We start from the raw sequence: 60948 nt of genomic DNA on the forward strand, positions 1-60948 counted from the left end.
AATAGATAGATAGAAAGATTGGAAAAGGGACTTATCTTCTTGTAAAGGTCATTTTTTTTCAGAATCGTTACCATAGGTTCAGCAAGTAATTGACCCTGGTGATGCCAAGCAACAAGTTTCATGCTTAAGTGGCGAACCACATATTTCCAGTCACTTGTGATATACGAGACTGATGCTCCAATGAACGCGTGGAGGTTTCCCTTCACCGTCCAAACATCTTGGATGAGACAGAATTTACTGTTGAAGCTCTGAGACAATCAAAAAAGGAAGAACATGTTTTATAAATTTCGAAAGCCGCTGATAACAAAGATTAATATGGTGCAAAACTTACTTTGAGTTCCTGCTCAATAAACAAACCACGAAGCAAGAGGTAAAGGCGTTTCGCCTCATCAGCAGACCATTTTCGTCCAAATACACGGGCATCCGGCCTCAACCAGTACATTATCGCCTTGAGGATAGGGTCATCGATTCGAATGAAAGGAATTGCATGTGTGACTTGCCACACTGAAAGACATTGATTCAATGTCTTGTTTGAAAAGACTGGAGGCGAGTTGACAAAAGCTGAAAGGGAACCTTGATGATTTTCTTTGAGACTTTGAGCTTGTACATCGTCTTTGGTAGGTGGAAGCTTTGCACCAGCCTGGATAGCCTGGCGCCGACGAGGGCAGCCGGCACCAGACTTTCCGGCTGCACGATTACCGTCCCTGTGCGTCTTGAGATTCGACCAAGAAGATAAGCTAATTCGGACCACCTTGTTACACCAAAGGCAAGGGTAAGAAAGGCCAGGTTGGTCAAGTGGCTACAGGAATAGTTTACATGTTAGCTGAATGTTCGAACGGAAGAAGGAAATCATGGTACGTACATCTTTTTCCCCATGAAATGGCTTTCCAAAGAACGAGTATGGACTGTCGAATTGTTCATTTGGCTGATTCCTTTTGCGTTTCGTAAGACGCGCGTTCTCGTCATCTGAATCCTGGGCCAAATTGACTTCAGGAGGACCCGAGGCCGAGTTTATCTATGGTTTTTGATACACAACTATCAGTGTCAGGTAATGAATGTGTGATGAGATTGAGAGGAAGTTAAATTACTCACCGCAGTTGATGTGGAAGTGGAAGAAAACAAGTTGATTACAGTTGCTTCCTCGGAATCGACATCATTACCGGACACCGAGTCAGAACATCCGTGGTTGACCTACAGTAGTATTTTGGAATAGGGTTGGGAAAAGTAGGCAATAAACAATGGAGTTTATCAATAAAAGCGAGACATTAAAAAGTTGGAAAAGATCTGATTGAGAACATCGACGACTTACAGAAGATGATGGACGTGCAACAGTTCTGGAACGTCCACGTGCTGGTCCGCGAGGAGCTTGAGGTTGGTCGCCTGGTAATGAGGCCGACCTCTCTCGACGTCAATGGACATGGGCGTCTTGTACATCTCTGACTGAGAATAGGTCGCCCATTCCACGTCGAGAATCTGATGATGGGGTTATCATGCCAGAGGGTCTTCGGGCAGGGGTAACTATGCGAGAAGAACGACGGATGGGTACATTTGAAACGTTATCGGTCTCGTAGCCGGAAGAAACAAAGGAGTCGATCGTTGGCTGTTTGTTCAACATGACAGAAGTGATTTTAAGTAAAAACTTGAGCGGATTTGTATGAAGTGGTAGCTAATGAGTGGAAAGATTGAAAGATAGGTCAGAACTATACAATGAAGGATAGGTGTGTTGATTGGAAGGTGAAAGGATGAACTCCTTTTATACTCAAAAGGAGGGACATTTGTAAAACACGACTTACCAATGTCTTGAGTCTGATGAGATCGGTCTCCATTTGTCCACATTTGACGGAATAGATTGTGAGGTTGGGAAAGGTCGTGGAGTGGGTATTTGAACTGTCGACTCTGGGCTAACCCAAAGGGGTGAGTTATTATCGAACGAAACTGAATAGTCGATGGATTCGACTGGGTGACCCGGTTAGGAGGTGACAGGGTGGTGGCTTGGTAGTGCTGGAGGTAGGTGTAACACTCGTTGTCCGAAACGTCTGCGTAGCTCTACAAGAGCACAATGGTTTGACGAGATGGAAGCGGATAGCTCAGCGCCTCCAAATATGGGGTCAAAATGTGAGCGATAAGCGTAGTGCCCGGGGTTTGTGGCCCCGGGGCTGCTATGCGACAGCGCCGAGCGCTGCGCAGACCCGCGCTGCGCGCTCCTGCTTACGCTGCGAGCCAGGCTTGCTCTCAACCACACTCAAAGTTTACAAGAAAGAGGAGTTTTTCAATCAATGTTTTGATGACCTTCCTGGGGGTTAGTCTCTATCTAAAAAAACCCGCATATGTAGAATGATTCACAGAATAATTCATTTCTTGGCTCCAGGGGATTTTTGTAAGCAAGATAATGCAGTGTGTTAGTTTGAAAAATGCTCCAGCCAAAGGTCCACAGGCTCACACGCCAAATTTCGTGGATAAGCCATAAGTCCCTCTCTCGACTACTTGTTTGCCCGAGAGGGACTTAGTTAGGTTAGGGCAACACAGACCTTTGTCATGGTTGTTGCTGCTTTGGTTTCCTCAATTCCACACCTTGAGCATGACCATTCAACAAGCCTTATTACATTGCCTCTATTCCCAATGCTGCAAGATGTTCCAACACACCCTATTACATAGATTCTATCTGATTGTTTGTGAAAAATTTCTGATTTAGTCATGGTGTTCTCTTCCTATAGTGAACAATGCTTTGGCATTGCTCACTTGCTTTGAATCAAGGAAAATCATGAGACAACTCACAATGATTAAATCATTGAGTTCTTCAAAAACTGGGCAAGCTTTCTTCTCTTGTCGTTGCAAGTCGATTGAATGATCAAAGTTGATTGCTCATCTCATTGTACACTTCAGCTTCAAATCTGGGACTTCTCTTTCCACTCAGATGGAGTTTGACTGACAATGATTCAACTCACATTGTGCATTGTTCAGTAGCTTCACATGCATCAATCACCTTTCAATATTCCCTCAGAATGATGAAGCAAATAAATTTGTTTCACCTTGCGTGTAGAGATTGAATGGACATATCTTAGACCAAGATGTTTGTAGATATTAGAATGTTAGGATTGTTCACAAGCAAAGAGCTGATAATTTTGATCAAATGACTTGAATGGATTTCTCAAGAGGTAAATAGTTGAGAAGATGGTTGCCATACAACATGAGGATCTTTATGAAAACAAGCCATATATAAATAATGCTTGAGCTAGAAGCGAGAGAGGTGAATCAAGTTGGATCATGAATGTGATTGTTGATATTGATTGTTTCAATAAACTCCACAAGAGATGAATAAAAAAAATCGTCTAGTTTTCAAAAAACATGGTTTGTTCCGGATTGGCGACTAGGTCTTTCCGAAGACTGATAACCCAAGCTTTGTTCAAGTTAATTGTCAGGTGAGTCTAAAGCTTGCGTTGAATGGTGCTGAGCGAGTAGCGACTGTAGGTGTTCATTGGAGCAAACCAAAGCGGTGACGAAATTCCCTGTGGACTGATTTTGAATGGTTCAGGATACATTTGCGGTGCCGTGATGCGGGTGCAGTCAAAAAAAATAAAAAAACTGGCCCAAGGTGTCAACCTTTCTAGCAAAGGTACAGCTATTTCTTTATCTGTTGGACATCGAGAAAAAAATAAAGAAGTTTTTACCAGATCAAACCTTGAAATTTGAGTAAATGCCCTCAGAAATGAGTTTCAGACACCCACTACAAACCCATACCCTTCCCTCACTCGAATTTGGACTTGATCGTACTTGATATCAGTCTTTCAAAGATCAATTATCACACCACCCCAGCTGCACCAGTCACTCAAGAATGTCTTCTCAAGTTACAATCACTGCACGAGCTCACAATCAACCTGCAACATCTCTCACTCCTCGTCAGTGCAGCACATCTCCACACCCTCACAATGGTGGTTTATTCCCCATCTTCACCAACACATCGCCAACCACATTCACAATGCATGCTTATAAGAAGAATCTCTCGACTTCAGCACAAGATAGATCTGGTGACTCAACTGGTTACTCACACTTTAAACTCAATGATGTCAAAGTTGAATTTGAGCTCAAGAATGTTGAAATCAGCAAGCTGAAGGTTGCAATTGGTGTCTATGCGGAGAAGAAGTATCTGAGCTGCCAAGCTCTTTTTGAAGAGGCTGAAAGAGAGGGGAAGATGAATTATAATGGTTACATTCTTGGTATGGTTGGTAGTGCCAAGAAGCGTCAAAGGTCGGACCAGCGAGTATTACTCTGCCAACTCGAGGCCAAGCCACAAAACTCACTGAATTTGGGAGCCAAGGATACTGTTGGACTCCTGACATTAATGGCAATCCAGATATGCCATTGGAAATTCAATATTTGAATTTCTTGTTTTAGTTGGTTTCTACAACATAACTAAATCTTGTCTTGAAGTGTAGTTTTTGATAAATATCCGGTTCGAGATTTGAAGCTTCTTGGCACTAGCAACCATAGTTGTGAATTTGGGAAGACTCGCCCTAAGAGTATCATTGATGTTGAAACTTACAAGGAGTTCAAACGAGTAATGGCTAGGAATGATGGGAAGGAGATAGGGCTGTGGGCAAAGATTCAAGATCCAAAAGCATCCAAGAAAAATAAACAACAGATGAATGTGAGTTTACATATGGTCTCTAAGCTGTATGTACATGTAATTAGGTTTCTGAGTACTGGTTACATATTACAAGTGTCAGCTCTCGAGCTCTTAAGCGTAAGAACCAGAAGAGCTACAAGACATGTAAATAATATTTCCTTTTATCACAGAATATATCTTAAAACAAAATACAACTTACAGACCTAGTTTCAAAGGTCGCACTAGCTTTTAGATAACAAATATAAGCTAGTTAGAATAAATCATATAACTTAAAAGAAAAACAAATATACAATTGAAAGTTGTAAGACATTCTATTTTACATCTTAATGACTTTAGTATTGAAAGTCTCAATGTCTCAATAATGAAAGAACAATTAATATACCAAGAGAACCTTTTACTACCTGTGAGAACAGAATATAACACCGCTAGTATCTTGAGAAGAACACTAGGTCGGAGATACTACGTTCTAAAGCAACCAATCCCATGACCAAGGAAATCATTAGTAAGATAATGAATGAAGAGGGACAAAACAATCTACCTAACCAAGAAATAACTCACAGACTAAAACAGTCACCAATAGATTACGTAAAAGAAAGCGTAAGAAGTAGTTAACGGATCATGAGAAGTAAAATGATCCAAGTGCTAACTTTCTTACGTAAAAATCCTATTTGACTAGTCAAGGTAAGACTAGGCGTGAGAAGTACACCGGCAGACATTATTGACCCGTTCGGAGCATGAAGAGCCAAAGCTAAAGAAAGATCGTAGTAAGATAACTACAGGTAGGACAGCTAGATCTGAAGGTATAAATACGATGCTAACAAACAGAAGAAAGAAGGACGGCACCTGATTTTACACACCCAAATTTCTACTTAGATCCATTATCTAAAATAGAAAACCTAGAACTCTTTTCTTCGATTGCTAGCTATTAAGAAATTCTCAAAGAATAATCATATTAGTTCCCTTTTGAAAACTTAGTCATTTAAAATCAGCGTCAAAACCTTCTTCTCTTTGAAACTCCCCGTTGTTATACTTCATTCGTCGAAAGATCCTATCTGCTAAACTACTTGCCGGTTAGTCAGTCTTTCTTCTCATCTTCTGGTCAAGGACCCAGGTTCTACAACAGTAACTGTTGGTAGAATCCCTGCAGATTTATCTCAGGCTACTCTTGACTTACGAGTTTTAGAGAATAAACTACGGCCTAGGCTTGACCAGCTATCGCCCGTAACCCTACAGTGGGCCAGTAGTTTTGAAGTCTTGTTCAAGAAATATAAGATCCTCCTCGAGGCGAAACTGATAACGTATCTTCCTTATCTATTTTCTGGTATCAAGTACTACGAACATTCCCCGTAACCAGCGGAATACTAGTCAGGACCTTAGTACTAGTTGTTGACTAGACCAACTGTATGTCATAAGTTGTAGCCACCCTGACAACAAGTTAGTCTTTGGGAACATACATATGTACTCAGGGCTGACACTCTGTATAAACCTTGTGGGGCTATAAGTTCTACAACATTAAGTAACCTTTTGCCTTTTTCCAAACTGGTCATATTCTTGTCATAGATGAATGTGCCATTCAGGAGAGGTGTCTGTACAGCAAAAGTGTATGGGCTGTAATAGACTGGCATACAAAAATAATTTCCTGGAGCCAACACCAAAACTGGTCCGCTATGCTATGGATTTTGACCCATCTCAATATTGGAGCAGAGTCACTGCTATAAGCCCAAAGCTATAAGATCACTTTTTTTTGTGTCTCATGGGGTTGCAGAGCGATAAAATCACTTCAAAAACACTAAATGGTAGTGCTGTATTCCATCCTCTATATAGTGCGCTATATCACTATATAGCAGGGGAACAGGCAAGACCAAAGGTGAATCTGAATGCTGATTTTTTACCAAACATAAGAAACCATAAAAAAAGTAAACTGAATTAACAAAAGAAACCTTATGTACTTGCCATAATTTTCTAAGAGTAAACAGTCAAGATCAACAATACAAAATGCATTAGTAACCTTTACGAAACGAGAAAAAAAATCTTCAACCAGAGAAGCACGGTAAAGAGCCAAAATAATGATAATGGGCAATCAAAGCAGATCACAGTTAAAAAAAGTGATCAAAGCAGATTGTGGTATGATTGTTAGTGTGAAAGGCTCATGAATTTCAAGTGGATACCGCAAATGCCCAAACCCAATGTTCTCACTCAATACTCAACATTTTCAGCATTTGAGAGAAAATTGAAGCCTTATATCTATGCAGGTACTGTGTTTCTCAAGAATCAACATGAAGTTGTTCATGGAGCTCCCAGGTGTTGTTTTTGAATAGAAATTTGAATTCAATAATACAAAGAACAAAGAGAAAAAAAGGTGTGATCAGATCCTTTAGAAAAGGATGGAAATCAAACAGGTTGAGCATCCTGAAGAGGGTCTTGGGAGCTTGAAATGTTGAGTTTTGAATGAGAACATTCAATTTAAGGTTTGGGCTGAAATTTGTAAGCCCTTGACACTAAAAACCATATATAACACATTCTGAGACCAAACTGAATATGGCTGAGAATGCAAATTAGTCTGATAATGGATGGCAGCTGGACTTTGGAGAGTTGAAGAAGTGAGAGTAGTTGGAACAGGTACAGCAAAAACCAATTCCATTTCAGGTGATGCAAGTTTTATCATAAATCAAACTGAATGATTGTAATCATCAAATTCAGCATCTCTCCAGCTTTCAGAAGTAGGGTTTGCAAACAAGAAAGTCCAGTCCCTAGATGTACAATATTATTCAATGCACAATCAGTTTAGGGAATATAATCAGAGCTCAAATTCAATTCCAGAAGGTAATGAACTTATTTTTCAAAGATATATTGATCATCTAAAAAAAATGATTGAAAGGATCACAGCTTTCTCTGTGATATATACTGTTCCAAATGCAAATTGCAGCCTTGATCTTGCATGCTTCTTTAATACTTCTTCATAAGTATACCACCCAACTGTTACATGGTTCTTTTCTCATTAGCACGCCCCCACTTATATACTGGTTTTGGATAAAGCACTGACTCTGTATGGACAAAGCTTGCGCGCCTTCTGCATGGTTCATTTGGTTTTTCTTTCCAAAAAGTCTGGTTGGTACTTTTGTAACTCAGTCGATCTACTTTTGCTTTTGACTGGACTGATTTCCACCAATCACTTTGCAACACATGTGCTGAAATGTTGTTCAGCATTGCTCTCTTTATTTTCTGGTTCACTCCCAAAAATTGTTGAATTGCTCTCTCACTTCCAAAAGCACTATCATCTCTTCATTATGTCACCATCTTTATTTCCTCAGCTGTATCCCTCCATTGGTCCAGCTCACTCATCATGTAGGTGTCATTCAACTTTTGAAAAGTGGTCCATGTCATTTTGTTTTCAACACAATGTACATTGAAGTGTGGCCTGATGGTTTTGAATTGGTGTTGAACTGGTCCAAGAGTCAGGACAAATTCTGTGGTGGAGCCTGCACATTGAGTGTCACTGAATGTGCGGGCGGGCCCGCCTATGCCCTAGTAGAATATGAATTCAGGGATACTTGGAAAGTCATTTTTTGGAAGGTGTGGTGGCCCACAGCTGTCTGCTTTGCACTCATTGATGTGGGTTAACCCTTGGGGAATCTTTCTTTTTGCTACAATTTGGGAATGGGTTCTGGACATTCAATGGAAATGTGCCAGCACCCTTAACATCCCAAGACAATTCATCTTTGGTGCACCTGAGTGGCAAAAAAGTATGAAAAAAATTGTATCATTCTGAGGTTGGCCAAGAACTCAAAAGTGAAAGCAACACAGGTGCTTTGAACCCAATTTATAAGCAGAAGTTGAACACATGATCGCCACCACTGTCTTTAACATTGTTCCATCAGCACTTTTCTGGCCACTGAAAGATTTCTTATTCATTGGATTTGTCAGGCAGAAAAAGAGCCATGGCTGGGCTGTATTGGTGGTACGTGAATGTTGAAATTCACCTACATTCTGTTTACATCCATTGTATGCATGGACCACAAGACCAGGTCTTTGATCATTTTTTCAGTTGTAGCAATGGTAAAATGACATCATCCTGTTGACCATTCAAAATTACCATTCATCTTCTCATGACCAATTTCATCTAGAATTCCAATTCATCAAATTTGTCATCAAGCTCAGCAAGTTCTGGTTATTTTGGATGCCCTCCCTTCCCACCCATGGATATTTTGTGGTAACACTCCTTTGTATGTGTCTTTTATATTTATCAAGAGTTATATATATATACTTTAAAGTATTGCCATTGAGGTGTATATTAAAAAAACAATATAAAAAACTCCTTATAAGATTTATTTCATGTCATGGTTGTGTTAGTAAGGTCAATGTTTTGATCTATGTCAAATGTATGTTGCTAACAGGGTCCTATAATTGTTACTTTTTATTCAATGTTTCACATTTTTTACATTGTTTTTGTACACATTATGTACTGCTAGCCAGCCTGTCACAGCCATAGTGGGTGCTCTTGTGTCAGTTTCATGTCTTCCATAAGTACCTGACAATATAAACCTATCAAAGTCCCCCCTGCCCAAGCAGTCAAGGGAGGGACTTGCGGCTAAAGTCCTACTTTTCAACTCAAAACAGCTGGATTTTTGGGCTGTTTTCCTTGATCATCCATTATGAGAGTCACAGACATCATAAAATAACGCGGGCAGCTCAAGAGGTCTTCTCTTCAGACTTCTACATTAGCTTGTGCATTTTCCAACACATATTTCACTCATCAAACTCACTCAGAAGAGCTGTAAAAACTTGTAGCTGCAACGGATAATTCAATACAGGACCCCCTGAGGTGTGCTTAAAACCCCAGAAACACAGTGTCCAAGAATTTAAATAGCAGTGAATCTACCTGCAGTGACAATCTGGAACTAGAAGGAGGAGGCACACAAGATGCTAAGGAAGCTATGTGTGGCCGGATCAGTGATTTCATGAGGTCTGTGATTCTCATAATGAGCAAAAACACAAAAATGGCCAAAATTTCTGCTGTGGTGAGTTGAAGAGTCTACTCGGGCGGGGGGGACTTTGATCAGTTTGTTGACGATATTTCCAGCCTTTCTGATAACGACTGTGCATACAAAGTCATTGAATGAAACAGCATTGAAATGAAAATCATAAAATTTGGAAAGCCAAATCAATTCATCTTTCTTGACCAAACGTCGGTCAAATTCTGACAAACGCGTCATATACCAACTTATCATTCTTCAAAAAAACACTCACAAATGTTTATCTTTTATCTTCACCGTCATCCTTGATCAAAACAAATTCATCTTTAGTGCACATATCTTTTATTCTATTTTGTTAAGTAGAGTTGAATCTACAAGAAAATTCATCTAAAACACATCACATATTTTCTTTTAAGTACAAGTCAAGATTCAAGAATCATTTTTTGTATGTTTTTGTATTCATTATTTTAGAAAAGAAGTCAAGGATTTTTTAAAGAAAAGAAACTATTTTTTTGAGGGATGATTGAAGGAATTTCTTCCATTGGGATCTCGCGTCTTTAAAGATTTGATTTATGAACCCCCCCAAAAAAACCAACGTCAATTGAATATGTTGCATGTTCTGATATATTTTTGTTTGAAGAGATGAAGCGAGAAAAAGAAAGATTTACCTTTCATGTGGAACTGTAGTAATGATAACAAAACGAACACCCACTGACGATAAAAAAAGAACAAAGAAGTCAATTGGATTGATCTAATATATCAGATTTGAGATAAAATAATGCTCACTCAATCTCGCCTGTATACCAATTGGTGGTCTTTCAGGTGAATTGAAATAAGAGATCAAATCGGGTAATGAACCAGATGTTAAACCTTCAATCCTTAAACAGCCAATGGGACCATGAAAAACATGGAAGGCAGCTATTTTAAAACATCAACCGACCCACCCCCAAATAAAATTGAGAAGTCAATATCCGTTTGAACCTCTTTGTATTCTAATGAAGTTGTTTGAGAAACCAAAGATTATTAACCTGATGGAGGAAGAACTGATTGATCTGAAAGCTTCCTAGAGCTTTTAAAATCATCCATTCCAGGCTTGTTATGAGCTGGTAAAATGACAACTGCCATCGAAGAATAAAGGGATGGCGTTGGTAAAGTCTCTTTGATCTCTAAGCATTCCAAAGAAAATTAAATCAGCACAAAAAGAATGGAGAGCTGTTTATTGGATTGGATTTTTGATTTTGTTTCCTACCCATAGAAAAGAAACTTTTTTCCTTCGACATGGAAGCCTTTCTCCTTGACTTCCTACATCCACATTGTCGGTCAGAGCAAACTTGCCATAATCAAGGCAAATGGATCGAGAAGGCTTGAGTTTCAATGCCAAAAGAAATTATTCAAAGAATGGAACTCACTTAAGACGACGCGTTGGATGGCGTCGATGAGATCGGCATTAATGGGCCCGGTTGTCACACTTTGATTATACCCAGATACTCGAAGGTTTTGAGGGACTAGTTGGGGAATTACCCCTCTCGATGGATCGTGATTGAAAGGTAAAACATCTTCAGTAGTTTCTTTTTGAGAAGCATTCAAAGAAGTAGATGCAGAAGCTTCAGGAAAATGTAGATCGGTCAATATCATTTGACTTCGTTCATCATCCGTATGAATGTGTGCGGTAGATCCTTGTAACCAGTCGTAAGAGATATAATCAAATCCATCATAATCTTGATGATTATTTGGCATCAATTCTGGGGTTTGTTTAATCTTGGCCAGCTCTATATCTTGCAATGGGATTGCGTCAATTTCAGTTGGATTCATAGCCGGATTTGAAATCGCATTTGGATCTGAAATTATATGGGAAACTTTGGCTGGACCGAAAATTTGATGTGGTCTGAAATTTTGATAATGGTGTTTCAAATGATTCCTCAATTCTTTGATTTCGTCTTCATCGAGCCTTTCATTTGACGTATTGAAAGTTAATTCTCTTGCCAAAACAATCGGATGAACTGATTGTCCTTTATATTTCACATTGACCACTTTTGTCAAATGTATGATTGAACGAATTAGTTCTTTAGGAATCAATTTGATTTATCAAGGAATTAGACTGTTTATTTACCTTTTCTGACATCATCCGAATTGTAATAAACTGGTAAGTTCGGATGTGGATAAACTCTCTTCTCTTCAGGAATCGTCTTGTGAGCTTGATAGCCTGCGAAATAAAGATTCCAGATCATACGGAATGAGTCAAATCAATTCATACGAGCTTGAATGCGATAGTCTTTTGTGATATTGAGGATAATGTTGAATAGACCAGCGGATAAGATAGACTTACAGGGTCCTGGATCATCACTGAGTTTAAAACTATTCATTGTCGTACCCGTTTCATCTGAGTTTGTCTTGTTCATTGTTACATAAAAGAACACCCCGTGAAAGAACATTAGCTATTTCGATCGGTTTAGTAAGATGTTTCAATGAAATCACGACAAACAATTTAAAAGAGTTCGAATATTTGAGGGCCGTTGCCCTGAGAGCATCCCACCAATTGGAGGTAGTCTATTCATTGAAAAATTGGGAGCTATATTGAGATCTATCATTTGGAATTCCAAAAAGTTTATCAATAGTTTCTATACAATCACATAATTTTTAGAGAGTGAATGAAGTGTTTGAAAATATGACTTACTAGCGCAGTGAGCCCTCTTGTCTTGCGTATTCATTCTGATATTTAAACTCATTCTTTCGAAGGATTCGAACAACTTAAGTATCGGTAAGAGTTGATGATATGTTCGTAAAGAAAAGGTTATCAAACTTTAAGAACGACACAAGAAAGATTTAAGCACAATACAAGAACGAGTTGAGAAAGGGTTGAGAAAGGGTTGAGAAAGGGTTAAAAACGAGTTCAGAAGGAGTCCAAGGTCAGGAAGCAATCAAGAACAAGGTAAAATTGAGTTAAAAACGAGGTGAGAAACCAATCATAAAAGATAATCTCAAAGAAGAAACGAGCTTGATCGTTCTTTCACGTCAAGTAAAAGGAAGAATCAATCAATAGAAACGAAATAGAAAGCGATGAGGATAAAATTTATAATGAATATTCTGATCACTAATCACTAAAGATGATATTTGAAGGACGAGGATCTCGTAATTCTGGAGAGGACGGTGGACCTTTTATAGTGAAGAAGTGACGTCAATTTGTACTCGTTTTTTGACTTAATTTAGATAGGGGGAGAAAAGATACCAAGCTTGGTGGTATAGAGTACAGAATCTGATGTCTCAACGTCATTCGTAGTGTTCGTGACTAGTCCATCATTTAAGGAAGTATCCTTATTTTTTAAGGTTGATTACATTTTTGAGTATCAGATTCCTTAAAATCTTCATCTTGATCGCCTTCTTTAGGTTAGGGTCACAAGACTTGGAATTGAATTGATCAAAGTAACATCTATTAGTTCTGAGATAACCTGCTGAGTGTTAAAAAGGGGAATCATTTACCATCTTCACTTAGTTTCCTTAATTCTAAAGCCACCCTCACCTTTCCACAGACATCCCACCGTGTACCTTCCTGACAAGTTTGTCTGACCTTGCCTTTCAGCCTAGGTTCTTGAATGTTGGTCATTTGAATAGATTATTGATCGGAAAAGATAAAATAAGCGTTATTAGTTTGTATTCTTTTTGACATCTTGAATGAACCTCCGAAACGTACCTTTGCTGTCTTTATTTCCTTTGACTGACTGTGTATCGATATCCTGGACGTGAACCAAGTGATATTACGTGCAAAATGTCATACGTAAGTGATCCGAGTCAACTTGAGAGTGAATAAATACTGAAGATCATCTACCATCTTCTATGATTGCATCATTTCTTCACGTGCCTCCACCATGGCCTCCACTTGCACTTGCCTCCATTTTACTCCACCTCTCTCTGTCTTCACCTCGTCAAATTGCCGTTTCAACCTCAAAACTTTGATTTTCAGAAATAGCATTCTCCAACTCTTGATGCTTTTGACTCGTCGTACGTGGTTTTTCTTAGAACTCGGGGCTTTAGTCTTATTTTGTAAAGTTGTTTGTTTAAACGCTGGGGTCCTTAATTTCTTTTGAATTCTTATGCAGTTCTTCAATCCATGTTATTTTTGATATTGCCATTGTTTTTTGGTCATCTCTGATGTTCTGGAAGGACTGGACCTCGTTGGGTTTCAATCCATGAAACGTGATGTATGTGTACGTTACCCTTCCATATGATGTGTAAAGTATAAGATAAGTCTTTTACTTTTCTTGTTTCACGACGAGAGGGTCTGAGAATGATTGGCCGATGGAAGTGTCATCACTCTCTACTAAGTCCATAATGGTATGTGATGGGAGAGCGATAGAGGAAGGCAAAGATTTTCTAGGGGTTTGAATATTCTTTGTGATGTACACGATGACTTAAGACTCGAATGGACGATTTGTTGATACAGACTAAGCATCACAGCGAAAAGATGGACAAGTTTTGTCATTGGAAAATCGGCTTAGCGGTCCATGAGATGTATGATGTCAAAGGGAATTAGGCTGATTTCATTGTACGTAGTCAGTACAACTACAACAAACGAGCTTTACATTTTGAGTATATCTCTTACACATTGACAGATCATTTACATATCTTTATCGTTTTTTAACTGATTAAGAAGGTCCCTGTTTGGTACCAGTCAATGCGAACTTGTTCATCATGGCTGATGTTTTTGCGAACCTTCAAAGCTATATTTCATCACTGAAGATCGTTTTGTACGAACTCGGAAAATCTGAGATCTTGCTTGCATGGATAATGGTCGATATGAGAAAAACTCGTCTCTTCCCTCTTGTATGTCTCTTTGAAGGAGAGACTTGCAACATGCCTGCTTGGGCGCTTAAAACCCAAAGGCCTTCGCATGAAATGCTGAGGACACCAGACGCGATTGTTTATGCTTTTATTTCGAGTGCTGAAGAGATCAGACGCGTGATTGTTTATATCAGATCTACCCTTTCCTCTAGCTACAAGTTTATGAATTCATCCAGTCACTTCCTACGCATTGATGATTTCTATATTAACAATTCACACACGCTGATTTATGGAATTGTTTATATGTTCAAAACATTCGACTTAGCTAGGATTGCGATTTACGCATGCGAGGAGCTTGCTTTCCTGAAAAGACGAGATAAAGGCAATGGACTTCGCGTATGCGTTCAGATGAACTTTTGGGAACGATGCAATCCGATCTATCATTTTCTCTATCTTTTCTCTTCTCAAGATTTGAAGATTGTATACGGTGACCATTGATTCAAATCAGATTACAAAAACAAGTGTAAAACACTGCCTCTTAAATTTTCACACCATCTGATTCTTACTACAGAAAGGTTGGGTCAATTTGATCCCCTCAAATCCGAAGAATTGAGTGGCAAAAATATACTCAGTTCTTCTCGGCTGCAAGTCCCTCTGCTCACTTGATAAATAGCAAACCTACCGGGCTTTTCGGTCAAGTAAGTGCATCTCGTTTACGAGTCCACTCGTGCATTTTCTAGATAAAACTCATTTTTATATAAACAATTCCCACAGTTCACCTTATAAGAATTTGTTGTATCTTCAAATCGTCCGAATTAGCTAGGATTGTGATTTGAGCGCAAAAGAGCCATTCTGAACAGATGAGATTACAAATGAACTCCATCTAGTTATACGTGTTTGCATGGGCTTTTCAGATTGATACAACACGAGCTATCCTTTTCTTTTAATGGCCTGTTTGGATCAGATCATGAGAACAAGTGTAAAGCACTTTGCCTCTGAAATAAGCATATCATTTGTCTCTATCTATAGAATGCTAGGTCTCTTGGTCAGTTTGAACCCTCCAAAACCAACCGATTGAGAGACAAAGCTATACCCAGGTTTTGATTTCAGGTCTTTCGCATTTGGTAGATAGAAAACCACCGTACTTTTGGCCATGTAGGTGCTGCACCTCTTTTCAGTGGGACATTCACTCCTTCAGAGGTTTGGCGTGGGCTCAAGATCGGGCGTGGTCTATGTGATAAAATAATCGGCTGCACGCTACACCAGTGCCATGGAGGACAAATGGCCCCGAAGTATGTCTCAATATTTATTGGATGGCCCCTGAAGCCAAATCTGTGGTAAGCTCATGGACACGACTTGCTAGCAGGCTTACGGATTACCCTTTGAAGACGAAGATAGAACTTGTTGAACATACGTCGCTTGAAGCTTATGAGAGAATGGTAGTCTATGATTGGCTCTAGTCAAGCTTTACTCGACATCGAAGCGTGCATTTAAGTGCAGCATCCCCACATCAATAACGTGATGGTGTTGAGCCCTTTCCAGGGTGGTTGAATGTATCATTTTCCCCTGATGATGGCACAAGCAAGCATAAAACACGGCTTGGCCTGTTTGATTAAGTGATACGTGCGTTCCCTACTGACTGAAGCAATATACAATCTTTGATTCCTGCGGAATGGGAAGAAGATAGGAGTGAATCAAGAATTTGATATGAGTCAAGGTGAATGGCGAGGAGCTCAGCGGTAACAGTTTTTTGATATTTAAGCAAGTGGTTGTGGTACAGAAAGCAGGAGTACGTAACACAGCCTGATACACGTGTGTTCACAGAGTGTCAACAAAGCCCTCCTGAAGCCACAGAGCTCTAATTTGTCAATGCGATGGTTCATCCCTATAACGATTCCCATTTCAATCGACTTGACGTCACTCGGATTTTACACAATCAAATCAATCGATCGACTCTATTCATCATGACTGAAGCGTTTGCTACTATATGAGGGAATGCCCGATGTTACCTCGAAGCCAATTTCTTCTGTCACTCTCAACGATGGGATGCTAGAGGATGCTAGCCAGATGCCCGATATCTGGTGAGGATCGACCAATCTTTCCTCAATCCGTTTCTGAGGGAAGCAGTATCATGACTCAATCGGGTTCTGACTTCCTACTCTCGTTTCTAATTTCATCCTAGGTCGTGTTGCGATCGTGACTGGTAAGTGTGCTCAACGGATTCTGTGATGAGTTTGTAGAGTCATCTAATCTCTTGGCCGTCTTTCACCTGCGATGCATTTCCAGCTCCTAGTCGAAACCCCGACTTACTGCAACTTAAACCCAGTATGACTTCTCGTACCGGTTCACGTACCAAGACAGCGATTGTAAAGATCAAGAAGGCGATCCCTGAAGCGAACGTGAAATTTCTTTACTCTGATCTTACTATCTTGTCTTCGACAAAGATTGTACATATATTGGTCAGTCAGTAGGGAACGCACGTATCACTTAATCAAACAGCCCAAGCCGTGTTTTATGCTTGCTTGTGCCATCATCAGGGGAAAATGATACATTCAATGTTGCTTTGACGACGCTTTTTCCGATATCAAAATACGCTTCGCAACTCGACAATATGCATGTTCGAATTGCGAAACTTTCCAGTTTGGCTCATAAACAACCCGGCACCCCATCATCCACCTCCTTGGAGGGCTTGTACAAAAACTGGGGCATCAACGGGGCACGTTACAAGCGGAACAGATTGACCGTGAGTTCAGCTGTGGACAATTTCTATCAAAGTCGATCTATGAGTATCCCTGATCAGTGCTTATCTCATGATGCGTATCTGAAGTATACATTTGACGAACGAACTCCAGAAGAGACTCCAATACACAAAGTAATGTTGATTTATTTGGAATCAGAGAACTCGGATAAGGTTTGATAGTCAAATTGAGAAGAATACAAGGGCATTCGAAGTAATCAATCAAGAGGACATAGTGCCAGCTGGTGTCATATTTAACAGAAGTCAACATGATACCTGATGATCAAAGGATGGTAAGCATATCAAATTCCAGATTTAAATCACTTGACTTTCAATTCCATGCGATCTTATTCATACTCATGACTAATTCAAACTGATTGGTTTCAATTTTCTTCTGCTTCTAATTCCTCAGTTCTTTCCAGATGAAGTGCCTTCAAAAACTTATATAAGTATCGCGGACTTGGAGGTCGCGCAAAGCGGCCAGCCAGGGGCTCACTTCTGCGTTCTGATATTCGACTGTTATCACAGTCTTGAATCAAAGACTATCAAAAAGCCACTGACAAAAAAGAACAGTCAGAATGCTTTGTAGGATGTTCATCATTGACACGAACGCTTAACTCAAACTTAACTCCTTCTGATCTATTACTTCATGACTAAGACTCTATCCCCATATCTGTATGGGAGTATCATGTTGACATGAACACATAATGAGATTCATAAAAGTCTTAAACAGTTGTTGACAAATTGCAATTGTGTAAGTCAAAATCACACTAATCGTCGGGTCTACCTACCCAAATCAAGTGGGACTCGGTCTCAAAAACTACAAAACACTGTGTGTGTAAATAAAATAGCTTGATGTGCTTGCACCATCAAGGCATCCTCAGACATACATGGTATATAGAAATAAGACAATGATTTGGGTTCAAAGGAGAACTTCAATCTCCATTTTCTTCACATACACCATGGGGTAATCAGGACCATAACAATCTGAATAGAACAGAAAATGTGAAAAATAATTTGCTTTGGTGTTTATAGGATACTCGCAAGCAATCTCTTTGAGAGAACATGGGGGAAAAGGCCACTGAAGATATCCCCGCCAAAGGGAATCTGGCATCAGACCAAATTTCACCAGCAGGTTGCAAGCCCTTGGCAGACTCTTGGATACACATGTGGTTGGTCTTGTGTGAAGCTAGGGTTCTTTTGGCCATTCTCTTCTTGCCTAATCACTGGTTTGTGTCTTTCAAGACCAACCAACTAATCACAAAACTGACTGCTTTCTGGCTGACAGCTCAGCTTTGTCCAGATTATTGACAGTTCTGTTCAGCAGAACATGGCCAAAAGCAAAAATTTTGGCTGGTGTTCAACCAGACCAACATTCCATCCAATTTCAATATGTTTGCTTGAAGAACACCCAAAATAATTCAATGAATTGTAATGTATTGGTATTGTATTGCCAACCCAAAACCAAAAGCTGGATTTCCTTGTATTGGTTCAGCCAACCCAATATGGGGACATTTTTTCATGTTGGCTATTGGCAACACAAGTGATTGTGATCCCACCCATATTGTTTGGTCTTCTGGGTTCTGCTAATTATGCTCTGCTTTACCATTTCACATTGGCTTTCATTGCATGAAAAATGCAATATAAGCCTCCATATTATATTGAGAATTGGTTTAGACTGGTGCCCCAATGCAACATGAAAGAGGTCAGACATTCCACATTGTATTGGATTGCTCCAGGCATTGTATTGTTCAAGTGCTGGAGGAGAACCAATCAGATTTGAGTCCATTCCAAACATAGCCTTGTGAAAATTTCTAAGAGAAGCTGAAACCAGTCATAATTCCATCAATTACAGAAATCCAAGCTGAAGAAGTTTTTCAAAGGCAAAAACTGGAATGTCAGTTGCTTGGGAAAAAAGTCAGGCCACTTCTCTATGATAGAAAAAGAATCAACTAAATGTAAATACCAACTCAAGTAGGGATCTGTTTTTCTCCTCAAACAAGTTTGCATCCTTTTTTAAGTTTTCTACATTCTTCAATTTTCTGCAAACCACTTAAGAGTCAGATTGAACCCATATGACAAATAAAACTTTCCTTGGAAAACAGTGTATAGAAATTAAACAGAAGAAAAAACCAGACAAAGGTGTATCAATTTACAAGCATCATTGTATTTGTAATAGTCAAGGTTCTGGCTAAAACAAAATTGCACCACATCCCATTATTGAATGGATGAGTGTTATGAGTCTTTGCAGCAGAACCTTGGCATTGAAGATTTGATCTCTATCAATAAGGAGCATGGGATTGGTGATGACCACTTATAAATCAATAAAAGTCATGCCACACAAAGTGTTTTGCATGTATTTAGTCATAATAATTGAAAGACTACCATGATTCCAATGGGAAAAGGAAACTTTTTCTTGGTTGGAACCTTCCCATTAAGAGAAGCATCAAAATCCACCACACAAAACAAATCTGTCTTTTAGCTCAGCATATAGGAAAAATCTGGATAACAATTTAAGGAAACCTAGATGAATTTCCAGAAAAATATCAAAGCAATCATACCATTCCTGAGTGTTTTGAAAATTTGAGAAGAAAAGGACCCATGTGATAGAAGGACTGCCACCCAGAGAGAAGGACCCATGCCTTTCTTAAAACCAAATATTCTCCCTTCAATTTTCATCAATCTGCATAATTCCCTTGTTATAATTTGTTTGAAAAATGGTCAGGAAAGTCAGATGGCTTGACACCATCATTAAATTCAATAAAAGGGTTTTATAAAGCAGAAGCATATCCTTTTGTAGATGTTGAGAAGCAGGTTACACTTGAAGTATGAGAAGAGGGTTATGCTTGAATTCAAGTACAGTGTTCTCTTGACATAGGACCCAGATTTTTTTCCATAAAATAAATCTCATTCTTTTCACATGTCTTTGCATCAAAATTTGAAGACACATCATTCAAGACCAAATCACTATATATGCTTGTTTTGACCTCTTTTTATTTTTAGGATGAGTGTTTGCTTTAGGATCCAAAAGGACCCTGGCCTTTTGTTTATTATTAATTTGTGTGTGAGTAAGAATAGGAACCAATTCATGACCCCAGTTACTGGCTAGTGAGCTGTGCAAACTTGAATCATTGCTGATACCAGCTCTGAGACAAATAAGGGAAGGTCTTTGAATTTGACAATTGTACCCGACCCATTATTTTATCAACAGAACCATTTACTGATCAATATTCAGTGGTAAGGGCTTCCAAGCCCTCATTAATAGCCTTCAAAGCTTCATAATCACAGCTGCCATCACACATTTAAATGTTTTTAGATGGAATCTATAATTATGACTGTGATAATTATAACTCTTAGCAGTAATTCATATGGATATAGAACACAAGATACAATAAGGTAGGGAGTGGAAAATTATGTTTTTGACAATGATGAACATAATGGAAAGTAGTTTAAATGGGTGGTAAACAGCTCAATGACCTCATAACTGCAAACCAAGATCATACTCAGAGATACCCAAACTTTGAGTACAATTATGTACATGTAAATAAAGATACAAATTATACACATTCACTTATATTCATAAAGTGTTTCCAACTGCTTTTTTCTTCAAATGCAATGCATTTCCCCATGAAAAAACCACTTTTTGTTTCATGCTTTAGTTTGGCCCTAGTGATGGAGCCAGTATGTTGGTGCACTCAAGATTTTGTGGGTGACCCCTCTCATGAGTCAAAATAGAATGGAATCTTGTGCTTGTAACACCAACCTGGGGCCTCCACAATCCCATTACCCACTGATTTGAGTGCAAGTTTTGTTGTACTTCAGTACAACACATTTTATTTTGAGTCAAAACATTTCTCATCTTGAATTGAGTTCTGAACCTAACATTGAAGGTGATATATGAGCCTGATCAGGTTGGAAAGAGAGCTGCATCCCCAAACTTTCAAGAGGTAAATCTCATGATGAAAAGGTATGATGACCTACCTGATGAATACCTTTAGTGTGTTTTTTGTGCATTTCCCAAAGTCTGATCTGGAATAGCATTTGACAGAAAGTGCATAAGGCACCTCAGCTGCGTGTCTCCTTGGTATTACTAGCAAATTCAATAGCTAATGAAATATCAATCAACTCCATGTAATTCAACAAATATGTGTAGTAACATCACTAGTAATATTTAATTACTGAAAACATTGAAATAACCTATTTTTCTCTATTCACATGATATTAAGAAGATACTTACTGCTGCCCATACTTACTCACAGATAGGCTTGAAAGATGATGGTGGGTAATATGTTCAATGATGTTGTTTTCAATGGCCACTCGTAGTCAAAGTTCAAACAACCAAGTTGGATTGAGAAACCAACTCAGTAGCTGATCATCTAAAACAGAACCCATTGGCACATGATGAACAGAACACCATTGAGAGACTTATCGGACTCTATGTGCTAAGGTAAGAGATAGTTATACAGTAGATGAAACTGGTGAATCAGCAAGATGTGGAACCAAGACTACACATGTTAAGGTAATCCATTAGACATACAAGTCTTTATGTAGATTTCACCTGTTATCATTTACAGATTACAGAGTAAAGGGTCACATGATCTGCTTAAACTAGTCTTGTCAGAAAGGGAGTAAGCCTCCGCAGCAGCCTATCACCTTGATAACAATTTTAATGACTAATCAAATATCAAGCAACTACATGTAATCCCATAATTAAATGTATTCTTATGACCAGTAGCATATATATGACCTGGCCCTGTCCTTGGCTGCCCAAGCTTGCCCAATGATCTCTTGAAGGTAGGTGTTACGTGCCACAGGTCAGCTGCGCTTGGCCTTGGGAGCCCCAGGAGACCCTCCAGGGTCAGGTGATGCCCTGAAGCCGGCCATATTGCACCCGGGCAGGGCCATAGCCCCAAGCATATAATCTATTCACAAAGAAAGAAATACATGTAATGATCAATTACATGTCCAACATACATATCAACTGTTTCTCTACTATGTTCAGTTATATCTTCTGTCTCTACTTCTTTATAGTTCCTACTATTCTCTTTTTAATTGATACTGAAAACATATCTATTCTTCAACCCACAAATTACTCACAGATAAGCTTGGAAGATGATCTGGTGTGATATATATGATGGCAATCTTTTCTAATCACCACATCTACTCCTTGGGAACCCAACCCATGAGCTGATCCCCTAAAACTGACTTCTGTGACATGTGATGGACACCATTAAGGGAAGTTTGGGGTTCTATGTGCTAAAATGATAAATTGTTATAATGAAGTATGTACCCAGGGAAATCAGCTTCACATGGGACTCAGATTACACACACTAATGTAGTATATTACGCATGTGGACCTCTATGTAATATGTGATTGTATGTGATCATCTACATATAGGGCTGTGACCTGGACCCTGCTCTGCCCGGCCAACACTGCCTGACAACTTTCACAGAGCTGACAGTACGCGCCCTGGGGCATCTAAAGCTTGCTTGATGACAGCTGAATATGGCCCTGTGGGCGCTTCAGGCAGCGCGGGCGCTTGAACCGGCTGGGGTGCCAACCCTTTTTTTGCCAAAAAGCACCTTCACACTACATAGTCTCCCACTGGCCCTGGTTGGCCCTGAGCAGTTTTGAGAGGTCATCAGGCGCACTCAGGGCTAAATTTGGCCCTGGTCCCGGCCATGGACGCACAGGGTCGGGTCACAGCCCTATCTACATATCACGGGCTATCTGTTCACATGAGCTACTTATATTAGTCTCCTTTAGGTAGTCTGTTTATTACTTGTTCTCCACATCATTTTTGTTCTGACCGAGATATAAGCCCTTTATTCTTGTCTTGTTTTATAATACTCATAACCTTTACAAAATATCAATCAAACACAAATAAATTTGTTGACAATCAACAATCTGTTCATGGCCATACTCAAAAGTCCTTTTACAACCTCAACAAAGCTCTTTTGGAATTAGTAGTAGTACTAGTAGCCATGGTTTTATATTCTTTTCAGGTTATACCTTTAATTACTATTGTCAAGATTACTTATACCATATGTAATTCACATGTAATTCACTTATAATAAGATTTATGTCTCTTATTACATGTCTTGCTCAATAAGTCCCCCTATTGACAAGATTTTTCTATAAGTATGTGCATGATCTTGGTCTGATAAATATACAAACCCAATCTTTTTGGCATGTTTTGTTCCTTACATTTTATTATAGCAATCAGAATACAAATCACTTTGTTAACAATCAAGAATGTGCTCATATCCATCTCAGGAAGCCTTTTTGACACCTTCAATAAAGTATTTTCAAAGTGAGCAATAGTAGGCACAGGTTGATTTTCTATCACTTTCTCACATTTGGTTTATGGTTGTCAAAATTACATGTCACACCTGAGGTTGGGTGCTCAATAAGCTCACTTGTTGGCAGCATTTCATGCGGCCATATAAGGTGACCACAAGGTATTGGTCTCCAGACAAAATGATCAAATTGCATGTGTTGAACCAAAAAGCCCTTACCATGCTCCCTTGGCCTTGGGGTCCCTCTTCCTTCTTCCTCTGCATTGCCATATGTCAGAGGACACCTTGTATTTGTCTGAAATTCACATCTTACAGATTTATAACCGCATCTGATAAGAATGAATCGAAGAGGTACGATCGGTATTTGAATTCAAAAGCTTGTGAAAACTCTATAGAAGAAGGCATAAAAACATCCATGGTGTTGCAGATCAATGATCAGTTCAACCTCCTAACATTAGTTTTTGATATCAAATAATGATGATTGATCCATGATTAGAGATATAAATTTGATGTTACAACTGTAAGAAATCAAATCACAAACACCCAAAAAAAGAGGAAAAAAACACATCAAGCTTAAACAAAGAGAAATTTTACAAAATGAGAACCTTATAAACAAATGCACCCAAAAAAGCCAAATTAAAAAAAATGAAAAGTTTCTTAACAATGAAAACAATATTTCATAAAAAATTGATGGGATGATGATAAGCATACAAACCGAAAGGTTTAATCAGATAAATCAGAATTATTATGATCAGGAGGAGAAGGAAGACGGGATTGATGAAGCCGATTAGAAAGAGGTTGAGAAGAAGGAATTGATGAATGATGTTGATGTTGATGTTGATGATTGATGGATGGATTCCCACCACCTACTCTTAAGGGTAATGGTTGAGTTCGATTTGAGATTTGAGGTAAATTGAAATATTCTGATGATTGATTTGGATAAGTTGATGGTCTTTGGAAAGAAGTTGATGGATTGAATCGTAAAGGTCTTTGATTTAAAGTTGGAGTTGAAGTTGATGGAGTTAATGAACTTTGTGATGGTCTTGATCGGTTTGAATTCGATTGAAGCGAAGTGGATGATTTATCTTGACTGTTTAAAACGTTTTGATTTGGCCATGAAGATTAGAACAATGATATGATTTCATCATGTTAGAGATTCCTTTTCAAAAAGAAAAAAAACGCAATCAATTCAACTTACTTTCCAATTCGATTTTTTAAATCATTGACCTCATTTTTCAATCCAGTGATCTCTTCGTCTTTTTGTTTCATTGCAAGCTAAAGAAAATCCCCAAAAGAAAAAAAAATCTGATTGAAAATTAAAAGCAACATTCGCAAAGTTTATTTTGTATTTATTTCTGTAGTAATTAGAATGATATATATCTATATATAATCATATATAGACGATGGATTTAGAAAGGGATGACTTACATCCCTTCTTTCTCTATAAGCTCTTTGATGTCTTCGGTTCTGTTCTCGTCTTTTCTGAATAGAATCAATTCAAACAAAACAGAAGGATGATTAGAAACAAACGAAAGAAAAGAACGAGACTCGAGTTTATAAAATCAATTCACTTCTGTCATTTTTCTTTTCCATTGTCCAGCATTGGTTTGGTTCTGAATGAGAGATTTTGAACTTGATTGGATTGGTGAAGTAGGAATCGATTCATCAAGTTGATGATGAGATTGAACTTCAAATAGATGCTGTTCTGGGCTACTAGTGATTTCGAATTCGTTGAGAAAACCTCTTGGTTGGATTGGCTTAGGAATTGGATTTCTAAGAAAAGTACTTTGGTTTTGATTCGAGAATGGTACTTTAGCTTCTTGTTCAACTTTAGAGTTTGTTTCGATTCTAGTGAGCTTTGATGGTTTCGAAAATAAAAGTGAATCAGGTGTAGATTTCAAACGTGGCCTTTTGAGATGATTCACATTTTGATCTGTTTCTTGAAGTTGATAATTCCGATTAAGATGAGGGTTCGGTGGGATTGGGGGTGGTGGTGGCTGTAGAGGGATTTGGAATTGATAAGGTAAAAAGTTGGATGAAGTATGATTTCCTAGAAAAGTGAAATGAGTGGGCTGATGTAGGTTCAGAGAATGTGCTAGATTGTTAGCTGATGTATTGAAAGGCCAAGGAGTAGTAGTTAGATGGTTTAAAGGTAAATGACTATTATTATGATCATGATTTTGAATAGGATTGATAGTGTTGCTAATACTATTGGTTTGAATCAAATCACTTTCTGGGACTTGATATGAATTTAATGAGACGGATGGATTTGAAATTGGAGAAGTAAGAGGACGAGTACAAGAAGCAGAAGTAGAATCAGTGGTAGCAGTAGCAGTAGCAGTAGCAGTGTTAGCAGTTATAGGGGAAAGCTCCTTCATAAGTGAAAGTTGAGCGGTCACATGAGATTGACAAAGTTCAGATTGGTGTGGTGTAAGGTTTGATGGCGAAGAAGTTATCAATGGGATTTGAATTTGATCATTTCCTTCAGAATTCGATGAAAAGTGATTCTTGGACATCTCACTGGATTAGTGATAACATTGACATCAAGATTATAAAGATAAAATGATATTTCTGGTGCGATTTTGATATTTGAGCTCACAAAGATGGTTTAGTAAGAGTAAGGCTAGAGTAAGACTGATTTTGAGTCATGAAGAATGATGTGTTGAGGAAAATTCGAAGAAAGTTTGAGATTCAAAGATATATCAAAATTCGAACTCATCAATCGAACATAATGCCAGCCTTTGGAACTTTGGTGGCAATACCATGGTCAACCGAATTCAAAACTACAGCCTGCTGTCAGCTGATGATGAGAGAACGGTAAGCAGATCAACTTTTAGATTTGAATCATTTGACTCTAAATTCCTTGCAATCTTCTTCTCATCATCAATGATCATGACTAAGTTGAATTCCCATTGCTTTCTTGTTCAAATTGCTCGTGTAGTTCTTTTCAGACAAAGTGACTTCAGTTTAAATACTTTGTAAGTATTGATCACCTCCAAGACCCACGGCTTATGCAGTTGAGCTCACTTTGAATCCGAATCATAAGACTCAATTGATCACAAAGCCATTCACTAAAAGAACAGTAAGAAAGATTGGTAAGGATTTCATCTCTATCGCTTCATGACTAAGGGTCTATAGACATAATCCAATGATTAGAATCCAAATGATTTCAAATGCAATCTTTGCTAGATATCTTCATCATCAGTCGATCGGACTAAGGGTTCATTGTAATTCATGGAACAGCCTCATCATCATGGCTTAAGCCATTCGGATTGAAATCACCAACATATATCATAATCATAATCAGAACAGAATCAATCATGGATCCCGGGCAATGCACACTGCGACGTCAAATCAGGATATCATTTGATCATGCGACTCAAAAATCCGAGATAGTGTGAAGACTATCAGTTTCTATCAACAGTCATATCAATCATCAGAATCTCTTTTTGGACTATTTCCAACTGCACCCAGACCAGCTTCTTCTACTTTCCTTCAACTTGCTTCTCCTATCCTCAAGTCAGCTAAGTATCATATTATTGTAGTAGGTGAGCACTTATTTCATTTTTTCAACTTCTTTTCCTCTTGGAAACTAATCTTTTCATATCAAATGATGGGTTCAATCAAATGTGGTACACCCCTCACAGCGGCCAAGATTGAATGCTTTTTCAAGTTGATTTCAAGATTTGCATTGCAAGGCAATACAAGTATGGAATCAAAAAGATGATCAAACTATATTAACTTGAGTTCAGTTCACTCATAATCTCTTTACATCATCTTCCCCAAGCTTATCTACTCCCCTCTACACTGCCAACATAGATGCCTTAAGTTGAGAAATATGAGGGATAATTGGAGGCAAATCCTGGGACAGACCTTGTCCAAGGTTTTGATCCAAGGCATTTTTTGGCACTGAGAATTACTTTTGATTGAAACCTTGGAAAACTTCTGTCCAAGGTTTGGATTCCAAGAATACCTTGGAGATTTTAATTCAAGGTAAATATGTTGACAGTGCTACCTAAGTTGGGGGTGATAAAATCAAAATATCCTCTGCTTGGTCAAGCTCTCAGATCTTCCAATGCTTTAGAGGTCACCAGAATCTTTGGGTGTGTATCAAAAATTGAGGTGTGACCAATTACAGCTATTCAGGAAATTCATGTCATGGGCGCACAATTTTTTCGTTCCCCCCCCCCTAATACAGCCACGCCGCGCAGCGCAGCAGAGCTGTATGACCCTGTGGCTTCGAATATCCGGCTGCATCCGAGGTCATTCTGAACCGGCCATACGGGATTATTTGGTATTGTTTGGCCATTCCATACCACTACCCTCCACTACCCTTACTGGCGCTACCAACGAGGGGATAGCTTTGGTTCCCCTCGACCTTTTCCCCCCATTTTCATTCAACCCAACATCCACCATCTCGAAGCCACATCTAACAAAGATCTTGATATGGACCTCAACAATTCAATCCTCACCCGATTGCCTAGTTCTGTGGACCAGTCATTCACGCAACCGCAAACCAAACGGGAAGCCACCTCACCAGATCGATGTCCTCAACCACTGGTTGACCGCTTCGCCAAATCGCATAAATTCACGGGGTTCCCTTCAAGTGCTGCTGTCACTGATACCCATTTTTTCGCCAAACAAAACCATAACCCTTACCTGAGATTCCGATTGATTCATTTTTACCCTTCGAGCACTATGGGCAACAGAAAACTGTTGCAAGTACCCTTGTGCGTATTTTTTCATCTGGATGCCTTGTTTTTGCGTTTTCAATCCTTTCTCTGGCTGTGTGAAACTTTGGTTGATTTAATGATTGTCCTTAATGTTTGTCCGTTTCATTAGGTCCCCGGCCGATAAGCGACTCGATGTCATGAGCCGAGCAATGCGCACTCGCAGCTATCAAGCTGCCCATCTTCAGAGTGTTGTTACACCAACGTGAGTCAGCCTTTTATTGATCAGTTCAATGTGACATTGGCTCACACCCTCAAACGGTCTCCCAGTGCCGGAATCGCTAATACGACTTCTTTGATGTGGCCTAACACTGTCACCCCCCCATCTTCGGCGAGAGGCGATTTGCTGGCAACATCCCCCTTAAAGGCGTCCAGAACAGCTGATGGTTCAAACACCCTGGTCACTCCGTCAATGAACGAGGTTTTCGCCCGTAGTCCCCCTGCCTCGACCCCGAGCGGATCTCAATCCTCTTGCCTTGGCTCTGTCAACCCTCACATCAATCCATTGATTTTGGATACGGATCGAATGTCACAGGCCACGCCCTTCGCTTCACCTGCCACCGTCTCTACCTCACTGCCGGCAAGCCTCAAGCCAAGTAAAGCTTCAATGTCTTTTGAAAAGCCTCCTCGTTCATTGCTAGATATGGTCTTGGATGGAGAAGATGAAATTGAGCAGTTAGACGACGACCTAGGTAAGGAGCTCCCCTTGTTCTGTACCCTCTCTCACCCATGTGCAACCCCAGGAACTGACCTCGTACTCTGCTCTTTATCTAGATACCTTGACTGATACTGGCCTTGATACGTGTCCTATCGAGTTGAAGCCTCTTGAACCGATTACTGCTTGCCAATTCCAAGTCACCTTCAACTTCTGGCAACAGCAAGTGCCTGAATTGGATTTGGAAAGCTCTAACAATAATAAACGTAAGAAACCGGCCGGGAAAACCCGGGCTATCAAGACGAAGATCAAAACACCCGTACCTAAGTACGAAAATTATCAAACGAAAGTGCCCATCAATCTCACGATTCTTAACCCCAAAATCCCCTTTGTCACATTCAAATTGAAACTTTTCCAAGCTTGCGATAAGAAATTGCCTGGGGTTTCTGAATCCCTCACCAACGCCTGGTTTGACAAGACGATCGATATTCAAGGCTTCATTAGTGGAAATCGAAAACAAAAGGCAACCAAGATTGTAGTTGAGGACACCCTTACCTATCTTGATTTCATGAACGCTGCCCAGCTCGTACCTCCTTCTACCACCATGGGCTTTAAAATCATCCACGAAAACCCCAAGGTCACCAAAAACGCCAATCGCTTCATTGAAAACGAGCGCAAACGCAACGCCCCCCCTTCGGATTCAGAAGACTCCAAAGGTGAAGCGTCTGTGGCTGCTTCTTCTGCAGGGGTAAGTAAGATGTTTTTGATACCTTCCAGACTGCGAACTGACTTTGTCATTATGCCATCTGCAGTCTGCTATCCTCCAAGATGGCGAACACAACCTGCGAGCTTTGATGAAACGCTTCAGTAAGGATTTCTCGCGAGGGGAGAACATCACAAGTGTGACAAACCCAAGAGACCCAGGTCAAATCATTCTACTCAACACTTCTCGCATTCGAACTTGGGCAGATGATTGGGTCAGTTATTTGATGAATTTCTTCTTCCTGGACCTCGGATAGCTGACTCTTGCGGCATCTGCTAATAGGCCGCCGGGGTCCCCGGCGTCGATGAGGTCAACCCACCCGTCAAGCGACCTGAGTTCAAGTGGGTAGCGGTGGCAGACTACGAGAAGGAGAAGAGCAAACTCTTAGGTTTGATCCCTCCTACTCAATCAGAACCATCTCCTGCCACCGGTGCGGTTATTCACCATAACTACTATGGTCAGCCGTTTGCCCCCGCTGGATTCGTTCCCCCAGTACCCACGGTTCCCTTCGGTGCACCCCCCATGGCCACCTCGTCAATGCCTGAGGTGGCCCCTGTGCCTGCTCGCCTGCGTTTGTCACCACCTCCCACCATTCCTCCTTTTGAAGAGTTTTTGGCTTTCGCCGGGATTACTCCTGACATGAAGAAGACGCGCGACATCCTCGCCGAAGAAGGCATCAACGACTTCGGACGACTATTAGACCAACAGACCTATTCCTTTGCCAACTTCCGGAGCATGGGGATACCCTTCGCTCACGCCGATGATATTTCAAAGGCCATTCCGCGATTCAACCAGGTTCTTAAATCAGCCAAATGAAGATTCACCAATATTGAGGTATTGTGACGAGAAGTGATTGAGACTCACTTCTAGAAACTGTCACGGGAATTCAGGTTAGTGTTTCAGGTATTGTGACGAGAAGTGATTGAGACTCACTTCTAGAAACTGTCACGGGAATTCAGGTATCTCGACAAAGGAGATTTGTCGCTTTTCAGTGCTGTGCGCTATATTTCCCCTTGATTGGCTTTGAAAAACCTCCCTTTGGAAACCATTCAAACCCAAAGCACCTAGAGACCTGACTTTAAGTAATGAACCTAGAGAGACCCGACTGTGAAAAAGTCACAATCCGTGTGAGGATGTGACTGCTTTCCAGTAGCAAGGGTCATGGTTTGGGTCATTCCGAGTATCCTGAACATTTTGTTTTTGTTTTCAAAACCCAAAAAAACTCTTTGGCTGTTTGTGTCCGCCAAAGAGTTGATTTTTTTTTTTGGTTTGGGACAAGGAGTTCGACTTGAAATGTCAAACTTTTGGGACCTCACTTGGTAATGCTCAATTAGGGACTTGGGTTTGGATTGTTTTTAGACTGGGGGACATTGTATTGGTCAAAGAGCCGTGTATGTATTGCTCAAAACGGCCTAACTTAGAGATCGATCAAAGACTGAGACAAATTCCCTTTCCCTACATCCCCTACAACCAATAACCACAAACCGCATATAGCTTATGCATCAGAGCCCCGGTAAACAACTTCCAAGTTGAATCGATGATCACATATTCCTTCTCATCCGCAACGGCTTGCTTGAGCAGTTGAGTTCGGCGAAAGTAAGATTTAAGGACACTGAAGGCCTTTTCGATGGGATTCAGATCAGGTGAGTACGGTGGGAGGTACAAGATCCGTATGCCTTGCTCTTCCGCCATCTCGGCAATGCGTCCCCCGTGGTGGATCCGCGCATTGTCCATCACCAACACTGAGTTGGCTTGAGGATACGGGTTCATTACCGGAAACTACATAAGGACCAAGTCAGTTCAGGATGGTGAAAGTAGAGAGAGAAAACTCACCAATCTATGTTTGAGATAACTTTCGAAGTCTTCCCGGAGGTAGCTGCCTTCTTGGCAATCCACAGCGAGCACTCCACCGCGAAATATAGCCGGGAGGAGGGAGAATCGTTTCCCTCCTCTGCTCCAAGGAATTCGGCTGGTCCGTATGCCTTTTCTGGCACGGCCATACTGTCGACCGAGATACCGTTCCTGTACCGAACACTCATCTGTTGCACAGTTAGAATGCGCTTGGCGCAGCGGAAATCAAACAGACAAAAGACGTACCCAAGAATACAAGCATATTGGGCGTTAACGCTCCCACGGCATGCAAAAACTTAGCTCGCTTGGACGCACTTTGATTTGGGTGCACCGTCCTAGCCTTCTTGAGCGTCAAGTTCAGTCGATCTTTAAGGTCCATTGACAAGGTTTGTAACGAGACCCACTTCCCGGTACGGCGATAAACGCCGTACCGATATTCGTCCAAGTACAGAGCCGGGTCCCCCTCGAGAAGCTCCAGAATAAAATCTCTGTCTTCGTCGGTCAGGGCGGTGTTTCTTCCAAGACGTGCGTACTCTTCAGGGTTGTTAACCACTGCTTTGGTTTGTCGATATAATGAGTGCCATCGTGAGATAGTGCGGCGGTGGACTGGCGACTTCAGGAGGCGACGGACGTGTTCAATCGTTTTCCCGTCGCGGAGGTATTGCACAGCGAGGACCTTGATGCCGACATCGTATTTCGATGGTCGGGTACGCATAGCTAGAAGGCACTCGGAAACGGTCAGTGTCTTGGGTTGTTAGGATGGGGAGAGTGGATGACGGACCTAGGGGTTGGAGACGCCGGGATGCGATGTGAAGGATGGGATGCTGAGTGAATAAAATTGCCAAAAAAAAAAATGGTTCCGAAAGATCACGTCTCAGGTGTTTCGGGGTTTGGGGTTGACCTACTTGCCGGTCCGGATTAGCTGTGCTGCGCTGCGCGGCGCGGCTGTATTAGGGGGGGGGAACGAAAAAATTGTGCGCCCATGACATGAATTTCCTGAATAGCTGTAGTTTATTTGAACAAGTCAGTTGTTTCCATCTCATAAGGCATGGTACTTTTCCCCAATCAACAGATCTTTCAAAAGTTGTTGATTTTAAGAACAGTGTTAGTCACATACAACTTATCCATGATTGACCATGGTAGGAATCAATTGATCCAAAGTCCTATGATTGACTCAAAGATTTCATTCAACTTTGCCTTAGCAACATCCTTTGTAAGGAAGCATTTGGATGTTGACAAGTTAAATCTTGGAGAAGCTTGGAGATCAAGGAGAAGAAGAGTCAGAAATTGTGACCATTTCAAGTGTCTTAACGGTATGATATCACACATCACAATTCGTGACAAAAAATCCATTAGCTTGTGCCCTTTCACTGCTCTGTATCTCCCATTCCCACCACCCTCCCTTAAAACACTTGCAGTGCTGTCAAGATACAGTGTATGCCTTGAAACATAGCTTCAGGCGTTTTCCTGGTCATCCTCCTTTGAGGGAATTGGCAAGCGCGGTATGTAAGTTACATACACATAAGGAATGAACGTGCCTCTCGAGTCTCACCTGTCACTGTGCGGCGGCTTGGCGCCAATGACCTATGTAGTAGTAGATAAAATGATTAAAATGTAAACATTGCGATATAACCTCTAACGCCTTGATGTAAATCAAAGTAGGTTGTGAGACGAGGTTTGGGTGGAATGTCCTCTCAGCAGCTGCGAATTCTTATTGCAATTCAACTTTCTGGACCAAACCTCGAAAAAATTCTAACAAACGTCACATATAACAAATTATTATTATTCAATGAAACAAACAAACATAAAATTCTAACAAACGTGTATCTTTTGTTTATAACATCTTCAGTGTATCTTCATCCATCATTTTCTCGTTATCAGTAGAGTTGAATCTACGTTAAACTTCATACAAGATACATCGCATCTTTTCTTTTGATAAAAAATTGAAAATTGAAAAAAAAAAACATTTTTTTGTATTTATTTATTTTTAAAAAAACCATTTTTTTGTATTTATTTATTTTTTTGAAAAAATGTAAAGGAAGATTCAATCAAAATAGACTATTTATTTTACGCAATAGATAGGACACTCTTTCATACTTTTTTCAAGTTGTAACTCGCGCCTATAAAAATTCAATTCATGAACCCCGCAAAAGAAAAACCAAAGTCGATTAGTTAAGTTGTATAGTTTGATATCTTTTTCTTGAAGGATAATATATAAAGAAAGAAAGAAAAAAACCCTTACGTTTTACCTTCGAATTCACCAACGATAACAAAACGAACGTGCACTGAAACACAATAACCAAGAAGTCAATTCGAGAGATCTCATAAATCCGATTTGAGATAAAAGATGCTTACTCCATCTCGCGCTTAAACCAATTGGGAGTCTTGAACTTGAATCAAAATAAGAAATCAAATGGGGTATTAAATCAGGTGTTAAACCTTCAACCCTCAAATATTCAATTGGACCATGAAAGACCTCCAACAAGGCTATTTCCAAGAATCAATCGCCCCCCAACAAAATCAATAAATAAATGTCTAAGCTTTGTATTATCAAAAAGATTTTACGAAAAGAAAGATTATTGACCTGATTGAGGGATAACGGGTCGGTCTGAAACCCTTGTAGAATCTTTGTATGGATTCATTACATGGTTTTCGCGATTTAATTGAATTACAACCGGAATCGAAGCGTACATGAATGGATTGTCTAAAGTCCTTCTGATCACTAAAGAATACCCAAAAAATCGTCAAATCAGTACAAAGAAAATGAAAAGTTTCTTATTGAATTGAGTTTTGATGTTTTCTCCTTACCCATACTAACGAAAGCTGGTTCTTGCGACGTGAGAGGCTCAGGAACCAAGCCTGAATATCTACATCGACATGCCGGGTCGACACAGACTTTCAAGAAGAAATGGAAAAGCAAAACGATGCAAGAAAGTTCAAGTTTCATCAATTTCAATGAAAATTTATCAAAGAATAAAACTCACCTAAGAGGACTCGTTGAATCGCGTCGATAAGATCGGGGAGCGTGGGAAGATTTCGAAGGTTTTCTTCATTATCAAAATAATTCATAATTTGAGACGATGGTCGAAGAAGTCCTCCTGTCGATGGACCAGGATTCAAAGGGGATGTTGCTCTAGTATTAGCCCCATATGGAATCGCAGAAGTGGAAGCATGCGGGCAATGTGATCCAGTTGATTCGGTGGGCGTTACTTGATGATTCGTGTGAATATCCTTAAGAGATGCCTTTAAAAAGTCGTGCGGGAGATGAACAGATTGATCATACTCTTTATACATCCATCTATTTAATTCTGGGTTTTCTTTAATTTTTGCGAGTCCTGTGTTGTGGATTATTTCTCCTTCACTGTCTGTTTGATTCGGATTATGGTAAACGTCCGCTTGCCTCACGTATTGTTGTGGTTCATAATTCATAAAACGACTTTTCAAACGATCCCAGGTTTCTTTGATTTCTTCTTCATTAAGTTTTAAAGTCAAGCCACTTTGCAAAGCAAGCGGATCAACTGATTTTCCTTTATCTTTCGTATCGACTACTTTGTTTCAAAATGGTTTATCAAATCAGTTTTTTTATCATGAAAATGAATTTACTATTTAATGATTTAGACTGTGTATCTACCTCTTCTGTTATTATCATCATCGGTTTTGTGGAAAACTGGTAGGTTCGGACGTGGATAAACTCTTTGGTCTTTATTCATTGTAATAGTATTGTGAGCTTCATAGACCCCAAATAAAACAGAAGAATAAAGAGAAAGACGCAATTCGATCATCAGTATTCTTGAATTGACGTTTGTCTTGTGGCATAGAGGAAAATGATGCATAAACTAGCGGATCATATAGACTTACAGGGTCCTCGATCATTACTGAGTTTATAATCAGTCATCGTCATACCTGGTCGACCTACAAGATTTTTGCCCATGGTCGCATGGAAGAACATTAGCTTTCTCTACCGGTTTAGTAAAATGTTTCAATAAGATCTTGACGAACGATTTAAATTATTATGAACACCTGGAGGCACTCTTCCTGGGGATATAGAGTTGATTGAAGGTAGTTTTCTCATCGGTAAATTGGAAGCTATATCGATATCGATCATGTGGAGGTTCAAAACAATATTCAATATATTTTCTATATGATCCAGAGTTTCCTTAGTAAATGAAAATTTAGGATTCAAGACTCACGCTTTACACGAGAGCTCCTATCCTGAGCGCTGATCATGAGGTTTAAGCTCATTTTGTCAAGGTTTTTAAAAAATAGATCTTTGTAAAGAGTTAGAAAGGGTCAAGAGAGTTATGAGGACAGGGTTAAGAGAGTTATGAGGAAAGGTTCAAGAGAGTTATGAGGAAAGGGCTAAGAGAGTTATGAGGAAAGGTTTAAGAACGAATTGAAAACGGGTCAAGGATGAGTTAATAACGACTTAAGAAAAGATATGGTTCGCAAAAAAGACAAGAAAAGAACTCGATCTTTATTTCACGTCAAGTAAAAGAAAAATTAAAAAGAAATAGAAAGCGACGAGGATAAAATTTATAATTAATAGTTTCACTTCGAAGGGTAAGATTTGAAGGATGACGATTTCGTACATTTGGAGAGAATGTTGGACGTTTTATAGTGAAAAATCGACTTCAATTCGTACTCATTTTTTTTTGACTTAGTCTAGACCAGATCGGAGGGGTAAGAATACTAAGCTTGATGGTGTAGAGTCCAGAGCGTGGTGTTTGGAGTTCTTTGGTGGGGTTCCTTCATCTAGTAATGATTTAAGGAAGTATCCTTATTTTAAGGTTGATTACTTTGCGATTATCAGATCCATTACGATTTCTATCCTGATTACTTTCTTGACGTCAGGTTGGAAGAATTCGGAATTCATCTGATCAAGATAACATCTATGAGCGCTGAGATAACCTGCTGATGGATAACAATTGCAAATCACTTACCATCCTCACTTAATTCATCTAATTTCTAAAGTCACCTTCACCTTCCCTCAGCCATCCCGTTACGTACCTTCCTTCCAAGTGTCTGTGACTTTGCCATTTACTCTTGTTTCTTGAGCATCGGTCCTGGTGTTTTGAATGGAATCTGAACGAATCTCAGAAAGGTGCCTTTGTTTTTTGTGTTTGCTTTCTCTAGCTTAGTATCGAGAAGTCGGATGTCAACTGATCAAGATGACTTCCTTATCAAGTGCTCAGAGGTGACTTTAGTGTAAATAAAAAATGAATATCATGTACCATCCCCAATGATTTCACCTCTGAGCTCACCTTTTCTTCACGTGCCTCCACCGTGGCCTCCACTAGCCACCACGTGCCTCCACTTTCCTCCACCTCTCTATTTCAGTTTCAATCTTAAGACTTTCATATAGAGAGGTAGATTATTCAACTGCTGAAGATTCCACTTCGTCGCGCCGCAGTCTTATTTCACGATTCAGCACTGCAGTCGTACCTTGCAAGTTGTAACATTGGCATTGTTTTTGGTCGTCTCTGATGTCTTTGCGGGAAAGAAACTTCAAAGGGTTTCAATTTATAACAAGTGACATACTTGAATCATATCATCTAATGTTTGAATAATGAACAAGTCTGTTGCTTTCTTTTTGTTTTAAGACGAGAAGGTCTTGGGATGATTGGCCGATGATAATGTCATCACTCTCTGCTAAGCCCATGAAGGTATTCGGAGAGAGAGATAGAGGAAGGCGAACAGTTTTAGGGGTCTGAAGGTTCTTTGTCGTGTACAAGATGACTTAGGACACAAATGGACCTTTTAGGTGTTTCTTGATGATACAGAGTAGGCAACCTAGCGAACATTTGTACATGTTTTGTCGTTATGAAATCGGCTTTGCTTATGGACTAGATTTACAACATGAAGGAGACCTAACTTGATTCCATCATACCAACAGTCGGTAAAATTACAAGATACCAATTTCACATTTCAAAGGCTTTTCCGACGAGATGACTCAACTTGAACCCTAGATCATAATTTTTATCTGACCAAGATTCAGAAGGCTGCTTTTATAGAATTCAATGCGAACTTCTTCTCATCGTGGCTCATGTTTTCAAGAGCCTAAGCTATATTCCATCATCAAGGATCGTTTTGTACGAGATCGGGAAATTTGATATCATACTTGCATCAATGCTGATGAATATGAATCAAACTTATCTCTTCTCTCGTCTATTTCTCTTTGAAGGGGAGACATGCAATATGCCTACTGGGTTGTTTTGAACCTTAGGCCTTTTACACCAAGTCCTGAGGATACTAGATGTGCGATTAGTTAGGTTTTTATTTCAAGTGCTGAGGATATCAGACGCGTAACTGTTTACGCGGCCCCATTGTTTACGTAAAGTATACTCTATCCTCTGGCTACAAGTTTATGATTTCACTCGTTTACTTCCTTCACCGTACCGATTCTTTCATATCAACCATTCACACACGATGACTTATGGGATTGGTTATACGTTCAAATAATCAGACTTAGCTAGAAGAGCTTACCTGTCTGAAACGACGAGACAAAGGCGATGAACTTCATATAACTGTTCAGTCTTCCTAAATTGATTCAATGCAATCTATCGGTTTCTCTACCTTCTCCTTTCTCAATTTTTAAATTCATACAATATGTTGTATGAACCGTTTGTTTGACTCAGATCACGAGAATAAGTGTAAACCACTTTGCCTCTTAAATCATGGTACCATCTGTCTCTTTCTATAGCGAGCTGGATCTCTTGGTTGCTTTGATCCTTCCAGATCTAAAGGATCGAGAGCGAAAGATATACCCGTGTTTTGATCGCAGATTCCTTTGTTCAGTTGGTAGCTAGGCAATCGACCTTACATTTGGGCCATGTAGTTGCACCTCGCTACAATGGGGCGCACACTCTTTCAGAGGTTTGGTGTGGGTTCAAGATCGGTCGTGATCAAAGTGATAAGATAATCACAAAGTGGCTGCACGCTACACCAGTGCCATGAAGGATAAATGGCTCCGAACTGTGTCCTATTGGCCGTCCCCCTGAACTCAAATCTGTGGTAAACTCAAAAGTACCACTTACTAGGAGGCTTATTTTCAGATTGAAGACAAAAAGTGTCACTGTAGTTTATAAGATACGTCTCCTGTCTTCCTTTAACACGTTCTTTTGTATAAATCCAAGCATTTGACTGATAAGAAAACATGAAGCATGAAATGCTATACGAAAGTATTCAACTCTTTGGACACACATGGCATAAGTGTACGAGACAGACAATGGCAGTCTATAATTGGGTTTAGTCAAGCTTCACTCAACATCCAAAGTGCGTATATTTAAATGTAGCATGCCCGCATCATCAAGGTGATGGTGCTGAGCTCTTCCCAGGAAAGTCTGAATGTATCGTTTGCCCCTGATGATATCACAAGCAAGCACGAGATACGGCTTGGGCTGTTTGATTGAGTGATACGTGCGTTCCCTGTTGACTGGAGCAATATACAATATTTGATTGCTGAGGATCGGGTGGAAGATTGAAATAAATAAACTGAATCAAGAATCTCATATGAATCAGGGTGAACGGCGAGGAGCTCAGCGGTATAAAATTTTCGATTTCCAAGAGGTTGTGGACGTAGTACAGGAAGCAGGAGTACGTAACACAGCGGTGCACAGCTGCTCAGCAGCTTGACACATGTGTGTTTGCGCTCGCAGACTCTCAGAGTGGTTGGGGAATCAGGAAGACTTGTGTATTTCAACAAAGGAGTCCTGAAGCCACAGAGTTCTTGTCTTGGATTAAATTTAAATGGTTCATTCCTATAAATCATAACAGTCTCCATCTTCATTTGAAGTTGACTTGATTCGAATTTTACAACTCAAACCAATCGATCGACTTTCTTCATCATGACTGAAGCTTTTGCCACTTTATGGGATACGGCTCAATGTTACCTTAAAGCTAACTTCTTTTGTCGCTCTCAACGCTGGGATGCTAGTCAGATGCCCGACCAATCTGGTGAGGATCGATCTATCTTTCTTAAATTCGATTTCTGAGCGCAACAATAACATGACTCGATCGAAATCTGACTTTCTACTCTCGTGTCAAATATCATCCTAGGTCGTGTTGCGATTGTGACTGGTCGGTGTCCTTTTAAACAAATTCTGTCTGATTCTGTCATGAGATCATAAAGTCATCTAACCCCCTGATTGTCTTTCACCTATGACTCATTCTCAACGATGAACATCTATAGGGGGAAATACAGGAATCGGTCTAATTGCTTGCATCGAGCTTGCTCGGCGTGGTGCCAAAGTCTAGTGAGCGATCGACAGTTCATGTAGCATCACCTATCATCACCAGATCCTAGTCGAGAGCTTATTTCAATGCAACCCAAAACCAGTATGGCTTCTCGTACCGAGTCACGAGCGAAGACTGCGATCGCGAAGATTAAGAAGGAGGTCCCTGAAGCCAAAGTCGAATTTCTTTACTTTGATCTTACTATCTTGTCTTCTGCTAAGAAGGCTGCGGACGAGTTCTTGGCTAAAGAAGAACGACTGGACATTCTCCTCAATAATGCTGGAATAGTTGAGTTTGGGTCGCTATGATGGAACTTGATGGTACAAAAGATGATGAAGAGACTGATCTTGGCTGACTCTGATACAGATGGCGACTCCCTATGAGCTTAGTCCTGATGGCATCGAGCTTCAAGCTTGTAACGGAACTGGTCATTTTGCTTTGACCACTCTTCTTTTGCCGATCTTAAAGAAGACTTCGCAACTCGATAATACGCATGTTCGGATTGTAAATCTCTCTAGTTTGGCTCATAACCAAACCGGAACCCCATCATTTACTTCCTTGGAGGGATTGAATAAAAAATGGGGTAGTAACGGCACACGTTACGGGCAGAGCAAATTGACTGTGAGTGCAGCTGTGGATAATGTCTACTAAAATCAATATGAGCATTGCTAATCAATACTTATCTCGTGATGCATATTTGAAGAACATACTGTTGACAAACGAGCTCCAAAAGAGACTTCAAGACACCAACATATTTTGCCTCTCTGTCGTACGCCATTCCCTTCTGATATATGATTCTTCTTACCTATCATTATACGCACTCGAGCATCAACACAAAATCATGACAACCTCACATCTTGACAGCACCCTGGGGTGGTTGCCACTGAACTCTCAAGGGGTGCGTCTACTGGATTGTTAGACCATGTTAATTGTTTCCGACATTGATTCGATATTCTTGATTGTGAATGCCAGGGATTGTGAAAGCCACCCCTGTGATGGGGCAATTGATAGTAAGTGTAATTATTTTGGGTCTACGTAAATTACTGGTATGATCGCTGATCCTATCATTCAAAGTCGGCCTTTTGTACCAACACATGGATATTTGCCACACCTTATGCAGGAGCGCAAACGTCCTTGTACGCTGCTACATCCCTCGAAATTGAACAAAAGAATTTGAAGTGAGCTTATGTTCATCATCAAATTCCTTATAATCATGGCAAAGCTATCATAAACTTGATTTGACTTGCGCAACAACGGGACTGACTTTGATTTGAAAATTACAGGGCAGGTTACCTCGTACCCTACGGGCAAGTAGGACGAAAGAGTTTATTGGCGCAAGATCCCGATGGGAAGCTGGGTCAAGAGTTTTGGAACTTATGTGAAAAATTGGTAGCTGATGCAGAAAATAAATAGAGTGGGTCCTTCATGAATTTGATCTGATTAGACATGCTCAAACTGATCTTTTTTGAAATAGATTGTGACTACTTTTTACTTTACTTGCAATATTTGTATGTAGTATTATCTAGAATGTACTCTAGAGTGCCATCCCATATCATGAAATCAGGGCTATCGTGTCTTGATTCTAGCTTATCTATTTAGGAGTGAATTTTCGCAATGCAGCACAAATTATACAATCTCTTCCGGATATACAATCCAGGACCAGCCTATGTATGCACTTCTCTGATCACTGTGGAAGACTTGCACAGTTACAACATATACAGCATTTTGAGGTGAATTAACATGATCAGACCAATGAAATGAATTTATCAAAAAAGTAGGAAAGCTTGTGAACCTGGAAGGCTTGGTGGGGGTAGGCATGAGAATAATGATACTAGAATTTGAGGGAGGGATAATGCAATGTGGTTTGAAATGGACAATATATGGATGATCTATAGAGAAGGAAGAAGTGGATGTATCTATCTTCAAGATGCAAGATTAATGTTAGTAAAGTGAAATATAAGGTAAGATGTAAAAAATTAGGAGCATTGAGAGGGGAAACATCATGACAATGTGTTGTCAACACATTGTCATGAGATTGGATGAGAAGTGGAATTTCAAGCAGATAGTATAGATAAGTTGGAAGATGAAGTCAGCATGTGTGCAGGTACTGATCAAAGCAATTCAAATGGGCAGAGGTATGATGAATCATATCACCTGAAATAAAAATTCAGGATGTATGAAAACCAAATAAGATTTCCTGATGGTATTATTAGCTCACTGAATAAAACTTTGATCACCTATGATGAGACCATTGCTTCTCTTCTTATTTTCACCTTGTAAACCAGTCATGAAAAGTCTCTCTTTTCAAAAGGCTTTGCGGTTGATGGGCCATCAAGGAAAGGATATTTTAGATATCTTGACTCTTGTTGAACCTTGGGCACTCTGATGGCTATATGACCTTATGGTTTTTTATACCAATGATGAATATGCAGCTGCTGTATCTTTTTATAGAGAAAGCCTCTATCTATATGTCATAGTATAGCCAATGAAGCTAGTAGTAGAATCATGAATATCAAGATCTGGATGCACATACATATGTCCAAGAAGGTTGTTTGCTAAAAGATATGAGCACTAATTATATCAATAACCAAAAGTACACAAAGTTGAGTTTTATCATGGGTCACTTGATGATGTAAACATGGAACAAGAATGACATTGAGAGCTATGTTTGAAACACTGTCTTTTCAAGAACAAGCTATGTCTGCATTGTTTCTTTGGGTATCTTTCTCATCATAATTGCTGCTTGGGATGCTAAAGGTGTGTTTACTTGAGAAACTTCAACAACTTTTGAAGTACAGTGATTCATTTTATTCAGTTGATTCCTCTGATCATTTCTAAATCAAGATCTGAACAGCACAGAAGTAAACAACTGAAAGACACCATTTAGGTACATCTTCATCATCATGTGCCATGATTACAAATCAAACCCACCAATGCAACGTTTATATTATATGATCAATGAACATCCAATCCTTCTTATTTTGATCAAATGATGTTGAACTTGAATTGATACAGAATTGTGCAATCACATCACATACTCCTGTGACAATATTTTGATTGATCCAATTTGTACACCTCTTCTCTCATGGAGCTCCACAGCTGCATTTCTTTCCATCCAAATAAATTTGTGGTTTTGCATTTTGACACCCAAAAAATCAGTGTACCATACTAAGTGAAATCAAGTTCATGAGTAATTCAAAGTAGCACAATCAAGGAAAGCAAACCCACTTTGAAGCTGGGTCCTGACTCATATGTTGTGACAATGCTGACTTAGTAGTTGCACTGCCTAATATAGACTGGAAAGGGTCAAATTGCATGGAGACCTTGAAATAAGTTTTGTTCTCTGGCTGGTTTCTTTTGTCACAGACCAATCCATCTTGTTTACCATTTTAGAGCCCAGTTACTCTTTGGACCACGTCATCAAGTAGGCAAGATTCTCCAACAAATCCTCAAGGGATTCTTAAGCAGATTGTGATGCAAAGCGTACAAACGATACCCATGAAATCTACTCTGTACAGTTGCCGCTCGATATAAGCACACATTGAGTAAGCATATTTTGCTATAGGAATCAAATTTTGGTGAAACAAAAATGAAAATATGCAGTACACTCCTTTCGAAATGATCAAGGGATTCTTAAGCAGATTGCGATGCAAAGCGTACAAACGATACCCATGAAATCTACTCTGTATCTGGATAGATGAGGGTGGGCGTGGTCGTTTCACGTCAAGTGTGAAATCAAGGTTATTGAGAGGCATCCCAGCTTAACACAAGCTCTGGCACACCCAACCGGAGGGACTTTGTTGAGTCAGAGAGACAGTGTCTTCGCAGCATCACGGCGGGCCACGTCAAACCATGCTCGCACAAGATAGTTGTAAACCAAGGGCATGAGGCATCTTGAACTTTTATATACTCCCACTCAACGCATCTTACATACGAGTATCGGGATGGAAAAAAATGATGGTGACGAGTGAGCATCAAAACCAAGGTTTTGACTGACTTTGAATCATCATCAGAGTGTATGTAAACTTTTTTGGCGAAAAGGCGCGCCGTGTAGCTAGCAGGTGCTCCCATTCAAAAGTGCCCAACATTGTCCGATCGCGTCACCTTCTTATCTCTCTACATATTCGTGCTTGGCCATGGGGGGATTGTGAAAGGCAACATCACGAAATTAGATGCGACAGATGCGACCGAATCGCGCGCCTAGGTACAAACTATACTTGATCTCTATTATCTACTACTGCGTCCAACTCACATCACTTCCAACGGAATCGTATTCGGCTCACCGGCCAAAAAAATCGACCCGGGCCTCAACGTCGGCGGCGTCACCCGCGCTGGCGATTTGGCATTTGCGATAAGAGTCAGCACTCATTGAATCTGACATGAGTAAGGTTTTGCTTCGGTGGGTAGCAAGAGGTACAAACGGCGATTTTGCGCCATGGATGAGCTCGTGCCGAATGAAAAGCATACCGATTACTGCGTAGACCGGCACTCGATAGAATTGACAAGTCTGGCAAAAGCCCTCAGGGGCAGCAAGTGCATCGTGGTTGATCCTCGTCTTTCAGCGTTCAAGAAATGGTCCAGGCAAGCGGCGCAAACGATTTTGCCAGGAAAGTCATTGCCTATAAAATGAAGGGGCTGCTGCTGCTATTGCTCATCAAGATTCCACTCAGAAGATATACTCTCAATTTCTTGTTCATATTCAATACGTGCAATCAGCTGTTTACCTAAGTTTGAAAACAACCAAACTCGATCGGCTCCTAGGATTTCCCTCGATCACACTGTATCCTTTTTTGTCTATAATTGCAACGCGCGCCTCAGATAACAGACAGCAAGATGCCTTCATTGATTTTTTCGCTAGCTGTGACATTTATATCACTCTGTTTTCTAAGTATCCACACAAGATCCGAACCCGATATTCTTCCTACCAGTAAACCTTTACGAAATCACCTTAAAGATTTCATATCTATGACCATGGCCTATGAAGAAAAAGCCCAAATCGATTGCATTGTGAGTTGTGAGAAATCTTTTGTGAAAATACTTTCAGATCATTAACGATCCATGTTTCAAATTCTATACAGAACACATCTCGTCAACTCGAGTTTAGTTGTGGCACAAGAAACTTTCCATGTCTTTGTTTGTAAGTTCTTGTCTTCTTTCCTAAAAAAAATTCTTCTTACATTCAAAAAAATAAATTCTAAAACAAACCCTAATTAAAAATTTCCTCTTTGTTTTCTTAGTGTATATGCAAATCTAGCTGAATGCTTCGATACTCAAATCAATTCACATCAGTATATAATCTATAAAGGTTATTCACAACATTATTGTGCCCAAGCCTCATTTGAGGTTAGAAAACCTCACGAAAGGCGACAAAGATCACCCATTCTATCTTTGGCAGGGCCAGGTTCCTCACAGAATTAGACGGTAACCTATCCTGGATAAAAAAATTGACTCGTTTTAATGCACCTTCATCCTCATTACATTTTTCAAACTATAGACCATAAAGTTGATTGAGTCTGTATGATTAGCCGTATGGAATCTGTTGAAGGTTAGCGCTATCAGATCACATGCTCATATCCTATGCAATATTTACAATTTGAACCTAATAGTACAATCTCTGTGTCTATAAATCCTGATCGTAGTCAGCCTATTTCCGCGACCAAATAGCATCTTATTTTGTTAGGAAACAGGTCTTTTCTACTTGGGTCTTCAGTATATATGCAGCTGCAATTAAATTATCCAGTTGTTGTGCCTCATCCGCGGAGTAGAAGATAGAACTGAAAATCCACACGAGTTTGTGGGAGTCATCCTTATGAAGGGATCAGAGTTTTATCACCAGAGATCCAATGCCTCTGGAAGAAACTGTTGGATGTTCATTACTTTTTTACAATACAGGGTTGCAAAGAATTGATGAGGGTATGCATAGGCATAGATTGGGATGCTGAGTTCTTATTCTCATTCTTAGCCTTAAGTCAACCGTCTCTCTTGTTGCGCTCTCTCTGATAAACAAATATATATTGTTAAAATAAACGAAAAAGTGATTAAAAGCCTTATATGAGTGATATTACCTTCTTTATACACAAGCAAAAAAATACCATAAAATTTGCGATAATGAAACAAAGAAAACAAAAGTGAAAGACCGTAATTCTAATCCAAATCCAAATCAAATCCTTAATGGATCATCACTATACTCATCATCATCAAGTGGAACAAATTTTTCACCACTAACCAACACAGGACTTTCGATTCCGATTTTAACCTTCTCCTTCTTATTCTTAATGATAGAAGACCCTTTACCTTTAATCTTAATATCATCTTTTTTCTCAACCTTTTTCTTTTTCTTTACTTCTGTTGGATTTTTAATTTCTTGTGAACCAGATCCAGTTGCCACTCTAATCCGTTTCTTAACCAGATCATTTTCGATTTGAGGATCATTACTACGAAGTCTTCGTCGATTTGGAATAGCAGGAATCGATCGTAATGCGAGTTCATGTTCATTTTCATTTAATCTTAATGTAATCTCTTCATCCATTCCTTGTTGCATTGGATAATGATTTGGTTTTTCTAATAATGGATCAATCGAATGTTCTAAAAAGAAACTTGAATCCATTCTTGGTTCTTGATCTTCATGTACTTTGATTTTCTTGCTTCTTGGTTGTTTAAGATTCTTGGGTTCTTCAATTTGCTTGAGATCTTGGATTTCTTTTCTTCGTGTAGGTTTTTGAGCATTTGATCGATCTAGAAGTAAATTTGTTGGTTTTTGATTAACTCTTGATCTTAAGAAAGGTTTGATTGGAACAGTAGTAGGTTTTGAGGGTCCCTGCATTGGATCAATGAGACTGGTTAAGATTTGGTTTCGAGCTAATATATATTGAGAAAGAAATGGATTTCCAGAACTCAACTGGTTTACCATCACTTGGATTAGAGTTCTTGATTTGTTTAAAATTCTCATCCTCCTCCTCAAGCTTGGAGTTTAGAGAAATTTGATCACTGATCATGAATGGTCATCAGAATCAAACACATCAAGATATTCATGGAAAGAGAAGTCAATGAGCTTTTAACAAACATTGGTCTTGATTGTTTAGGACGTAATCGACTTCTAATTGAACCATAAGTCTTTGATACTTTTTGTTTATTTTTTGGATGATTGGATGGATTGAATGGGTCATCTTGACTTGTCATATCTTAGTATTGATGTGATCAACAGATTGGAATATATATCAGAATGGAAAGGAGGAATGTTGATGGTGAACAGGAGATGATGGAAAGTCTTACTTTTTAAATTTTCTTGTTATCTTCTCTGACAATATTCTTTTTGTGCTACTTTGCGGTGGTTTGATTGGAATGGTGTTAGTCTGAATCTTGGGTGAGTTTCTTTTGAGAGTGGTCCTGATAATGATAACCGCTGAGGCTGAGGCTTGATGAATGTTTTCCTTCTGTGTCTCTCAAATAACGGTCAACAAAGCTTCGATTGATCGATTTAATGATGAACTCAACTTCAAGCTGTTGACTCAGATTATCTAATCAATTCACAAGAACTTCATTCAAAGAAACAAGGAAAGAAATCAAAAGAAAAGGATCCTTCTTCTCCATCAATTTCCTTCAGCAAATCCTTTCGAAAAACCAAAAAGGAAATCATTTCAGAGAAGTGCTTATCGCTGTCATCTCACATTTGATTATTTTACCTCTTCTACAATGTTCTATGCTACAAAGATCTCGACAAATAGTACTTGCTCAGCAGGTTGCAAAGCCTCACTAGTTTCCAAGTTCCAATCAAAACTTTCAAAGAAGTTCAAAATGTTTCTCTTCATTATGGAGGACGAGAGTCGCGAGCGAGGACCACCTCGAATTATGCACTATGCATTGTGTGCTATGCACTGTGCACCTTGCTCGTGATGCTGGGGGGCAGACAAACTGTACAGATCTGCTCTGTACAGGTCTATCCACCCATACCTTTCCTTTTTGAACTCCCTCTTTGACTCTCCTTAACTTCATGATATGTAGCTCAATTGTTCCACTTAATTTGTTCTTTGGCCACCATGGGTTGTACTCAAAAACATATCTCTTTGTTTAAATTGGGATGGCTACTTTCAAGTTTTGTCTTATCGGTCATTGCGAACCAATAAAAGATAGGCAGACCAGATCGCCATAGAACGACCATGTGTAACTTGAAGTCTTGATATGTATGGTATGACACAAAATATGTTTGATGATCGGAGAAATTGACAAAAGACCACTTCACCTTTACTGTGATATATTACAAGATATATAATGATCGATCAGCTGACCCATTGATGATGACTTCATAGACATATCAAGACGGTGGTTTGGTGGCCCTTGAGTGATAAGCCAGCTTGGCTACAGACGCTGTAAGTGAGCGGTTGAATGACCGGAAAGGTTAACTTAACGAAGTCCCCAAACTTAACTAAGTCCCAAGTTAACCGGAAAGGTGTGACTGGTTACTGGAGGCGTACGATCAATCCTTCATCTAAAAACCAAGTTCGTGATCCTGGTTGTTAAGCAGTCGACCGACCTTACATTAATATGACTTTGGATGGTGGCCCAACCCTGAAGGCTTGTCTTTCAAGTGATGACTTCAAAGAGAAAGGCATGACTAAAGAAATTATTCAGAGAAATTTCTAGGAGGTTCGTCGGTTGATGCTTCATCAAAGATCCGTAGTTGCTGGTTCCAGATGCGTCTGGACTCTGAGAGCACAGTGCATATGTAGTCATCTGTTACACAGTGCATAGCACACAATGCATAGTGCATAATTCGAGGTGGTCCTCGCTCGCGACTCTCGTCCTCCATACTTCATCATACGTTGCCAGAGCTGGTTACATTCGGCTTTCACAAAAGTGCTTTGTGCCATTTGCGCATCGTTTTTTGACCAGTAAAAAATTCGGTGTCTGAACATACGGCTTTGTCCAATGATCCACACCAAAAACGCATCATCAACGGTCCAGCTCATAGATAAGACGGACGCACAGACCCAAATCGTAATCAAGTCTTGCCATTATGAGAGGATGAAAAACATCAAGGCGTTTTTGGATCATGAATGAGATCCTGATGGACATTTACGAATATGAAAGAAATGAAGGATTTCTTCATTCTATGAATGGTGATTTTCTTTCTGCAAATTGTAAGGTCACACAAACAAATACAGGCGGCAAAAGTAAAAAAAAATAACTTCACCCAAGATCAAATGAATTAAAAAACACGATAGAATGAAAAAAGAAAGGAATTGGGATGTATATGTATATATAAATTGGTTTAATATTCACAAAAAAAACAGATCTATACTGATTTCTTCCCTTTTCTTTTTAGAACAAAAAAATGGAAGCATAAAATCATACGACATTATAAAAAGTAGTGGAAAGTTTCTAGTTAATAGAATGGTGGTATGTTTGTGGTCTGTGTATGATAACGTCACATACACTCGCACTTGGATTTCTTTTTGAAGATTCTCATTGCTTTTTCATGTGTCCGGAAACACACATTTTCAAGTTACGAGTCTTTTTCCTTACTCTTTCTTCTTCTCTTCACCACCTTCGGTGGTAGATTTGGACTCTGTAGATTCACCTTCGGCTGGTGCATCAGCTTTGGCACGGGCCTCATAAACCTATTCAAACAGTCAAAAGATTCATCGTCAGGGATCTTAGTCTCCACCAATTCACATAAAACGTTGACTTACCTTGGCAAAGAGACCTAGACTCTTTTGTTGGGTCTTTCCAATAGCATCCTTAATCTGGTCAGCCTTGATTGACTCATCTCCACTTTGAGCTTTGACAGCCAAATCACGTAATTCGGCAACAAGCTTGCTAACTTCCTCCTTCTCCTCTGCTGGAACCTTGTCACCAAACTCCTTCAAAGCCTTATCGGTATCGGCACAGACACTGTCAGCTTGGTTGGCAGATTCGATCACCGATCGACGTTCTTTGTCGGATTCCGCATGTTGTTCGGCTTCAGTCATCATTCGCTCAATTTCCTTGTCAGATAATCCAGATGATGCAGCAATTACAATGGATTGCTCCTTGTTCTGTCATCCGAACGCAATCCACAATCATATGCGTCAGGAAATGAGCTATGTATATTTTGAGACTCAAAGAGAGCACTTACGGTGGCTTTGTCTTTAGCAGAAACATCAACGATACCATCGGCATTGATGTCAAAGGTGACTTCGATTTGAGGAATTCCCTTGGGTGCAGGTGGGATACCGACCAATTGGAAGTTGCCAAGTAGTTTGTTGTCTCGTACAAGTTCTCGTTCACCTTGGAAGACCTTGATGTCAACGGCAGTCTGTCCATCAGCAGCAGTGGAGAAGACAGACGACTTCTTAGTAGGGATAGTGGTGTTTCGGTTGATCACTATGAAGACATTTGTTCGTTCCGGAAACAAAGTAAATCAATATCAACGCTGACTCAGAAGAGAAAATGGATGACTTACGTCGTGTGAAAACACCGCCAAGGGTCTCGATACCGAGAGATAGAGGGGTGACATCGAGCAAGAGAACATCGGTGACGGATCCAGATAAGACACCGGCTTGGATTGAAGCTCCGACTGCAACAGCTTCATCAGGGTTGACACCTTTGCTGGGTTCACGACCAAAGAGCGACTTGACAGTTTCGATCACACGAGGCATTCGAGTCATACCACCAACTAGTAGGACATCATCAATCTCTTCCTTCTTGATACCGGCGTCGGCAATGGCCTTTTTACAAGGGTCGACAGTCTTTGATACTAAGTTTGAAACCAAGGCCTCAAACTTGGCACGACCAAGCTTAATGTCAATGTGTTTGGGTCCGGTTGCGTCAGCAGTGATGAAGGGTAGGTTGATATCGGTCTGAGCGGTAGATGATAGTTCAATCTTGGCTTTCTCGGCGGCCTCTCGAATTCGTTGGATGGCCATTCGATCCTTGCTTAGATCAATACCAGTGTCCTTCTTGAACTCGGAAATGATGTGGTCAACAAGAGCAATATCGAAATCTTCACCACCGAGATGGGTGTCTCCGTTTGTTGATTTGACCTCGAATACACCCTTTTGCATCTCGAGAATTGAGACATCAAAGGTACCACCTCCCAAATCGTAAACAGCAATTTGACGAGACTCATCTCGATCAAGACCGTAGGCCAAGGCAGCAGCTGTGGGTTCGTTGATGACTCGTAAAACTTCAAGCTTGGCAATGGCACCAGCATCTTTAGTGGCTTGTCGTTGGGCGTCGTTGAAGTAAGCTGGGACGGTGATAACTGCGATCGCAAAGACAATGGTTTGGTGAGTAAGACAGACTAGCGCGGTGAGAGGGATGTTTACATAGAAGATAAATGTCACAACTGACCTGCGTGTTTGACCTCCTTTGTCAGGTAACCCTCAGCAGTCTCCTTCATCTTCTGGACTACGTAACCACCGATCTGACTTGGACTGTACTTCAGACCACGAGCCTCAAGCCAGGCATCACCATTGGAATGTTTGACAATTTTATAAGGCACCTGGTTGATGTCTTTTTGAACTTCGGCGTCCGTGAATTTCCGGCCCAGAAGACGTTTTGTAGCAAAGAAAGTATTTTCGTAGCTGAAGGATAGGAAAAGTCACCCAGTTCAGTACAGTCAGATGGGACTCAAAGAATAAGACACGAGTGCAGAAAAGCGAGGGCAAAGAGATAGCATCTTTAATGAGATGTGACGTACTTTACCAAAGCTTGACGTTTTGCAGGAATACCAACAAGTTTCTCGCCTTCCTTTGTGAAAGCAACAACAGAAGGTGTTGTTCGACCACCCTCAGCGTTTTCAATCACTCTTGGGGTTTTGCCTTCCATGACTGAGACACAAGAGTTAGTGGTACCAAGATCGATTCCAATAACAGGCCCTGAAACCTTGCCATCTGTTGATGACCATCGATTCTGGTTAAGTCGACTTGATGTAAGACTTGTTGGTGTTGATAGACGTGAGAAGTATGAAGAGTTTAGGGAAGATGGCCTGATTGACCGGGAAAATCGAGCAGCAGAATTCATGATAGGAATAGGAAATGAATTAAGGATTTCTGGTTGGGGTTTCTAGATCACTGTGAAATGGAAGGAAAGATGAATAAAGGTTAGATATGACCAGACAAGAATGTTAGGATGACAGGATGTTCTTTTGATAGAGGGTGATACTGACGTTGGTATATATGGATGGTTGGTTCGTAAGCTGAGACGAATGAGGTATTTTAATGGTTCTTTCCTTGTTTCCCTTCGAACAGAAACCGGGAATTTGAAAAAATTTGTGAGCTAAGTGAACTGCGGAAACCAATCAACCGCAGCAGTCAATTCGACACTTCTCGATCTTGCTAGAAGTCTTTGGGGTCTGTGATATCCCTGTCTATCACTGTCGCTCTCCATGTCCCTTGAGTGTTTGCCCCGGGAAAGTCTGAATTGGATGTCATCAGTATCTAGCTAAACTGTCACCCTCTGCTCAAATTTTCATCGTACATATCCAAAAACAGAATTCAACTCAACTCACAACATTTCCAACTAACAGCTCATCAAACTAAGAAACCAAGTATTGATCTTCAAAATGGTAAGTAAAAACAAATATGCCTTACAATCTCTGATAAACCCTCCCAAACTGATAACTGGTTCTATTTCACTAGCCAAAAGCACCCAAGTTTCGAAAGTTTGCCGCAGTCAAAAAGATGATCAATCCTAATGACTCTCGTTTGGCATCTAATCAAGAAAAAGCGGAAAAGAAAAAAGAAAAAGAAGCAGCAGCAGCAAAAAATTATGTGTAGGTCATTTATCACATGAGTCACTTTCATTACACATTTGAACGTTTACAAAACTGAGTCAATGAAAATCACCTCTTCTACAGTGCACCTACACCTACTTCACTCTTCTTAACGCATAACACAGCTCTTGCTCCACCATACCGAGTCTTAGTAGATACCAATTTCTTGAACCTTTCATTAACCAACCGAATTGATTTAATTAAAGGCATGCTAGATTGTCTTTATGCCAAAGCAATTCCATGTGTCTCTGATTGTGTGATAGCCGAACTTGAGAAACTGGGTACTCGTTATCGTTTAGCATTAAATCTTGCAAGAGATCCAAGGGTAGAACGTTTACCTTGTAATCACAAAGGTACCTATGCAGATGATTGTATCGTTCAAAGAGTTACTGCACATCGATGTTATATTGTGGCAACTTGTGATAGAGGACTGAGGAGGAGGTTACGGAAGATACCAGGTGTTCCAGTGCGTCCAATTTTCAACCTTTTCTTGTTGTCTTTGATCATATACTAATGATTCTGATCTTCTCTCCCCTCGACATTTGCAAAAAACATAACTTCTTGAACAAAAAGTTGATGTTCATAAAACAAAAACAATATGCCATTGAGAGGCTTCCAGATGCCGGTCTTCCATCATGAAAAATTTGCTTATCTGATTATGTTTTCTCTTACTGACTGTCTACCCATCTCAGTCTCGCGCTCCTGTCTACGATCTATTCCATGACCAATAAATTCATATTACCTGTAACTTTTAGCAAGGAGAAATAGTTTTTGAATTTCATCGGACGGACGCTTGGCAATGATACATTCGCCTTCAAACCAGCCAGATGTGAGCCAAGTACCATTTGATTTTGATACTGTAAGGCTCATTTCGGGCACTTCAAGATGTATACCAGCCTTGCAAGTCTGGATCTTTACACCGCGCTGGCGCTCTTGATCCAAGACATCTTGCAAACAGGCTAGAATCAAACAAGGAGAAGAGACGCAGTCGCACGGCATGAGATGTGCCTAGTTTCGGCGTGATACAACAGATAATACACTGCTGGGTCGGGGATGTTTGTATAAGTTACATTTTCATATCAATAACACAAAACGCTTCGAATACAAAACCAAGGAATCTCTTTCAAGAAAACTGGGGAAATAGAGATACAAATTGGAGCAAGGAGAAATGCCGATTGCAAGAATGATACATTGTTCAGTTTTTACAACATTCATGATCCAAGATGAGTTACATATGTCTAAATTTTTCTCTGGTGCCGAACCTCTTCTGGGATCCAAGAATCCACGTTTGTTCAGGTTTGGTGAAAGTTGATTCAAGTGCAGAGTTGTTAGAGTGCTGTTCATTTTCGACTAGGAGCGGCGCGGATACAACCGTATCTTAATAAATATTCTTTATCTTCTGGTCTTAAAGATCGCGTGGCTTGACTCTGTGCGGAAGGATATAGTTGAGGTATAACGATTTCCCCTTCCTCGAGGGCAGAAGTTTCTTGGGTTTCAGAAGTGGGTTGGGTTTGAGGTTTAGCAGTAGAGCTGGGTGGAGTAAAGAGACCGGAACTACTTGAGGTAAGGTCTGAAGATGGTCTAGTTTTTTTATTTGGTTTTCTAATACATTGGTGACGGTCCCCCAAATCAGGAAACCTTGAACGTCCTCTTTTATCAGTGATGTCTTGTAAGAATTCAAGTTCCTCACTAGAAAGGGTTGATATATCTAGCTTGCTCAAATCGATGTTGGTTTTGGGTTGTGCACCTTGTTGCGAATCTTTTGCTGAGCTTTCTAATGAAGCAGAACCTTCCTTATGGTTGTCCTTGAGAGACGAGGCAGAAGTCGGGACTGACATTTAGAATGAAATAAGAGGATTGGATGTGAGTTTGAGTTGAAAATTTGAAATGGTTGTGTCGAATGATAATAGAGAATTTTGTTGATTCTGGGGGTAAGAACTGATGGTTAAAGATGAAAGGATATTTGAGGATGGAGTTGACTCACGATTTATATGCCTCAACTACTGCTTTTCGTTTGACAACGTGAAAGCACGATCGACAAGTTTGACTTTTTCAACCATTTCCTAGAGTGAATCACAAACAAACAAGGGAATTGATTTCTTTTGTTCACGCCGGATTCGGTAGCCGTTCGGTAGGGTATTGATGGGGCCCTACTTTGTTGACTGCCAGTCATGGAGAATGCATTACAGGATTACTTACGAACAATCTTGTTTTGTGTGTTTTAGTCTAACCTATATGTGCTTTTCTTCCTCACTTCAACCGCGTGGGGGGATTGATTGAAAGGGTTCAATGGATATTGAACACGAGCCACCCCATCCAGCAACCATAACAGGAAACCGACGCGCAGATGGCTTTTCAACTGTTGCCTATTGTTTTTTGTTTCGTTTTGGATGATATTCCTTTGCTTGGGCAAATCCGGAAAGCTTGAGCCTTCATGAAAGAATGAAGCTCTCTGACTTTTGAACCGATTTGCTGCGACGCGCCTCTGTATATCAAGTTTGTTTGGGAAGTCAGAATTATAAAGCTCCAAAAAGGCTTCACAAGAGATTTTTATACAAACATAGGTGAATCAGAAAATATTTCCACATTCCTGGGAGTTTCAACGTGTGGAATGAAAACTGTGTAAGACTTAGAAAGGGAAGCAACAGGAAGCAACCTAACAAGTAAGGGTACAGCCAATTTTGCCTTGACCTCAAGTTCAAGAGAACGGAATTCCGGCAAGGAGATTTCAAGCGACGGTCATCCGACTCAGACCTTTGCACATCGAAGACCAACATTGTGCTGAGCCCACACTCACAATAATCAGCTACACGGAGACACCTACCGCCAAGACTAAAGAAGAGGATGTGATAGCGTAGCGTTCACTCAATCCAATCTGTGTATGGTGTTTTCGTCGAGAGGTGGGATGATGTGAAGTGGGAGTGCGCAAGTAAACTGATGGAAACATTGTATGGCATGTGATCTGGTCAAGCTATCGGTGTAGGTCTTACACAGGTATTCATTGGCAGAAACGTATCAGTCATAGATATATCAAAACATGAAAGCCCAAACGATGCAAAACGAGTTCCGGAGGTATATGATCACACTATCGTTCAACAGCGTTTGAGCGACCAATACAAAGAGAAATCGGTAATTCACATTAGACACATAGAATCGGGATGGACAACAAAACAAGGCCCTTGAGCTCTGATACCAATAAAAAAGAAGATGAGAAACAAGATATGTCGAGACTCCTTTACCAACGTTCACACGAGCACTATCCAAAAAATGATGGATCAAGCTGTGGATGAAAAGTTAACAATTTTGTAACGTCATCCAAAAAGGACATAGTCAAGCTTTCTTCAGGCTATTTATGCGTCCCTGTTTGTTCGCTTCCTCCAGCAGTCTTAGTCGTAGTGGGAGTCTCTGTCCCAAGTTTCGTGCGGCCAAGTCTTGCTTGAGCACAATAATGTTGTGAATGACCTTTGTAGACAGTATGTTGGATTGTACCGGATTGAGCGTCGAAGCATGCTGCTAGATTCGCGTAAGCACTGGAGCATGGTTGGACAGGACACGTTAATTTTTGTACTCCTTTTGAAGTTCAGAGGAACGGTTGAAAGAAGTTCTCACAGGCAGAGACATAGAAAGTTTTCCTTGCCGCAGCTGGACTCAAATTGACGCGATTTTTTCTTAATAGACCCAAGATTTCAATATTCGTAGTAAAAATCAAAAGTTTTTGCAAGACTCACAACGCAATCATCCTGAACTTCTCTATCGCAGTCCGTTTTCACACTTGTGAAGCCTTTGAGATGAGTTTGCAGAGGTTTTCTGATTGGTGAAAGATAATGTTCACATTGTGCGCAGAGACTCAGAAGCCAAACCATAACAGAGGAAACAGCCAGAAAGGATCCAATGCAAGTCATGTCGATATCCTCAAAGGTAGATGTTGTGATTATGAAGATAAGGGATGAGTTCAGTCACAGAGGTTTGAGGAGCTGATTTACTTGGTAGTTTCAAGACACAGGGTTGAGCGTATTTGGGTTGTGTTTAAATATATCAAGGGTATGGACAGGATCAAACTTAACTCAGGATATGGTATCTTGAGGAGCCACAACAACTCTGTCATTTTTATAGACAACAGCTGCGCAGCTACTGGCCACCTTGTGCACCGATGCAAATACTCGCACGGTAGGAGGTCTGATGCCGTTGCGAGCTCTGCCCCAGGGTGGTCTAGGTCAGCCGGGCGTGCTCACAGAAGGTACAAGAGCATTCGCACCACGCTGATTGTGGGCAAGAAAATGGACATCACGTGTAATAATGCATCGTGACGCCACAATGTGATTTGCGCCTTTCCTCTCGGCAAGCTTTGTGAAATCATCACCAATCATCCGTAAATCAACCAGCCGAAAAGCTGGACAAGAATAGCTCTGGCGACACGATGCGGCGAGAACACACTGTATGAACTCAACATGGAGCATTCGAGGATCGTTGGACATGGGCAAAAGTGGGCGAAAAGGTAAGCTTAATCAAGCCCCTCTTCCGACGCGGCCACGTCCGCTCTCGAAAAGGGGCTTAGGGCTGATACCCCGAGCTTGACCTGAGACCAGCGGGTTTTTCAAGCAATTTTGCTGGAAATCCCTTACTTTTTGCTGCATACTTTTTTTTGGCGGGGAGACCTGTAGTGATCTAGCTTATGGTTTAAGAATCCAGAACTCCTTAGTAACTGAATCCGGAATCTCTCCTAAGATAATTCCTGTAAGCGTAACAATATTTCTTTACCCAAAGAATAGATGATGATGATCTAATGAAACAAGAAAACTCGATAAAGAAAGAGAGAATCGAGCCAAAAGAGAAACAAACACTCTGTCTAAATACTAACAAAATATAAGATAACATAATCATAAAATGCGAAATATAACCGTCATGACGTCATAACTTGAAATGAAATGCTGAGCTAAACAAAATAACACGTCCTGCAAGATATAAAAAGAGAAAAAGCGCATAACAACTGTTGCAACATCTTCAAATCCTTCTATACATCACAAAAGTAATTCCCCTTATACCCCATTTTTCTCTACTACGCATCTGCCACGTAACCTAAATCTGGTCGTGATAGATCTTCGAAAACTTCCCATTGGGGGCGAAGATGATCCACATGAATTTCGTGATAAGCCTGAACAAACACATCCAGACCCCGTGACATCTTCTCCAGAGGTACCCAGCTGTCATTCACACCTGATGGTTCTGTCCTAAGCAAATACTCATGCCCAGAATGTGTCAGCCTATGGTCCAATATAACTTCTACTGACAACCACCTAGCCATTCCTCGCGCACTCAAACCTTCCTGTAACTCATTTTCTGGCAAGACCTTCAATTCGTCAGTATCGTCAACTACTGGCATAACGAGCGAAACATTGAAGACAGGATGCAACCTGGCGTACTCTGGGGGCAAAGATAGTTCAAGAGCATTCTTACCCACCATCCGCACCACCAAGAAGGGACCTATCCTACGGAAATCTAATTTCTGTGATGGTCTCCTCGTCTTGATGTATTTCCTAGACAACCGCACTAAATCACCAGGCCGGTAAATCACATCTACCCTCTTTTCGTCGTCATAATAAGCCGCCTGTCGTCGCTTTGCTTCCCTCAAGTGGCCTTCCAATCGAGTTTGAATGTCCTGAATGTGCTGGATGAATTCATCTGCCTGTGGAACACTGGATGAATGAGTTAAAGAGTTAAACCTAGGATGAAAACCTGTGCAAGCGAAGAAAGGTGAAAACCCTGTGGAAGCGGACACAGAATTATTGTTCGCAAACTCCGCCATCGGCAACAAGCGTGCCCAATCATTTTGTTTCTCGCCTACAAAGCGACGCAGGTAGTCTTCCAAAACCGCATTCAGGCGCTCAACCTGCCCGTCCGTCTGAGGATGGAAGGCAGTAGACGGCGCTGGTGAGATGCATAAAAGCTTACAAACTGCAGTCCAAAACGAGCTCATGAAAATAGAACCCCGATCTGATACTATCTTGTCAGGTAGTCCATGCAACCTAAAAAACTGATCTACAAATGCATTAGCCAAGTCCGCTGAGGACCATTTTTCCCGCGCTTTAATGAAGTGCGTAGACTTTGAATAATGGTCCACTATCACCATTATTGAATCGAAACCCTCCGACACAGGCAGCTTCACAATAAAATCCACACCAATGGTTGACCATGGCCTATCTGGAATGGACAATGGCATCATAGTTCCCTGCCGTGGTCGTAAATCCCGATTCACCTGCTGACAACTATGACAAATTTTAACAAAATTCAGAGCATCAAGTTGCAAGCCTTTCCACGCAAAAGACCTGGCAAGTAAGTCCACCGTCTTTGCCACTCCCCAATGACCTGACAAAGGCCTGGCATGGTAAGCAGACAAAACCTCCTCGTGCAAGACTGCTGGAACATAGACTCAACCTTTATACCACCAAACGTCATCTGTGAAACGAAAACCTTGGGCGGAGGCTCCTGGAACGATCACTTCGTTGAGAAAGGCGTCCGCTTTGTACCCTGAACAAATCTTAGCGAGTAAATCAGTGGTCGGTTGTGCAAAACCTAAATCAAACTGAACCCCATCCTCCGAAATTTGGATAGCGTCGACCGGACTTCCTGCAATTGATTTAAACAAAACCAGAGCCGCTGGTGGTGTGCCGTCGATAAAGTCTGGCCTCCGCGACGCCGGATCCGCCGGATTGAGCTCTTCCTGCAATTGATTTAAACAAAACCAGAGCCGCTGGTGGTGTGCCGTCGATAAAGTCTGGCCTCCGCGACGCCGGATCCGCCGGATTGAGCTTTCCCGGAGTGTGCATAATGACGAAGTTGAAAGAGGAGAGGAAAGCCTCCCATCGTGATTGCCGAGGAGTAAGCGATCTTCCTTCCATAAAATACCGCAGGTTAGCATGGTCTGAAAACACAACTACTTGTTCGTTTGCTCCCATCAACCACGACCACCATTCTTTAAAAGCAGCAATGATCGCTCCTAACTCTTGATCGTGCGTCTGCCAACAAGTCTCAGCCGGCGACAACTTTTTGGAGTAATAACAAACAGGCACGAGCTTCCCCATGCCGTCCGGCTGCGACAATATCGCCGAAAAGGCATATGCACTGGAATCGACTTGAAGAACCCGTTTCGCCTCGAAATCAAAATGCTTGAGAAAAGGTGCCGACGTGAATGCAGCGATCAAGGACGTAAAAGCGTTCCTGGTAGATGCGTCTGCCAAACCTAACGCCACATCCGCGTCCTTCTTAGTAAGGTCTGTGAGTCGGGAAACTTCCGCCGAAGACCTCGGTATGAACCGCCTATAAAAGTTAGTGAAACCCAGGAAACGGCGCAACTCCGCAATGTTGGCTGGAAAGGGCCACTCCTTAATCGTAGACAGCTTAGCTGGGTCCATGCGTAATCCTGTAGTAGAGACCACGAAACCTAAGAACACTACTTGTTCCTTGAAAAACTCGCACTTGGACAGGGATGCTTGCAGGTGGTGCTCGCGTAATTTCCAAAGAACTTTCTTGATATGGTCTGCATGAGATTCGTCATCCTTGGAAAAAATCAGGATATCATCTAGGTACACAAAGCAGAAGACGTCAAGGTATTCATGTAATACATCTTGGATGAAACATTGGAATACCGCCGGTCCATTAGCCAGCCCGAATGGCAAAACTAAAGATTCATACAACCCACCAGGCGCTCGAAACGCCGTCTTCCACTCGTGGCCTGCTGCAATACGGAGGAGGTTAAATGCCGCTTTTAAATCAATCTTTGCGTACCTTTTCCATCCACGGACACGACTCAGGAGGGTTTTTATCAAAGGAATAGGATAACTATCCCGCACCGTGATTTTATTCAAACCACGATAGTCAATACAAGGACGATTTTTCCTACCTGGGCTTTTCGCCAAAAAGGCTGGAGCAGACGCTGGGGAGGACGAAGGGCGAATAAACCCTTTGGCAAGTTGATCATCAATCCAAACCTTCAACTCAGCCTCGTCACTAGCAGAAAGGTCATAAGCTCTGCTTGTTGGGGGTTCACAACCTTCCTTGAGGTTAATCTCTACGTCGTGCTTACGATGGGGGGGAAGGGACGTCTGCTGTGGCAAAAACACATCTGCGAACTGATGAAAACGGCGCGGAATAAATTTCTTGATTTCGTCGAGTTCCTCAACTGAAGAAACATCAAACTGGTCGCCTGCGGTACAAAGAGAATCTGAAAAAGAACCCGAATCTAAAGGGAAAGAAGGAAAACCATCGCCATCACACAAAACCACCAACGACCCGACCTCTATACCTCTACCTGCTTCTCCGCAATGAATAACCGTGCGATGTGAGTTTAACCATGGCAATCCTAGAATGACGTCATAATTGCCGATGTTGTTGACTTTCAGGTCGAAATCTAGATCCTTCGACTCATCAACTCCGTTAGTCAAACGGCCAACCCCTTTCCACGACTGAGTAACTAACTCCCCGCCTGGAGTACCGTCAAACCCAGAACAAGTCAGAGGGGAGGGTAATGTGTTAGTTAACAAGCCATACCGTTGAGCA

At 40.6% G+C, this 60948-nt stretch overlaps 8 protein-coding genes across 8 annotated transcripts; 3 read left to right on the forward strand and 5 right to left on the reverse strand.

The window, feature by feature from the left end:
* Nucleotides 1–10261: 10261 nt before the first annotated feature.
* On the reverse strand, nucleotides 10262–11996 carry MELLADRAFT_109918 (uncharacterized protein; the record flags this gene model as incomplete). The annotated part of the gene is made up of 6 exons (XM_007414055.1): nucleotides 10262–10308; nucleotides 10384–10515; nucleotides 10626–10763; nucleotides 11007–11627; nucleotides 11708–11800; nucleotides 11924–11996. 6 exons carry the CDS (start codon nucleotides 11994–11996, stop codon nucleotides 10262–10264), a joined length of 1104 nt encoding a protein of 367 aa, XP_007414117.1.
* A 2287-nt stretch (nucleotides 11997–14283) lies between these two features.
* MELLADRAFT_66148 (uncharacterized protein) lies at nucleotides 14284–14871 on the forward strand (the record flags this gene model as incomplete). The annotated part of the gene is made up of 1 exon (XM_007413949.1): nucleotides 14284–14871. The coding sequence occupies one exon, from the start codon at nucleotides 14284–14286 to the stop codon at nucleotides 14869–14871; it is 588 nt and encodes a 195-aa protein (XP_007414011.1).
* Nucleotides 14872–16368: 1497 nt separating this feature from the next.
* Nucleotides 16369–17290, forward strand: MELLADRAFT_66149 (uncharacterized protein; the record flags this gene model as incomplete). Its single annotated transcript, XM_007413950.1, has 4 exons — nucleotides 16369–16454; nucleotides 16556–16576; nucleotides 16700–16836; nucleotides 16911–17290. 4 exons carry the CDS (start codon nucleotides 16369–16371, stop codon nucleotides 17288–17290), a joined length of 624 nt encoding a protein of 207 aa, XP_007414012.1.
* Nucleotides 17291–24972: 7682 nt separating this feature from the next.
* MELLADRAFT_66150 (uncharacterized protein) lies at nucleotides 24973–25926 on the reverse strand (the record flags this gene model as incomplete). The annotated part of the gene is made up of 1 exon (XM_007414054.1): nucleotides 24973–25926. The coding sequence occupies one exon, from the start codon at nucleotides 25924–25926 to the stop codon at nucleotides 24973–24975; it is 954 nt and encodes a 317-aa protein (XP_007414116.1).
* A 7545-nt stretch (nucleotides 25927–33471) lies between these two features.
* Nucleotides 33472–35636, reverse strand: MELLADRAFT_109922 (uncharacterized protein; the record flags this gene model as incomplete). Its single annotated transcript, XM_007414053.1, has 9 exons — nucleotides 33472–33529; nucleotides 33652–33694; nucleotides 33765–33896; nucleotides 33994–34131; nucleotides 34218–34304; nucleotides 34394–34954; nucleotides 35041–35136; nucleotides 35268–35321; nucleotides 35600–35636. The coding sequence occupies 9 exons, from the start codon at nucleotides 35634–35636 to the stop codon at nucleotides 33472–33474; spliced, it is 1206 nt and encodes a 401-aa protein (XP_007414115.1).
* Nucleotides 35637–39147: 3511 nt separating this feature from the next.
* MELLADRAFT_75424 (uncharacterized protein) lies at nucleotides 39148–41230 on the forward strand (the record flags this gene model as incomplete). Its single annotated transcript, XM_007413951.1, has 11 exons — nucleotides 39148–39362; nucleotides 39465–39485; nucleotides 39598–39661; nucleotides 39745–39928; nucleotides 40008–40262; nucleotides 40345–40410; nucleotides 40506–40539; nucleotides 40614–40651; nucleotides 40716–40819; nucleotides 40925–41055; nucleotides 41116–41230. The coding sequence occupies 10 exons, from the start codon at nucleotides 39254–39256 to the stop codon at nucleotides 41052–41054; spliced, it is 1005 nt and encodes a 334-aa protein (XP_007414013.1).
* A 4571-nt stretch (nucleotides 41231–45801) lies between these two features.
* Nucleotides 45802–46820, reverse strand: MELLADRAFT_109924 (uncharacterized protein; the record flags this gene model as incomplete). The annotated part of the gene is made up of 3 exons (XM_007414052.1): nucleotides 45802–46499; nucleotides 46549–46628; nucleotides 46705–46820. 3 exons carry the CDS (start codon nucleotides 46818–46820, stop codon nucleotides 45802–45804), a joined length of 894 nt encoding a protein of 297 aa, XP_007414114.1.
* Nucleotides 46821–49309: 2489 nt separating this feature from the next.
* On the reverse strand, nucleotides 49310–59256 carry MELLADRAFT_53347 (uncharacterized protein; the record flags this gene model as incomplete). Its single annotated transcript, XM_007414051.1, has 6 exons — nucleotides 49310–49675; nucleotides 49756–50003; nucleotides 50083–50883; nucleotides 50973–51205; nucleotides 51322–51506; nucleotides 59182–59256. 6 exons carry the CDS (start codon nucleotides 59254–59256, stop codon nucleotides 49310–49312), a joined length of 1908 nt encoding a protein of 635 aa, XP_007414113.1.
* Nucleotides 59257–60948: the final 1692 nt, after the last annotated feature.

This window comes from Melampsora larici-populina, assembly GCF_000204055.1.
Source record: "Melampsora larici-populina 98AG31 unplaced genomic scaffold MELLAscaffold_40, whole genome shotgun sequence".
NCBI lineage: Eukaryota > Fungi > Basidiomycota > Pucciniomycetes > Pucciniales > Melampsoraceae > Melampsora > Melampsora laricis-populina.